The sequence below is a fragment of the Polyodon spathula genome, chromosome 9 (genome assembly GCF_017654505.1).
Source record: "Polyodon spathula isolate WHYD16114869_AA chromosome 9, ASM1765450v1, whole genome shotgun sequence".
NCBI lineage: Eukaryota > Metazoa > Chordata > Actinopteri > Acipenseriformes > Polyodontidae > Polyodon > Polyodon spathula.
In genome coordinates, this window is record NC_054542.1 from 39,595,127 (window position 1) to 39,667,215 (window position 72,089).

The 72,089-nt window shown below is 37.4% G+C and overlaps 2 protein-coding genes and 2 pseudogenes across 2 annotated transcripts; 2 read left to right on the forward strand and 2 right to left on the reverse strand.

Moving 5' to 3' along the window:
- The first annotated feature begins 6,615 nt into the window (after positions 1-6,615).
- LOC121321300 (ribonuclease H2 subunit B-like) lies at positions 6,616-12,156 on the forward strand. The gene is made up of 11 exons (XM_041260198.1): positions 6,616-6,771; positions 7,600-7,671; positions 7,924-8,031; positions 8,331-8,407; positions 8,935-9,049; positions 9,193-9,257; positions 10,419-10,521; positions 10,782-10,863; positions 11,081-11,125; positions 11,279-11,354; positions 11,599-12,156. The coding sequence occupies exons 1-11, from the start codon at positions 6,708-6,710 to the stop codon at positions 11,707-11,709; spliced, it is 918 nt and encodes a 305-aa protein (XP_041116132.1). The 5' UTR covers positions 6,616-6,707; the 3' UTR covers positions 11,710-12,156.
- A 3,586-nt stretch (positions 12,157-15,742) lies between these two features.
- Positions 15,743-28,345, reverse strand: gucy1b2 (guanylate cyclase 1, soluble, beta 2). The gene is made up of 15 exons (XM_041260000.1): positions 28,268-28,345; positions 27,356-27,429; positions 26,450-26,544; positions 24,119-24,279; positions 23,622-23,721; positions 23,257-23,450; positions 22,762-22,873; positions 22,143-22,246; positions 21,654-21,870; positions 20,944-21,264; positions 20,000-20,148; positions 19,327-19,473; positions 18,430-18,584; positions 16,938-17,116; positions 15,743-15,876 (listed from the first exon to the last, which is right to left on the reverse strand). Exons 1-15 carry the CDS (start codon positions 28,343-28,345, stop codon positions 15,743-15,745), a joined length of 2,220 nt encoding a protein of 739 aa, XP_041115934.1.
- Positions 28,346-32,464: 4,119 nt separating this feature from the next.
- Positions 32,465-35,448, reverse strand: LOC121321093 (annotated as a pseudogene).
- A 2,438-nt stretch (positions 35,449-37,886) lies between these two features.
- LOC121321094 lies at positions 37,887-38,575 on the forward strand (annotated as a pseudogene).
- The last annotated feature ends 33,514 nt before the right edge of the window (positions 38,576-72,089 follow it).

The following is a 72,089-nucleotide window of genomic DNA, read 5'->3' on the forward strand; positions in this document are numbered from 1 at the left end:
ATACAAAAACAGTATGCGTTAATGTAGCACATACTTTTGTGTCCATAAGCTATCCCTCGCATGAGTGAGTCCTTTGCTAGGCAAATTAATCACTGACATTAATTATTTTGTATATAAAAGCTGCCTGTTCCAAATCACATTCAGTCATGAAGGGCAAGACAGCAGGTATGACAGGCAAGCACTTTCCAAAAAATCCAGACTACTTTGGGTTATTGTGGTGAACAGACTTCACTGTAGATTTCTACCATATAATATCCCTGAATTACAAGGTAACCACTGAGGACCGGCCAGTCAATCCTCCTAATCACTTTGTGGTATTGATTTGTGTCTATTAACAAAAACAATCGAGAACAAAGGTTTTGAAAAGGGGACATTTATTGGAATTTTTGCAGGTAAACATTTTGAGAGTCTGTGGAGATACAGAATTTCCTATACAACACGTTTTCAAATAACTGTAGCGAAACACCAAACTAAAGCTTTCTCAATGAACAGCAGACTATTATATAGCTTGAATTGTTGTACCATTAAAGCATAGTAAATAAAAATAATAATAAATAAATAAGACATAAAAGAACTAAAAGGTAATGTTGATGTTAAAGGGGCTGGTACCAAGGATTTAAACCCCCTTCCTTTGCTGTAGCTTGGTTTCACTCAAATGGTTAGCTGCATTAGAAGTGATCACATTGCAAGCAGATGTGTTTTCACTTAAAAAAAATAAAAAAAAATAAAAAAAGATATGCAGACACAACACTAGCCACTATAAAGCTGAATAATGATTTCTGCAGCAACACCACCACAGAGCCTGACCTCTCAGAAGCCAAATACAACAGGGTTGATGAAACGTAATCATCTAACAGTGCACAATTAGTGTATTTTTGTTGGTAAGACCATGTAAAGCTCCAGGGAATGGTCCCATTTGAACGATTTACGGCTGGTTTCACAAATTCTGATTAGCACTGATCTTGGACTACCTTACCTAAAATAACATTAATAGTCCAAGACTTGTGCTAATCAAGATATGTGAAGCCAGTCATTAAAGTAAAAAGGAATTTGATCTGGCATTGTTTAAATCAGCGGTCCTCACTTTCTGGTGGTAGAGAGGGCCATTCCAGTGCACTTCCTGGTTTCAATACGGTCCTGAATGATTCCACTGACCCTCTGCTAGTTTAACTAAATAATAGATAGAATGGGCCCTGAGAACCACTAACTTAGATCATTTGCAGGGACAGGAATAAGACTGGGAAATTCACGATTTTACTTTGAGTTTCATAAGCCCCAGTGTATTGGTAACAATCACAAATGTGTCTTGAGCTCACAGCACAACCTGGAATGCATCAAACTACAAAAGCAATGGGAGCCTTATTCTCACCCCTGGATTAATTTAAATACCATGTATGTATAATGCAGTTAAGCATTTCATAAATTGAAAACACAAGATAATGCAGTATTGTAGCATTCCATCCTCATACTGAGGACTGAGCGAGTGTGGCTGTGGGAAGTATTTGGTTCTCAAGGGGTAAGGTGAGGGTGATACCTTGTTTAATTCACAATTCCAATACAATTAGTACGAAGCCATGTAATTATAGTATATACATACACACACACACACACACATTATATATATATAAATTTGTGGAAGTATTCCTTGGCTCCCAAGTAAGTTCACGTTTCCTAAATATTTTTATATTTTTTAAAACTGTAAAGGTGCAGTACCGGTACCAAATAAAAAATTTAAAATAAATTAAACTAAATTAATCACTTCTAAAGTCTTCAATATACAACATATACAGTTGTTGAACATTTCCTATTTGTTATTAACCTTTATTTCTGGCATAAAACCAAATGGGGCGGTTGCTGAAAAATCTATCAGTGAAGTGTGTCACTATTTATATTATTACACGCCAATACAAAACACAGTGGGAAACCTATGGGTATTTTAGCAAGCTCAGAAAATGATACAATCGCAGGTCACAGCAGAACGTCTTACCTTTGAGTAAATAGAAACTCCCTGTGCCTGAAGTGGTGTGCAATGGATGTTGCGCTCTGCTGCTATCAGCTGAGAAGCGATCTCCATTAGTCTGGTTAGAATGCTTAGCCTAGCTTTCTGTGTGAGGGTGCGGATGGGTGTCTGCCAGTGATCTGTGATGTGCTTCCTTTTCCAAAGCGAACCGTTAGCTTTCAAAACACCTGGCCTAGACTTGCCAACTAGTTTCTACCGATTGTCTGTCTTTACTAAATTCATCCTGGTAATTATTCAGGCTCACAGCTGGGACTGAGGAAGTTATTCAGAATAACAGCAAAAACACCTGACTGCGCCCTAACGCCTGTCTGCCAACCCTCTGCTGTATCTCACGCATGGCGGAGTGCGGTACCGCCTCAATGATTATTACTTAATCACCTAACGATGACTTTGTTTCTTTGTTATACCCCCTGATGCATAACAACCCCCAATGTAAGGTTAAAAAACACAGTCGTGCGCTACACTTGTTATTCATTACACCGTGTAACAATTATTATTATTTATTTTTTTTTGGTTCCTGGGTAGTAAGTGCTATTTCCCAATTGCTTATGCCTCAAAAGTATAGAAAATGGCTATTATTCCCCACAAACTTTGCTTTTGTGACTAGGACAGTGATATTTTGAAATTTACCTATTTTCCAGAACATTCCAGATAGATTCAGTGCTGAGTATACTTGAAGTAACTTCTAGAACTTTCCAGTAATATAAATAGTAGTATAAATACAGGGGCCTTAAGCCCACCAGTTCAGTTTAGTTCCAGCTGCCTAAGTGGATACATATCTGCATTTTTCTGAGATGGCATCAAGAGGCTGCAAGCATCCGGCAGACGCATTTTGCTATGTCTGCGGCAAATTTATCAAGACAAGAGCGAAAAAGTACTCCGTGGAAGCATCTGCTAAGATGTGTGAGGCCTACAAGGCATATTTCGACATGCCTGTCGGGGATCAAGACAAACCCTGGGCACCTCATTTCACCTGCGAGCACTGCAAAAAAACTCTGGAAGGTAAGATGGACAATTGTTGCTCGGAATTTAAGTTATAAAATTTTTGAAATTGTAAAAGTTTTTAATTTTAAAATGTTTACAATTTTCAATGTTATTGAAAAAATATATCATATATGAAAAATGTTGCGAGAATCTCTTACACATTAGTCATGGGTGAAATAAATGTATTTTTGTAGGATGGTACAGAGGGGAAAAGAGAGCCACGAAGTTTGCTATCCCAAGAATTTGGCGGGAACTCACTGACCACTCAAGCAACTGCTACTTCTGCATGGTGGACCCTTCCAAACGTCGGACTGGCAAGAATGCACCTGCTATCACGAATCCGGACCTTCCTTCATCCATCGCCCCGGTGCCACACTGCCATGAGCTCCCCGTACCCACTCCGCCGGAGAGAGAGCAGCCGTCTTTAGAAGAGAGCAGCAAGTCAGAGAGCGAGGAAGACGTTGTAGATCCAGATGACAATTTCAGAGGTGGAGCCGAGGAGAGAAACCCATACTACCCCAACCAAAAAGACCTCAACGACTTGATTAGAGATCTTGGTCTCACCAAGTCCAATGCCGAGCTTTTGACGTCTAGGCTCAAGCAGTGGAACTTGTTGGATGAAAGTGTGCAAGTCGCAGATCAGAGGAAGCGTCACCAACCTTTTCCCAGCTTCTTCACCCGTCAAGATGGGCTCTGCTTCTGCCACAATGTGACCAGTCTGTTCGAGGCAATCGGAATCGCCTGTAACCAGAATGAGTGGTGCCTCTTCATTGACAGCTCATCCAGGAGCCTCAAAGCCGTGCTGCTCCATAATGGTAACAAGTACCCGTCTCTTCCCCTGGCTCACTCGGTGCACCTCAAAGAGGATTACAACAGCATCAAGACCTTGCTGGACGCCTTGAAGTATGATGAGTACGGCTGGGAGGTCATAGGAGACTTCAAAATGGTGGCATTCCTGATGGGTCTCCAAGGTGGTTTTACCAAGTTTCCCTGCTATCTTTGCCTTTGGGACAGCAGGGACACCAAGGCGCACTACCACAGGCGGGACTGGCCACAGCGGACCGAGTTCTCTGTGGGGAGGAACAACGTCAAGTGGGAGCCACTGGTGGACCCCCGGAAGGTGCTGATGCCACCACTGCACATCAAATTGGGCCTTATGAAACAATTTGTCAGAGCTCTAGATAAGGAGTCGGCAGCCTTCAAGTACCTTCAAGACTTCTTCCCTAAGCTGTCTGAGGCAAAGGTCAAAGCCGGTGTCTTCCTCGGACCACAGATAAAGAAGATCCTGGAGTGCAATGAATTCCCCAAGAAGCTCACTAATAAGGAGAAAGTGGCTTGGAACAGCTTTGTTGCAGTGGTTCGGGGCTTCTTGGGCAATCACAAGGCCGAAAACTATGTGGAGCTGGTTGAGACTCTGGTGAAGAACTACGGCACAATGGGCTGTAGGCTGTCCCTCAAAGTCCATATCCTTGATGCTCATCTTGATAAATTCAAGGAGAACATGGGAGCGTACTCGGAGGAGCAAGGCGAGCGCTTCCACCAAGATATACTGGACTTTGAATGCCGCTACCAAGGACAGTATAACGAGAACATGATGGGAGACTACATTTGGGGGCTGATTTGTGAAAGTTATTTACAGTATAATCGTAAATCTCGAAAAACTACTCGCTTCTAAATCTTTTGTAGTCATTTTTGTATTACTTTAGTATAAATACATGTTAATTTGGATTCATATGTTGTTTTTTTCTGACTTTATGTGAATGAAAAGACACATTTGCCTGTTTTCTCACTGGAAATAGGTAAATTTCAAAATATCACTGTCCTGGTCACAAAAGCAAAGTTTGTGGGGAATAATAGCCATTTTCTATACTTTTGAGGCATAAGCAATTAGGAAATAACACTTACTACCCAGGAACAAAAATTGTGTTACATAGTGATAGATGATCAAAATGCAGATTAGCTAACAATTGAAAAAACAAAACAAAACATTGTTTCTCCTCTATTGAGCTTGTGCTTGCAAAACTGTCGAGACATAAACTTACTTGACCTCGTTTAAAACAGTCATTTTTTTAAACAAAGTTGTGCGTGTTGGACATCTGCATTTTTGAACCCCCCTCTTAAAAAAAAAAAAAAAAAAAAACAAAACAAAAACACTTAAACGTGCAACAGGAATAACTAATAACATACATACATAGGTATATCTTATACCTACCTCACAATGCAAGTGTGCGTTGCTTAATGTTTGACATAAAATTCAACACCATACTTAAAATGTAATTAAATCGGTTCAACTTATTTTAGGATAATACAGCAACACTAGAACCAGAATAATCATCAGAGTGCTTATATCTACTCACGTAAAAAGAAAATAAACACATAAAAAACAATATATAGTATATAAATACTGGGTATATTTTATAATAACTGTTCACATTAAATGCAACAAAATAACAATTGCAATTTACCCCATTTATTGTTGTTGTGTTTATTTTTTAATTCAAGTTTATATAAACAACGTGTGAGAAACTACCGTTTCCTGAATATTCCTCAGGTTGAGTTTTAGTTTAAATTATTTGAAAATACAGCTACTGTTATGTGGCTAACTGTGAAAGACTGGGTAGTCTCCATCTTGTAAAGAAGTATCCCTGTAAAATGTCAAACTTTTTGTAAATCAACATATCTTAAATAATTTATCTTAAATCCTCCCATAGATCATGAAGTTGTCATAAACCGCAGGAGGGGTGCAATTACTCAAACACCCAAAAATAAATGTGCGACTCTAGATCATCAATCAACCAATCAAATGTCATTTCTGTAGCGCCTTTAATGCCATGATTTTTAATTCTGTGTGATTAGGGTGGAAAAAATTCCGTTGTTGCATTTTACTATGTACGTAATATAAACATGCTGCTTTTTAAATTTTTATTTATTTATTTTTATAAAAGAGTTCACGTAATCCTCAATCTGCACGTTTTGTGGAAGTGTCCAGGAGCAGCGGTTGGTTTCTGAATTTAGTCTCACGTGGCGCTGAAAAGTTGTTAGGCCTTGGAAAACAACCAATTCAACATACAGACATTTATTTACGAAATGTGTGTAAAAGTTACATCAAATGATGTAAAATAATTACAAATAAACAAGGTTACATATATTAAAACGATCTCTAGTCTAATCTTAAAGTGTAAATAAATATACATATACTGCTCATATCGTGTAATGATTCTGTTATATTATAACATTTGTATTTAATTTTATTAAATAAATAAATAAATAAATAGGTGCTGTTTCTTTAAGAGGTCTTCCGCACATCATTCATGCGGCAGAAACCGCTATGGGGCATACCATGTTTTGTCATGAGGAGAGACTTTTCAAACACAAAGAAAGTGATACATTGTTTTAACTTTCGTATACGGGAATGCAATTCCGGTACTATATTTATAGTTATAGTTATATAACTAGTAGTTATATAAAGTAGTAGTTATACTATAGTTATATTTTTCTATGTTATATATTTTTAAATTAGGTTTGGTTTAATGTTTATTAGTAAAATCCAACTAAACACCCCTACGAGAATTTGGAGAATGATTTACCGCCATTTTTTGCTTGCAATCAATCTTGTGTTGTAATCAAAACTAGTCTCAGCGATTTATTAAGTTGTAAAATGTTAGTTTGTATTTCTGTACATTAAACTGGAGTTTGTAAAAATATGACTTCTAGGAAGAAGCGTCAGTCAGACGCACAGGCAGAGCAATGGGTTGTAATTGCATCAGGTAATTTTCTGAATTGTGTAGTGGCACAATGTATGTGTAATACAACTACACAGCACTAAGTGCTTGGGAAGGGGGGAGGCGGGGGGTTAACAAACGAGATGTTGCAAACCTCCTTATCTATACAGCAAAAAGAGCACACAAATCCATTATATTAGGTGGTTTTAAAACAGAAACAGACAGCAAATTTAAAAAAAAAAAGCACAATGCAGTGTTGAGCGCTCAGCCGCATACTACCTGCTTAGCACGGCAAAGTTTTCTTACATTGTGTTACATTTCGGTCCTGGTCCTGTAGATCTTTTGGAAAAGGTGTGATACGTTATTAAAATGACCAGGTTTGTCTAAGTTGTTACGAAACATCTGACCTACTCCTCAATTTTTTGAGAGGAGAGGAGGAGGAGGTAGAGCATGACAAAAATCTTAACTAAAAAATAAAATGATGTCTGTCGAGCATGGCCTGGGGTGTTACCATATTGTTTGCAAGAACAAACAATGGCCATCATACTGATATGTACATGATATAGATTGAACTGCAGACGCTGGAGTAGGGAAATGTTGCATTACAGTGTAGCTATCTGCAGCAAATGTGTTTTTAAAAATGTTTGAAGAATTGCATATATTTGTGTTGCGTCTAAAATCCTCACTATACCATTTCACACCTTCGTCTGATCAGACTGAATAGTGATTTTTTTAAAATTTATTTTTATTTATTTATTTTAATTTAAAAAATGGTGGTGTAAATCGAAGGTTTTAGTCTGTTTTAAATTCAGAATATTTTGGGTGATTATTTTACAGATCATAATAAATTTTTTAATGTATTTCTCTTTGCAGATTCAGTTGTTGAAGCACCAAAAAAATCCGAGACTGAGCCAGTGTTCCTCAGACTCCGAAACCCCAAAACAGGCAAGTACCTCAAAATTACTCCGTTAACTATAGGGATATAGCAAGTTACAGTAACTTCGGTAGTTTTTTCAGTATCTCAAGTAAAATTCTGAAACTTTGACACAGGCCAGAGTGGGGTTTTTTTGTAAGTACAATTCCATTTCCAGTATTCAGTTTCCAGCAGAAAGACCTTTCCTAAACCTCTAATTACATTATATTAACATACCTACTTTGTTGTCTGTCTCTCTCTCTTTCTCTCCCCCCTTTCCACAGATGAGGCTTCTCTATACCTCTTGAGTAGCAACGCGCTAAAGCTGTATGAAGTGAAAGCTTTTAATGAGGAATATCACTCTTGGTTTATTGGTCAAACTGTACAGCACGGTGAATAATGTTTTCCTCAGCTATTTCTATTGTTTTATGATGCACATATATGTTGGTATACAAGGGCTTAGGGTGACAGTGCAGGTTTTCTCTTGTTGGAGGTAAAAGGAAACATGTAAAGGACAGCAGTGGTAGGCTTTTGGAGCCTCTTGGTTTGTCAGACCTACAGTTTTTTCCACCCTGACGGAATCAGACTTTAATTACAGAACACATTTCAGGCATTACATTTGCGTAACAGCCAATACAAATTGAATAATTAATCAACATTTTTTTTTTTTTTTTTTTTTTTTTTTTTACAGATGGAAGACTTTTGTTCATAACACCAATGGATCCTCTATTTCTTGTTCTGCCTTATATCGTGAAAGCTGGAAAAGAGGTATGTTTTCCAGAGCTCAAGTCCAGGGGTGGTATTCAGTGGACTCAGATTACTTGTGAACAGCCCTGAAAAAAAAAAAGGCAGCACATCACAAGGTAGTGCTGTTCAAAGCAGCTGATAAACCAAGTCACTTGCCCAGCGATTGACTGTAGTCTGTAAAGCCTGTTTCACAGGTACGCAACTTGGAACTGTAACTTTGCATTTGTTCTTGCTGTGTCTGTTAGTGAGCCGTTATACTAGAGCAGGGATCTAGTTTTGCATTATCATCTAAAGCAATTTCTGTTTGGACAGTTGGTTTGTTGAGGGCATTGTTTTAGTGCTTAATTGAAATCCAACAGTTGCAGAGTAACATGGAAAATACAGCAGTAAAAAAAGCTTTAGGGGTAAACAATTCAAAACTTTTAAACCTCAAAACAAGATTTGACTTGTGGTTACTGTGTGCTCCTAGCTGACTGCTTTGCATATTTCTGTAGTACCTGTATGCCTGTTTTTAAAAATACATTTTTGTTTACGTTCTGTTTCTGCAGGGCAAGTTCCAGCCAGTGGATCAGGTAGTGGTGGATGAGGACTTTCCGTATTCCAGCAGATTACTCAAGTGTCCCAGAACCCTTCAGGCACTCCGTCACGTCACAGAGGAGAAAGGTAAATGAACCAGCCACCTCATGCAGCGACGTCCTGAAATGCATGACTGCTGGCAGATTGGTGACATGACAGATAATCCAAAAAAAAAAAAAAAAAAAAAAAAAAAAGTTCAAAGTGATAATAAAAACTTATTTTTCTCGCAGAAATCGGAGGTCAGAAGTTTAACAGATACAGCAAAGAAAAGACTCTGGAATTGTTAAAGAAAAAGGTAACCTATATCATATAAAAAGGAATCTATTATAATTTGACAGTAGACAGTGAATAAGAAAAAAAAAAAAAAAAACTTGTGTTATGCATATATTCACAAGTCCTATAATAATTATAATTCAAACAACATTGACAGTATAAGGTTTTGTGAGTGGTGCCCTTTGAGTAAATGGGTTGCAGCTCCCGAATTTGATTAATCTTTTCATGGATATTTGATAAAAGAAGCTTAATCTCATTTATTTAAAGAAGTTTAAACTTGCACACATTTCGAATAGCACCTATTCACCAACGGTCCAGGTTTCCATTTCAACCAGCTCTATTTTCTTATCTTTACAATTTGTATTGTAATGAATGTAGACTGTATAGCAGGGGTAGTCAACAGGCAGACCGAACATTTTGAATGGCCCGACAAGTCATGTGCCAATCTGTGTTTTACTTGCATTCCTATTGAAAATGCAGTGAATTTGAGACAACATGGTTCTCGTGGGAGTGTGGTCCGTGAGGGTACAGAAGATGTGTCCCTGTGGTAGTAAGTAGCAGATACTTTGTGGTTCAAATTTAGAAAAATTGCACTTCAGAAAAAACAAAAAGTAAATTGACTACCAGTACTACAAAGCCCATTTTTGTTAAGTAGTCATTTTTCAGTTTTTTTAATTTTCTTCTTCTTGTGCTTCACTTTTGTTTGCTACAATAAGCATTGTTTTTGCAATGGTGAAACACAATGTTTGGGTCTGCTAACACATACACACATAAGAATACAATAGTTAAACAATTCTATGTGTTTGTGGGTATGGGGATAGGAGTCATAGTTAAAATGTGTTCTGGACCTTCACCTTGCTGTAACTAAGAATTTTGGACCTTCACATAAAATAATTGACTACTGCTGCTCCTAGAGCCCTAGATCACTGTAGCTGTATATTAAGTCTCAGAGGCTGCCTGCAAATTATGTCTTAACAATTATGGATGTTCAAAACAATTATGCAATTCGGGGTACTTGAGAACAAAGGTTGAAAAACACTGCACAAGCCAGCTACTTAACTTGGATCCTTAAAATCTATGCTTGAGTTCTTTTGAAGTTATGCATGATTTGTTGAGCTGCTGACCAGTTCTAATGTTAATTTAGAAGTTTAGGGCATTCTCCTATTTTTCTGTCTCTGAACAGGTTGATAGGACAGTGAAAGCCCTGAAAAGCAGCAATACTTGTGTTGGTGGAGCAGTGAAGTCCTCTACATTTATTAGAACCAAACACAATTCAGAAGAAAAAGGTGTGTAAAGATTAGAAGAGTGCACCAAGCAGTCAATGGATATATATCAATGGATATGGACCTTCTCAAGTTGATTTTGGTCATTATCACAGAGTGAGGTAGATGGGATTGCATAGCTAGGATTTTAAACTGGCATCTCCTACATTCCCAGTAAATGTGCTGGGTCACTTGAAAAAAATGCTTTTGATTCATTATAGTGATTTCAGAACCCATCCCAAAAATACAACCTCAACAGTTTTTTTCTTTTTTTTTTCTTTCAGAGGATTACATCCATTATGCTTATGGCTTAATATCGGAGTATATTGCTGAAGACCTCAGCCTTGACCTTCACAAGTATTTAGAGTAAATATTTTATACACCGTATTTATAGGGCCTACATATGATTTCATTGGGGGGGATCAGAAAGTGGCAGTAGACAAGTAAATTTCTATGGTGGTTCCATTAAAGATGAAACGACTTGCATAGTACATTTTTCATTTTGTTCATTTTCCCTTCTTGCAGACCCATGTCCTTTTTATAACAATATAACTGCCTTACAAATTCTCTTCCCTCATTGTAGGCTGCCTGAGATTTCAAGTCCAACAGAGGCAGAACCACCATCAAAGGTAAGATGTGTTTTTTTCATCATTCAGTTTTGTCATCTCTTGGAGTTGTTTGCATCTAAAGAGTTTTAATTGGCTTCAGTATCTGCTGTTATGTTGGGTCTCTGGACTTCTCTCTTAATTACTCATGGGGGCGCTTCAAAACCGTCATTTCGGAAAAGGAAATTGTCGGATAAGCCTGTGGAAGCAGGAGAGGACTATACCTTGTTTAACAGCGGGGATCTCAAAAAGGTCAGTGCCACATTCATAGCAATTGCTGTTTTATGTATTAAAATCCTGAGGCTGAAAGAAGCATTTAAGTGAATGCTTAAAATGATAGCTTCAGTAATAGAGTGCTAACCTCCTTTGTTGCTGTACTTTGCTAAACTCTTAGTTTTGAACTGATTATTCTAATGTTGTGTTTTTTAAAAAAATGTATTTATTTATTTTTTAAATAATAATTTCAAATAATTTTGGGCATTTTATTTTTAATTAGCCTGCCAAAAAGATGACTGCAGCACAGAAAGCTCTGGCTAAAGTGGACAAGACTGGCATGAAAAACCTCTCTGCATTCTTCAGTCCCAAAGTGAAAACTGAAAAGAAATAAGCACTGCGTATTTTACGATCAATAAAGTATTTTCTTTGTTATGTTGTGTCCTGTTTGCATTTTAATAAAATGTTCAGTATGTGGGTCTCTAATAACTTGACTAAGTCTGTTTTAGGAAGATACCACGTCCTGTACTATAGTTATGTAACATAAATAGAAATGTATTGATTGGGTGTGATTTTATTGTTACACACTTGGTTTCCTGAAAGCATCATAAAAAATGACCATGTTGTTTATTTAGGTCTTTATGCAGCTAATTGACATAACAAAGTTTCAGTCTATTTTTTTTGTCTGGGCCACAGCACTGCAGTTGATTTGCTTATGTCCCATGAGGGGCTTGGATTTTGGTCCACTGTCCACAATCATTCTTCTTGATTCAGCACTGTGTGTGGCAAATACATGCAGTCACACAACAGAGCTGTATTTGTTAATGTAATTTTTGTTTTGTGTGAAATATAAATAATATTTTTATTTCTTAAGAATATTGAAAAAAAGTAGTGGTATTGAGCTAATTTCACGATTTCCGCGCAGTCTGAAATCATGATTTACACAGGGCCTTAATCGTAAAAACTCTGCTGTCATGAATAGAGCGGACCTTGCACTGAATGAGCTCACAGATCTGTGTTGCAACTTTCCCTAGCACCCACTAGGGGGTATCATAGCATCATAACTGAGATCACACAGTGAATGTATCATTGTTTTTCTTTTACTTTTCTAGATTGTCATAAGCTAAATCTCGTTAATTATTTTGTGTTTTCCATAGATTGCTGTACAGAAACAAGGATTAAAGAAATGAAACTTAAAAATAACTGTCTGCATGTTTTTAATTTATTACCAGTGCTATGTGGATCAACTTTTTTTAAGGATCATCCTTGTATATTTTTTAAACTTTTTTTTTTTTTTTCTTTTACCCCAAATCTCTGAAATGCCTGAAATGGGCTCAAAATCTGGTTGAGTCAGTTATTGGATACGTACAACCCCAATTGGAATGTGGTGCACGAAGACTACAAGCTTGAATTTGATTAATGTTTTATCTCGTTTCAGAATGCTAAATAAAGGGTTTTAATATTCAAGTAATTTTATTTTAATATTTAATTTATGAAAAAAAAAATTAAAACCATATACTAAACCTATTTACCTGTTTGAACTACTGGTAACACTAGTTTAGGGATCCATAACAAGTAATTATATATGTGAAACATGTGCATTTACCAATACAATAATATAAATGTAAACAGTAAAGCGTGCAGCAACATGCTACATACCTGAGAACCTTTTTTTTTATGTGCCCTTTTTAAATTATCTTTTTGTCATCTTTTACAAATGTGTTTAATACTTTGATCAATCAATAAAACAATTTTTTTATTCCTGATTCACAGCTATCAAGCTTTTTTGTTGTTTTTTTTGCTTGCAAGTACAGTACCAGAGCTCTACCAGTTCAATGAAATATACTATGCCATCCTGAATACCCAACCCTGAAGTTATCCTTAATGTATAGGTGTCAAGCCTAAAATATGTTGAAGGCAATGAAGGCTGACAAAAACTCAATCCCATAACAGACTGGTTTACAATCTGTCCTGAAACATGTACTAATGTGTTTGTGTGAATACTGTAAGTACACTGTAGTTTCTATGTTCTGTTATTTGTGTGATATGTGAAATTGTAGTTTATTTTAACTCAAAGTGAAATGTAATTATTCCTAGAGAAAGTTATTTTTTATTTGTGGGTTAGTATCAGTTTAAACAGAAGCAAAATCTCTTGAGAAAGACCTGTTTTTCAGCCTGTCTGGTATGGACTGCTAGTTGATTGCTTATTTTATTTTTATATATATATCTAAGCAGTAATGGATTACCATGGGAAGAAACCAATTCACTTGAGAGGAAAAAAAATCACTAAAGCAATTAGTAGGCTCAGGTGGTTAGCATTGGGGTGTTTGGTGTGACAGACTGGTTGCTGTGTTTACTGGACAGCCATGTAGTTGTTCGTAAAAAATATTCTCTATCATTGTACTGTTTTTCCTGATTTATTGATTTTTTATATGTTGTCTTAAGCATCCTTCAATTACAGTATGTGGTTTACATAAAAGCGGACGACCACTGAAAAAAGAGTAGGAAAGTGAATAATAGTTAAGTTTAAATGCATCTTTTTATTGTGTATATAAAATGAATGGCACAATAGAAAACAAAAGAAAAAACCAAACTACGCAAATTAGTTTGGTTTAAAATGTATAGCTGCTTTTATCAGTTTTCTAACTAGAAGCAAAATATTGTGTATGTTGTGTATGAGGACAATTCTGATCAAATCTTCTCTTTCAGTTTTATCAGTGTCTAACTAAGAATTAGTTTTGCACACAGTGGGGTCTATTCAGTTAGTCTAAACATTGCCACCGTACAATCAAATCAATGATGTATTTACAGGCAGAAAGACACTTGAGAGATGCTTTATTGTCATAACATTGACACACACTTAGTAATTAGCTAAACTGTGCTGGCATTTAGGTCACCACCCTTTACAGACCCCAGTGTCAATTAATGGCACAAGACAAAGTTGAGGGCCAATCGTTTTTTTTATTGAGCACAAGATTGAACAGGAGCATTGAACGCTGCCACTCAGCAGGAGCTCTGGTACAAAATGACACAAGCTAGATTTCTATGAAAGCATAAACAGTTATTATTTAAAGCATTACAGAGTATAGTAATAAACAGATTAAGTATTTATGGAAGGCATATCAGTGTGCTTAACCAAACACTTGATTGTACACTATACCGTCTAACTGTGTTTTAGAATGGCAACTTCTCATCCAATCAGAGAGGTGTTTGTGTCCCACTAGGCTCTTCTTGTATTCCTCCCCCCCCCCAACACACACATTTGTCTTAGTTATTTTAAAGAACACACCTTGAAAGCTTTGACAGATTGCTTTGTGCCTGACACCACAGATCTAATTTCTAAGCCATGTCTGCCAGTCTCTATTAACTGAATATAATTGCTCGATTACCATTTAAATGGTCGTGTCATGACATTTTAAAATCATAATAATGTTTTTAAAACCACATGCAGGAAGACAAACTATGCAAGCAATTTAAAGTCTGTAAGCCAGCTGTCTGTGTATAAGATACATATGTAGCCAGCAGGTGCAAATGAAGCATCTCCTAAACAAACCTGCTCTGTCCCTGCATGTGTCTATCTGCACCAGATGGTGTGCAGTTGCAAGAGAGCAAGCATTAAAGCAATCAAATAAATACTGACTGACAATTTGTTTTTCTGTACTCAGAACTGTGCACAGCCACAGGTTTTATGGACATTTATACATGGTTTTTGGTTATTTTACCTTTCCAAAATACTTTTTCAACTCTGCTCTGCTTAATACTACCAGTGACAATTTATTAAAGTAGCAAAATGTGCATGTGTTTGATGTGTTTTGCTGTCTCTTTATAGCAGCAGCTACAGATTTGGGATTTTGTCCCAAAATTGTTATGGAGAATAGTGAAATACATAGAGATAGCCATGTAGACCAGATCAATGCAGAGCAGTGGACAGGCACATCTAAATGTTGTGTATAACTAGGGCTGTATTTTTACTTCACGGCGCTTTACGGTCTAAATATAGGTATTTCAAGATATTTCACAATTAAACATTATGTTTATTAATGCAGAAATAGAGTTGTCACACTCAAAATCTATCATTTTCTCATTTTTTTATGTCCACCATTTAAAGACATTCTATTTTCACCATCAGTGAATGATCAAGCAGAATAAAAACAGATACATGTGAAATGTCCCATTCTTGCACTCGATAGAGCAATCTTTAGCCGAACTATTTCCTATCTTTGATGCCACTGGTATCTTTTTCATTGAAGAAATCTTAAAAAAATCGTGCCGCTGTGTGCAGTGTGCTCAGTAATTTACCGGCTGCCAGGTTCCTAATACAGTGTTATGTCAATAAGGCAAACATTTGCTGCATTTATGTTTAATAAAAAAAAAAAATACAACCTTACATAATTGTGATCATATTTGTTCCAGATAGCTATTTTTTCTTAAAGCAAAATACAGAATTTGGTGTTTACAGCATCAGTGCCAAAGACATCTACATTTGACAGCTCTACTTCCTGGTCTGTTTCATCTGCCAGTAAATCCCCTTTACTGCTTTTTCTGCTGGGGTTCATTGGATCTGTGTGGAGGAGAAAGGGTTCATTTAAAACACAGTCGATTTTAATGTTTTATTATTGGGAGCTAGTAACAATGTGATTGAGGTATTGGATAACCAGGCAACAAAAATATACTAGCGTTTAATCACACTGCAGTGGATCTCCTCCTATGCGGCTGATTAGTTAATAATACTGACATCGGTATAAAACCTGTATTTACCTCTCGAGTACAGAGCTTCTTTTTAACATATGGTTTGCGGTCCACATTCAGCCCTGGCCCTGCCATTCAGTTGAGATGCCAGTTCATTACAACACTCTTGTGTGTGTATATATATATAATATATATATATATATATATATATATATATATATATATATATATATATATATATATATATGTAAAATATTTATTTATCAATTTCCTCAAGTTCCCAGTAAACTCTGAGACCACTTTTCAAGTCCCCTTACTGAACCTGAAGTAAGGCCAGGCGTATTGTTACCACACAGTTGAAAATGTGGTTCTCAGTGTCTACATATCTAACCAGAACCTCCCCTCTGGTGTTGAATCACATAAACAGTCACTGTTTAGGGTGTGATTAGATGGTGAATGATGTTTTAACTTTGAACCCAGCCAACCATCCTGTCCAATGTATCACATGAAAACAAAATGAAAAAAGCAGTTGAGCTTTTAAGCTATCAAGCCCTCCAAGTTTGAGCATTGCAGACTATATACTCTTCAATGTATATATAACAGGGATGGGTTCTATGGTTCTGACATTGTATCACAACACATGGTCACCCGTTTGTTGCACCTGTGGTTTGAAATTCTTTCTGAACAAACTACAAAAATTAAGTTTCAGTAAACTGAATTTGAGTTTTTGGTTTTAGCTATGTCTACAGGCATTATTGAGTATTGGTTAATTGATTTATTTTACAAAGTCTGAAAAGATAAAAAAAAATGAAACCTTGTTGCATAAAGGAGATAAAGTACTCTATCTTTGAACAAAAGCTAAAACATGAAAGCCTCTCCTCGTTGTATTCCTGCTGGTGTTTGTTTCCTTGCAGCTCTGCTCTCTGTACTTACCACAATTGTCGTCCTGGTTCTCTTGATGCAGCTGGGAGGGGTCCTCCACTGCCCGGCCCATTATGTCATCCTCAGTGGCTTTTAAGTTTTGGACGAGAAAGTATGTGGTCATTTTCCCCTTGCCTTTCACCTCAATTTCACCTCTTTCACCAATCTCAAAGCCTTTGTTTTTAAGGGCACTGTGGAGATAAACCAGGTACAGCACTGTAAATACTGTTTGTAGCAAAACTGAGAAATATTTCAATATGAAAAAGGGTCATAATGATCATTCAAAAGTCATTCAGTGCAGTCAGGTAATATATTTAAAAATAGGTATGTTACAAATGCTTTGTCACACCCCTGTGTAATATCAGTTTCGGCAATGGTGCTGTACTTGTCAGCAATCTGTGATAAAATAGGGCATACAGTAGACATATAAGACAAACTACATATTCTGTAGACTTGTGTTTTTTATCTGAGCATTTATATGGCTGTTAATGAATGCTATATGAAGTAGTTTTTTAAAAGTAGTGAGTAGTTGTTTCTTGATGAAAGAAATGCAGTCCTTTTCTTCAGATATTGGTTTATTCAGTATATACAGGTTTAATTCCAGAAACAAAAATAACACTTGAAGCAAAACAGTACAGATCACACTTTCATATGCAAACTGCACAGTGCAAAACTTAAGTTCAAAACAAAACATAACAGAAAAAAATATTGCAATGCAATACTGTAGGTTTGATCCTCCAGGACTTCTCGATCGACACTTCTCCAATACTAGTCTTAATGAAAGAGAGAAGTGAGCTGAGCTGAGCTGAGTGCACCTTGATTAAGTAGCTACTGACCTCAGCCCCACCCTCTTTTCTTCTCTTTGTGGGTTCAATCACCCTGGGCAACCCCCTGTGGAGAGTCTCATGTACGTGTCATAAAGAGAACTGGTTCTGGCTCACACTGCCTAAGATGGTGTTATCTTGGTGTGGCTCTTTGTTCCTTTATGCTGCCTAATATGGTGTTCTATAGGTGGTGGCCCTGTGTTCCTTTATGCTTAGCCAATGTTATCTCTTGAGCGCATCGGTTCCTCAATGTGCGATTGTGTTTTTTCCAGCAGTCATACGGTTGTCGTCAGTGCAATGAAATGCAATCTTGCAATCTCGCATTCACCAGTTACTGTACCTCCTCTGATAATCTCCTTTTAAAACTAACAGAGTGTACAGACCTGCAAACACGTGTATCTTATATTGCATTCAAACTTTTGTCCATGTTATCCAACATACACCACTTTTAGAAATAAAGATGGGAGGGTCCTACCATGACAGGGTCGCCCATGAGGTACACCCGAGCCACCTGCTGTCCTCTTCACTGAGTGCAAACTCTGTATACACCCAAGTCTAAACTATCATGCTATGGTCTACAGTATGTGTAAGTGTTTATCATGTTTTGTAGTTATGTGTCTTGTGTTTCAAGCTACAAAAATAATCTTAAAAGTGCATGTTTCTCCAACACTATATGTTACCTGTAAGCGGTGGGGCTGAGGTGGATTTTGTTTGGTAGACCATGGCTTTCCATTCTGGAAGCTGTGTTGACAGTGTCTCCAAACAAGCAGTACCTGGGCATCTTCTCTCCAACCACTCCCGCCAGTACTGGCCCAGTGTGAATACCAACCCTAATCTGTGATCAGAAAAAGCTGTTTATTTTACAAATGTATTTACGCATTGGATAATTGATACATGACTATGGAGTGTCTATAACCCTATATATATATATATATATATATATATATATATATATATATATATATATATATATATATATATATATATATATATATATATATGTGTGTGTGTGTGTGTGTGTGTGTGTATATATATATATATATATATATATATATATATATATATATATATATATATATATATATATTAAAATTGGTATGTATATATCTACACATGTATCTGACTTCGAAAACAAAAAACACGAATCCAAATTCTTATTTAAAAAAAAGTGAAACAAAAAGCTGTTTTACATTGAAAAAAAGGTTTGGTTAACGGTTAGAGTGAGTTGTACAGCTATCAGTAGGAATAATAAATTAAATGTAATGATACATACATTTTGAAAACAAATTGTAAGCAGACAACTTTACGCCAGTCTTTCTGCGTTTGTGATACAGATGAGATGACTAATTAAACTCGTTTGTATGTACAGTATATGAAAATGGGACAAATATCTATACAGACATAAGATACATGGTGAGAAAGTGGTCTGACCCAATTCTTGCGGGGAGGTTTTGTACATGTCATGTGCACACGCATTATGCATGTTATGGAACTCTTTTAAACATACTTTCAGGGTGTTTATTAAGAGCTTTGCTACTATGACAAAATGCCTGATTAGAATTAGGCAATGTCTCTACCTGGATGGAGTCTCCAGTGACTGGGTTTGTCACTTCTCTTGCAGCAATCCTCATGCCCAGAGAAAAGTTTGCCACAGATTCAGCGTGAGTTTCTGTTGGAATTGGGACTCCACCAACCACCATGTAGGCATCTCCAATGGTTTCCACCTAGGGATGCACAGCAAAGCTGCACTTCAAGTCACTGTCTGTGGCGCATTAATATATTATCTACCAGTGGTGAAAGTCCCTTTTATCAAATGGCACATTTCAGAAACTTTGCAAAATGTGGCCTTACAAATGTGGCACATTATTGAAATTGTGCTCTTAAGTGTCAGCAATCCTGAGATGAATCTCCACTGCTATCTAACATGCTCTAAACTTGATACTACTTCATAAAGAAACTTCAGCAACTAGGTGCAGGATATATTTCCAGGCTATTTCTGAGCTATAACTGTATGCAAATCTTCCCAAAACACCCTTTCACTGCTAATTTGAAAAGTGATTCAACACTTTACACACTTAATCACAGGATATTTATCTGTATTAAAAAGAAAAGTAAATGGAAACAAGTTTGTGGATCAGATATTTAGAGTTTATATAATTTAAGAGCTAAATATTGGTAAATGCATTCCTACCATCTTGAAGAGATTATTTGATAGACAAATTCGTAAGACTCACACACCCAGTTACTCACCTTATAGACATCATGGACATTAGTCAGTCGGTCAAATTTAGAGTACATGGAGTTGAGCATGTTAACGATTTGTATGGGCTCACAAGCTGCACATATGTTGGTAAATGTCACAACATCACTGAATAGTATGGTACACACTTCGAACTCTCCTGCACGGAAACACACATAGAATGGAAATGACTTTAGAACATTTCTCTTAACTCAGTAGTGATAATGACAGTCCATCCTGCCTGCGGCTTCAGGATTGTTACATTTTTAGTGTTTCAAAATTTGCTCCATTTGGTTACTATCTAAATGGCTAGCAAAATGGCCATGTAGAGAAGAAATAATCCAACAATAGTATTTGCTATGTCCTAGCTAAAAATCACAATTTGGCAACAAAAATATACATTTGATGTGATATAGAGATTTTAAGTGCTATGCTGTAGAGATTATGTAATGGGCTAGATGTTTTTGATAAGCTTGGAAACCAGTAGTAAATTGTCTTACCCCCTACTAGCGGTACTAGCAATAATAATGATCCCCCTTTTATTGTGCTGGGATTCTTCAGTTTTCTCTTTTTTATGTTAATTTTGAATACGCGTACATATCAAGTACAATCCTATTGAAATGCTGCTGCATTCTGGTACCTTCGTTTCAGGCCACATGGTCTGTTTGCTGCTAGATCACTGTAGTAAGATTGGACTACATTACACGATTAGGTACTAGGAAAGAGCATCAGTGTTTCATCTATAACGTTGTCTTTTAAATATCTGCAGTCCAAATTGAAGTATAAAATACAAGCAAAGAACCAAAATATATTCAGCACCAGAAGTTAGATAAAAAAAAAAAAACAAAAACAAAAAAAAAAACTATAACAACACATGCAAACAATCCTGGACATTTAGGTAAGGAAATAGATTTTCAACGCCTGTTTAGCACCCCTTTAATGGCGCCCCCAGTACCTGCTTCCACCTTCTTGCCCTCCTTGAGCTTGTTGGCGACGTGTCGGGGCAGCATGGCGTAGAGCAGCGTCTCTGTCTTCTTCTTCTCCACCTCCAGGTTCTTGGAGAGGATGCGCAGCTCCTCCTTCTTGCGCTCCAGCTGGTTGGAGAGCTCAATCTCGGCCAGCCGCTGCTGGTTCAGCAGGATGAGGTCTCGAGTGGTGTCGTGCTGGGCAATGTCGGCGATGTGCATCTTCCTGTCCTCCAGCTCCTGCAGACTGCGCAGCTTCGGGGAGCACAGGTACATCATGCAGCCTTTCGACTCCATCCACATCATCTGACCTGCAGTGCAAACACAGTGATGGACATGCAGGAGACCTTACCCTGTACATTATGACAATTCAAGGGAAAACTTGGACAAACACACTTATTTCAAATATCTGTGTTTATGTATCGGGTTTTATTTATTTGCTATACTTAATAAATGTTCTCACAAATGGGATTTATTTTTGCTGGGGGGTTTTTTGTATTGGAGTACAGTAAATTGCAGAGGTCTCAACCTAAAAATTCAGATCCTTATTAGGGAATATACAAATGTGTTTGTTGCTGTTTAATGTTTGTCAATGTTTAGTCCAGTTAAAGTTGTCAAAATAGTGCATCACAACAATCTTGTACATGCATGGCAAAAATTATATTTATCTTTGTCAGTGTGGTTGGTATTTCATCAGCACCTCTGAGTTTAAGCATCGGCTGATTCTTCCAAGACTCAGGCATCATTTCCCTCCGTGTCTTCAAGACAAACTGACTGTTGATGAACTTCCTGATGCTCTCGATTGTGAAGGTCACCTCAGGGTGAACGATGCTGAAGTATTCGTCTAACTGGATGTCAAAGGTCTGTAATCCTGGCACAAATTTCTGGATGTTGACACCTGCCTGCTTAACTTTGAGCTGGATACAATGGAACAACGTAATAAGAAAAAGGTAAAATCTCTTACAATATCACACATTGATGCAATTTACAGTATTTGTATTTTTAAATAGCTTTTTATTTAAGAATATTGTCTTACTATCAATTTTGTCAGTAGGGAATTTACAGCAATTTCGTTTTTATCCTACACTGGTATTCCAGCTTATTGTTAAAAAAGGAAACATTTCCTTCAACCACAGAAATAAAATACCAGAATCTTATGTAAAAACTAATATTTAGGTTGCAGTCTTACAGCCCTGTCAAAGATGATGTGGAAGGGAAATGCATTGCAGAAAGCCTGAGCTTCGATCCACAGCGTCTCTGGGTAGGACGGTGTGAATGAAGTTGACAAGTTGCCTAAAAAGTAAAGCAAGAATAAAGATTCACAATTGGTTTGTTACCTAATTTAAATGTTAATACAATACAACTGGGTGTGCTTCAGAGTCAGGAGTGGCGGTCTGGGAAAAAAAGGTGTTCTGCACATAGGGTTAAGATCGATATCTTAACCCTATTTGCAGAACACCTTTTTTCCCAGAAAATAAACATCCTGAATGTATGTTTAAAAGAGTTCCATAACATGCATAATGCGTGTGCACATGACACGTACAAAACCTCCCCGCAAGAATTGGGTCAGACCGCTTTCTCACCATGTATCTTATGTCTGTATAGATATTTGTCCCATTTTCAAATACTGTACATACAAACGAGTTTAATTAGTCATCTCATCTGTATCACAAACACAGAAAGACTGGTGTAAAGTTGTGTGCTTACAATTTGTTTTCAAAATGTATGTATCACATGGTTCAGAGACATAAAGATGTTCAAAACTTTTCAAATCCTGTTTAACACATGCAGACAATAGAAAGGCTAACCATGACCAATCATGACGATACTCCTCACAATCTCCCAGTGTGTTCTCTTCACTGGGCACAGGGGCAGTGCTGAGTATTTTTCCTTCATTTTTCCCAGGGCTTCCTCAGTTTCCTAAGCATGGTACAAAGAGTTTATGGAAGAATGAGAATAATGAAATTGGAAATCAGGTACTTAAAACACTAAACACATCCCTTATAGAACTGTCCACAGTAAGCTTTTACCATGGTGTACTTTTATAAGAGATGTGTTTACGTATAATAAAGCATGGTGAAAGCTGGTAAAAATAAGCATTGTAAAGTCCTGTGAGACCTGATAAAGCATATAAAAACATGATACTAAAAACATGATTCCACAGGAGATACTGTGGAAAGAGAAGATATATAATGGTTTGCAGTTTGATAATACAGTATACGTCAGGCAAGTCTTAAAAGAGACTTAAACACACACACACTATGTCTACAAATTAAATCTCCAAACAACTGTAGTTGAGAAACCTCTTTGTTCCGTAGTTTATCCATGCCTTTTCCTTCTCTTTCCTTTGCTTTTCTTTTCTGCACGTTTTTCTTTTGGGTGACCAGAAACACCACATGCTCCTTCTGCCCTGTGCGCTCCTCCTCCTTGGATTGATTCAGGATGGTCATGTTCACTTCACTGTTGAAAAAGTCTTTTGCTACAGCTTCTATAATACCTTTAATAGCAAAAAAAAAAAAGTCAGGAAAGCGTCAGGTTAAATATGCAATACATCTTGCAAATGAAAAGAACAGACAGCCTTAAAGAAAACAAAAATTGATCCATCTAATGGGTTTCTCTCTGACGCACCAAACCTAAGTGACAACACGACTGAGAACATCTTGTTTACCTGGCACTATGTGATACAGGCCTCGTCTGTCAGAATAGTAGTGAAGCAGCATTTCTCCATCCTCCCTCCTTTCTGCTCTAAAAGAGGGGGCATTCATTTCCTGTTTACCAGGAAAAAGGATACCAGGATATTCATTATTGCAGAACATAAACACTGCATTTGACATAGGGTTGAAAAAACATCAGGACCTTACCACACTGCTGCTCTGATATTACACTGACAGTGCTTACTTAAGACGAGTAATGTAAGATAACTTACAGTTTCTGTGCACCCATAATGTCCAAGGAGGAAGGAAATGTGTGCTATCTGTCAGGTGTCATAATTAAAACATACATTTATTTCTGCTTTATTTTGTTAGTTGAACATTTTGTTTTTAATAGTCAGAGGTGTTCTCAGTTTTATCAACAATGCCCAACTGTTGGCACCAGAGAGTGCCAGTGTGTTTTGTGTGCTATCTGTCACTAGCCTTGACATTGATAGAGTAACTATTTCCCTACCTGATAGGAAAGTGACAAGAAGCTGTGGAGAGCATCTAGATTCTCAATGAATTCCATTAGGTTTCCTCCCAGCGTCCTCAGCATTCTGTCATACCCCGACAGCTTGCAGAAATTGAAGAAATACTCCCCAAAGAGTTTCAAAACAACTTCTGCAGAGACATCTGTGTAATATAGAGACAAAGTATTGTGTTTAAAACTCTGGCAGAACATTGTTTCAGTTTATCCAACTTTTATCAGTATTAAATTAAAGTAAATGTACGATAACTCCTTCATCCTCATAGGTAATCAATAACTACTTAAAGGGATTTTAGCTCAAGAATTATATATATATTTTTTAAGATCAGAATTAAAACAAAACTGCAGATACTGAACGATTAGAGTGGACCATTAAAAAAAAAAAAAAAAAAAAACTTATAGCTGAAAAGAAATGTAAATTAAACAATAAAAATAAAACACAATTTAAGACTTAAAAAATACATCTTTTTAAAATTAAGACCCCGAATTATTGTCTCTGCTCATAAGGGATTTAAGTGTCCCTTGTTTCCAAAGCCATTGCTGAGATTCTTGCTACTACCAGCACATACTGTAAAGTGGTGTCCAGAAGCATTGACACCCCTTTGATTTTTAGATACACAAACAGTAATTGAACCATTGCAATGCATTGTTACTAGTTATTTAAACGGTAAGTAGCGGGGTTCTGAAATATAGTGTTACACATCCCCACGTGTTGCTACAACTGTTTAAATAACATACCTGTCATTTTTCTTTTCATTGTTTATATACTGACAATGTTTTACACTTATAAATCTACAGTCTGTTTTAAAACTGTTTTCAAAATGTCTGCTCTAGTGCACTGGGGTGTGAGATCTGTCCTCTAAATTATTGCCCACATTGTTAAACAGGCAACACAGCATAATGACCCATGATGTGGTATGGAACAGAAATGCCAGAGTACCTGTTATGTTTTTTTTTTTTTTTTTTTATTGCTCTGTAGTGCTTTAGAGGACAGATCTCAAACCCCAGTGCATTAGAGTGGACATTTTGAAAGAGCTTTGAAAATGTCTTTAAAGTTATAAGTGTTTGTGTATTAACAATGAAAAGAAAAATTATAGGTTTGTTATTTAAGCAGTTGTAGCAACATTTGGGGACGTGTAAAGCTATAATTTTCAGAACACCACTACTTACAGTTTAAATACTTCATTAACCCTTTTGCACAATTCTGGGGTTATGTTTGAACACTCTTCAGCACCTTCTAACCTAAAGGCTGCCTTCTTTTCACAAACATCAATTCAATACAGCAATACATAATAGGATTCCCAATCTGATGATACCAGTAGTCTGAACTCCCTTTCTGAAGGTCCCTTTCTGCACTGCAGTCTTAAAACATTGTCTCAAAATCCCCATTTATTGCATGCTACTCAGGAGAATAATATTGGTAGTGGGCATCTCTGTACATTCAGACATGTTTATTGGCTTGGTATATTGTGCTTAAGAGCTTATTTTGCATTGTTGTTTTCTAAAAAAAAAAAAAAAATGTCTCCAGTGCATAAATAGACCAGTAAACATTTTTTTTATATGGCACACATGCATAACAATCACATTTACCAACCTGTAAATTGGTGTCCTGCTCCTGTCGCCTCCCATAGGGGTCTCATACATGCACTAAGTGAAAGCAGTGAGGTGGATGCAGTGCATTGGGGACATTGTTAACACCTGCAATACCATTGCCGATATGCTGTTTTGTTGTTGTTGAGAGATCCAACGATTACGTTAAAAAGTCTGGACACCCATTCATACTTTGCACTTACTAACGTCGTAGCAGATTTCAAAGAGACTCCAGATAAGAATTTTATAACATCATTTTAGTAAATGGAAAGGATTGGAGGCATGCCAACTTTAATTGGGAGTTGTAATGGTCAGCTGCGGCAGTATTGAAGAGAAACTAATTGAAGCTGCAAAGTGAAGGCTCTACCAGGTGCGCCACAGTATTGTCTCCCTTAACAAAGCTAGTTAGTAGGAGTTCTTTAATTTCAGCACATGTGACATATGGCTGTATTTAATGAAAAAACAACTTGTCAACCATTCAATAACTGCTCTTCTGCAGGACATTTAGTTTCATTAATTGTGAATGATGTCAGCATTTCCAGTGCAATCCATTTGTACAATACATGGAGCCAAAGAAGCAGCGTAAATAGTTCTATGTTGCATTAGAAAGCAATAGGCATCGTTAGAGAAGCCGTATCGCAGCCTAGAATCTAATGGAATTAATCTGTGGCTGGTGTTATTAACGCCTGGTGGTCAGTAATATGCTTGTTCTAAAACTGGACTTACTCAGCATTTTACAAGCTTCTGTTACCAACTTGACTGTGATGTCATCATCATAAACCTCATAGGTCATAAAGGTGTCCTGAACCTCAGCTTGTGTCCTGTAAAAAAAAAAAAAAAAAAACTAAAACATGTTGAGGTCTATCAGTCGATCTGAACCCCCCCCCCCCCCCCCCCCCCCCCCCCCCCCCCCCCCCCCCCCAAAAAAAAAAAAAAAAAAAAAAACTTAAACTGCTTAAATATATAAACTATTTTAAACTACAAAAACAATAATAAAAAAAAAAAACATTGTTTATTTTTGTATTACAAAGTTTAAATCAGTGTTAATGTTTTAACTGCTTTTGCATCTTTATACTGACATATTTAACAGAATATAAATGGCACGATTCGGGTTAAACTCAGTGTATGAGTTCTAAGAATTTTTTTAAAAACTCGTTTTAAGTGTTGCCCAGTAATGTTTATTTTCCCTCAGTGTCAATTTTAAAAGGGAGTCCTAATGGATACACGGTTAAAATTTCAAGTTTGAAGACTTGACACAAAGTGTTTTCTTTCTAATATTTATTACTATTAGTCGTAAATAAAGGGTACCTAAATCTTAAATGACTCCAAAGGTTATATAAATGCTTATATATATATATATATATATATATATATATATATATATATATATATATATATATATATATACACACACACACACACACACACACACACACATATATATATATATAAATATATTATCTTGCAAGTACTGTAAATGTTTCAACTTGCAGTACTTCTTATGCAATACATTAGAAGATCTGAAGGTAATGATTTCATGTAACATGTTGTGTTTTGAATGTTAATATTAAAGGTTTCATTTTGCCAGCAGATTGAATGGATGTCTTGAACACTGTACAGGTTTGTACATACCTTAGTTTTTCCCAGGTTTCTTCACCAAATTTCTCTATGACTAGAGACTTTAGGCAGGTGTTGATGAACCCGTACTGAGAAAAGAAACACTTTCTGAATTCAGTACCTTGAGCTTTTGAACATTTGTTCCTAAAGTGTGTTTTGTGCTTGTAGTCGCTACAGCGCTGCCTCGATTTTTCCCCAGTTCAGTAATTCACTAACTTGGTTAATTCACTCTAAGGCCATGTTACATTGCATTGTAAAATGCCTATATATTCCTGTATAAGGGTCTTTCACCAATTCACTGGTTTCAGTTTATATTAAAAAAGAAATAAATATAATATTTGTATGTGTAAATCAGATAACACAATAAAGAGGATGTACTGTTTTTAAGCAATAAGAGAAATGAAACCAGTATTGTATAAACAGTATTTTCCATTAGCACTGGGAAACTAGTTAATCTGCTTTTTGTTAGAATTAGCTTCCTATAGTTTTTGAGGAGCTCATATTTTGAACAGGCTCCTTTATGTAGTGATATATTTAGAATGAATATACCATGCATCTATTACTGTGTATATTCAAGGCACTGAACTGTCACAGGTAAAATACATGTACTTTCATATTTCCACTCATATCAACTAGAAAAAGGCTTTAACAATAACATGGAAATAATGAATTACAGACTGAATTGAAGGCTTTGAAAAAGTGTTTAAACTTGTACTGTAGCGTAAAGTTCCTCTAAAAGAAAACACAAGCCTGCTAATTTCCAAGTAACAATGCATTTCTCAGGTACTTCATGGACAACCACATGAGCTCATATTCCGATGTGCTATTCTAATGTTAAAACATGCTAATACAACTCAAATTGTACCAGCTAATCAAAGTTTAGGGTAAGAGATTGCATTCAGCAGTAAATATATAAAATGTACTCACCATTCTTAGACCATTAGCTCTGTGCCGTGCTCTAGCTGTAAAGCTCTGCTCATGAATTTGTCTTTTACTGAGTGACATCAATCTGATTGGTTTCCCAAAGGCTACGCATCCCCAAAGACTATAACAAGCTCTTTTAGGTCACGCACCTGGAAATAACCATTTCTAACAAGGAACTTGCTATGTATCTCCCACTAGGACAACATATATTTACAGTATTGGTGTATTGCAGCATGTAGACCACAGTTTTGTATTTAGGATACACTTCAAAGTGCGGGTAGATTAATATTAAAACTACTTGTAGTTGCCATTTACTACTCTTAGCACACAACCACACAGTAATGGCATGCAATTGCATTCAATAATTAAACAAATGTATAAGCACAGAGTAGCTATAGTGTAATACAGTTGTTACAAAACTGTTGTACATACTGTGTTATGCCTTAATTTAAAGACATATTATTTTGTTTACAATCACAAAGTGCAAATTTTATGTTTTACTGAACTTTTTCAAAAAAAAAAAAATGACTGCAATTTGGTTAAGGGGGGTATTTTTTGTAAGTATGTTTTACCTCTCAACCAAATTATAGTTTACAGTATATTAATTACAGTGTGCCTTGAAACTCAAAAGTCATTATATTACGAAACACTTATCTGTAGCCCCGCTACTGCGCATACAATAAACAGAAAGCAAATCATGGGCAACAACTTAAATTCAATTCAAAAGGCTGTAAACCAATAGTGTGCCGTTTTCATGATTTTTTGCAGTGAAAGTAAGTTCCATTAAGGGTCTAGTTAAGTAATTAAGACCTTGGTTGTTCTACTCTTGTATTCTATTGAGCCTTGTTGCGAAGCCCTGGTTTACAGAACGTTAAATTTGCATACACATTTGCATTTGCGTTTTCTAAAAATAAATGTTTTATCTTTATATTGATTCCTTATGTCAAAGTACAGCCAAGAACAGTAATATATATTCAGATTTTTTTTATATTATATTTTCACATTTTGTTTTATTATACATTGTGCTAATTGTTTCATTGTTCATGACCATGTGGGTACGGATATAAAGAGGGTATTTCCTCACATTTTTTGGTTTTCATAAATGACTTTAAGTTCAGTGTGGTGTATCACACCAGAAGTCCAGGGACAGAAATTCCAACTGAAATACTAGTACTATTGCCAGTAGGGCTATACAGAGTATGAAATATAGGCAGCGAACTGAAAGCATATGCTGCCACCTTGTGGATGAAACTAGAATTCACAGAAAAAAACTCCATAAAGATCATATCAAAACAGCTACATTAATTTTTTTCCCCCTAAAATTACAATACAGTCTTACAGTATCAAATATAAAAGATAAAATCCACAAACATATAATCAAAAACAATCAAGTCAAATAAATATTACACATTAAAACATTATGTTAAATATTCAATACATGCAACATTAAATCGGTAATGAGGCTTCTAATCAATAAACTATTTGCACTTGAAAATGAACATCGGGTATTATTATTGAACATGCTAGCACTGAATCTGTAGGTATTTAGTGTCTCCCTGATTGTCTGTCTGCCCTTTCCATGTGTCATATCAAGAGAAGCACATATTCAATTGTGATGAAGGAGTTCCAGTCGAAATGCTTTCAGATGTTTCAGCAATAAATACAAACAAAAGAATTGGAATTGAATTATTGACGTCATCCTTTATTATCTGTAAGTGCATCCTGAGTCACTGCCACGTACTGCCAAGTGACTGATGTTAATTCCACGTTTAGTGTATTTTAAGATTGTAATTGTAAACTTTTGTGTCAGTGACTAATCTCACCCAGTACCCATTAGAAAAACCTTCCCAAACCACCGTATTTTTCTCTAAACTGTAATTATAAACTCCATGTAAATATTACAAAAAGTTAATATTGTTTTTAGGTTACAGAATGGAGAAACACAGCTTGAGACTAGGCCTCTTAGTGTCTAGATACTGTATCTACAGTAGTGTTCATTTATCATCGGTACTGGGTTTTACCTGTCTCCCTTTTAAATAGTAATAAGGATCTCTAACGCCATTCCAGACGGTGTCCAGTCTTCTGCTAATGAGGCAGATGCACTGCAGGCCCATTAACAAAGCCCCTCATGTCTTGTTTCTGCTTCAGTTTAAATATGTATAGCTGCCAGCACACAGACAACGGGGAACTGATACTGTCACGGCATACAATGCCTACTGCTGGTTTTATGTTCCCCTATTGTACAAAAATGACAGGGTTTCTTTAGTGGACATGTTTTGAATTTGCTAAATATATAGGGTGCTGCAGTTAAATTTAAACTAGATCTAAACCAGTCATTCTCAATTCCTGGTGGCTCTGAAAAGTCATGATTATCATTTGTATTCATTTCAGCAACAGGCTTTAAAGTGTCAGAGGCTGAGTCTGTATTTTATGGTCAGTGGAATGAAATGAAGAGGTGCAAGGTATATATATATATATATATATATATATATATATATATATATATATATATATATATATATATATATATATACGGTGCTGTGCAAAAGGTTTAGGCAGGTGTGAAAAAATGCTGTAAAGCAAGAATGCTTTCAAAAATAGACATGTTAATAGATTATATTTATCAATTAACTAAATGCAAAGTGAGTGAACGGAAGACAAATCTAAATCAAATCCATATGTGGTGTGACCACTCTTTACCTTCAAAACAGCATCAATTCTTCTAGGTACACTTGCACAAAGTCAGGGATTTTGTAGGTATATAGTCAGGTGTATGATTAAACAATTATACCAAACAGGTGCTAATGATCATCAATTCAATATGTAGGTTGAAACACAATCATTAACTGTAACAGAAACAGCTGTGTAGGAGGAATAAAACTGGGTGAGGAACAGCCAAACTCAGCTAACAAGGTGAGGTTGCTGAAGACAGTTTACTGTCAAAAGTCATACACCATGGCAAGACTGAGCACAGCAACAAGACATAAGATAGTTATACTACATCAGCAAGGTCTCTCCCAGGCAGAAATTTCAAGGCAGACAGGGGTTTCCAGATGTGATGTCCAAGCTTTTTTGAAGAAGCTGCTGGGGTAATGGAGCATACTTGGACATTTATGAATACGGCTATGAGCTTGAATACTCTTTAATTCACAGAATATACTTCAGGAGCTTTTTGTGATCATAATGACAGCTTGCAATGCACAGTAATTTCATCCGAGTGACTGAAAAATATATTTTATTTAATGAGATTGAATATTTCTTTTGCCTGTTGTACAAAAGATCATAAGTCAACAATTCACTTTAGCTATAATATTCATAACTCTGAAACCACATACATAAAGCCAGTCATTATGATCATACCATGAATAACTAGGAATTCCAAACATCCATGTGAAAGTTCACAATGTTTCAACAACAAATACAAACAAAAGAACTGGAATTGATGACAATTCTTGTGATGAGCTTCATTAGCTCCTCTCCCTTTTATTGTGAGTCACTGTTAAGTACTGACAAGTGTTTGACGTTACTTCCACATTAAGTGTATTTTAACACTAATTGATTTAAAAAAAATGTTAAGGAATTTGTAGACATTGGATTATTCCCACTTGGGATTCCTTTCATGCTATACATTACACAGTGTCAGGTTCCCCTTTACTGTGCTGTTCTGCAACGCAGAGTAACACACTTGTTGAATGCTTGGTTGAACAGAATGGTTGAATGAAGGCTGAATTATATAGAGATGTGGGTAAATGAGCATATTGACTTCCAGAAGGTGGATTTTGCTGGATGCAAATATGTATACAATATATTTTATGTAACGTCACAGTATATCACACAATTACATGATAACATATTGTCATTGGTTACCGCTGTGGTGGAATAATACATCTTGCCATTGAGTTTAATAATGGTGTAAGCTGAAGGCGTGCAATGACAGCCGCCTTCTCAAGTGTTTCAAGGCACTTGCCTGTGTCTCATGTCTCACAATGCATCTGAGGCATGGACTGTGTTATTTCACCAGAGATAACCTGGGTATTATCAAGACCAAATTAGGTAGTTATTGTGGGCTGCTTGATAGAAATAATACATACATCTGCTATCCCCTTTGCCTTATTGTTTTTTTTTCTTTAGCTATTACTATCAAAATTGTTTTATTTTCATAATTTTGTCCACATAATGTTTAGTTATATTGCTCCACTTGGTTGTGTCTAATGAAACATTGAATCTTTCTTCTTTATTTTTTGTTTAAATCTTAGTGTTTGGAAGGCACTTTCCACCACTTTGGGTAAATGAATGGGGTTTCTTTTCAGTCTCTTTGAGTTGCCCATTCTTGCACCATCGCTGTTTCTTCTCGATTTCTTCTCAGACTTCCTGAGCTTTGATTCATTCATTGAGAACCTCCTCGGGGACTGCAGCATCCAGTTAGAATGTATATCGTGTTCACTTGTACTGGTGGCAACTATAAACGATCAATACAAACTTATAAATTCAATGCAGGGGGAGGCGGAGGCACAAGGTATTTAAAATAGAGGTCAGGGCTGTCAAACAAAACACAAACAAAAACAACGTTTCACCTTGAAGCACTCAATAATAATTTGATTCAGGTTCCTGATTCTTGCTGCATGCTAACTAACAATGTTGGAAACGTTAAAAGGCCTGATATTTTAATAGAATTAAAGCCTATATTTATATATATACATTTCACAGTATCCTGCAGGAGCACTTTTAAGTTGCTTTCAGAAGGTCTGATGTCTTAAGAACCTTTAATCCCATTGTTCAGTGCCCAGGCAGTGAAAAGGAGATTAAGGACGCGTTTTACACATAAGGTCAATTCCTTTATTTATCCATGCAAAACCACTGATCTTTTAACAGAAGTTCGTGCTCAGGGTTGGCAGTGCATCTGCCGTGTAAAGTAATTGTGTGCAGTGTGAGAATGTGTGTAAATGTTAATAGTTCATTGTCAAATTAATTGTTAATCGAGTCAACAGTAGGGGCCATTCCACCTATGGTTATTTCTGAGGTAATTCTGAATATGTACAGGGAATGAAAAGTAATCTGTTTCAATTGCAGTATATTCTGGCCTCTGGGAGAGACCATGCCTTTTATAGAGAGCAGCAGGCTTTAAGAGCAGTCATGTGTGTAAAGGGAAGAATTCAGTCAGCAGGGTTGAAAGCTTACCCCTGATAATAAAAAAGTGATAGGCTAGATCTAGTCCAACTTTTGCTATTTTGCTCATTGTATGTTTTAATGTGAGCGCTATCTTTAAACACCTTCTGTATTCAGTTTGTTATTCAGAATTATTAAAGCAATGCAGTAAATATTATAGTAATACATTGTGGCGCTCAATTTAAATGCAGATGCAGAGCAAGACACATGTTTAGGCAGAATAAAAGGTATGTAAAATAATTATTCCACAGGCGCGGAGAGGAATATCGTGCAGTGAATCCAATAAAGCAGTAATTTGGCATTATAACCCTCTACTGGCTCTGAAATCTTGTCATGTCAGAATTCACAAATGAGATCATTTATTGCATTCAGTAGTTTCGGTGTAGCGCAAATCCCTTCAAATCACTTAAATTAGATAACATTATTAAAAATAAATGCATCCAACAAATAAGCTGATCTACTTGACACACATTTGGAAGGCTGGGGACATTTCCAATGCAAAAACATCAAGTCACTTAAATCTTGCATGTGGGCGGTTTATCATTCAGGTGCAGGTGTTACCCTCTAACGAGCTCTATCATCCAGGGTTGCCAAGATTTAAAGCAAATAATCCTTTTCTGAAGCATTGTTACAGTGAAAACCAATTAGGGCAAATACAATGGTCGACCCTGATAGTTTTGGTCGTCAATTACTAAAATAGAATGTGTACCACAAGTCCATCGATTCATTGTCCTTCTACTGTGTTGAACATGCAATCCCATGGAAGGCTGCACTGTGGTACCTGTTCCCTTTCCGAAATCAATATTTTTAGCAAATTGTGGTTATTGATCTGTAGTTTTAGAACAACTGGCAGATCTATTCAACTGATCTAAACAGTTTATATAATTAAAGGGGGTACTGACAAAACCTAAATCTCTAACACTGCGTGCGACTGTCTCTTAAATGATAGGATTGGTCCCAATCTGTTATTTAAACAGTGGTGGTATTTAGATTTGTCATTGTTAACATGGTTTAAATAGACTCCACAGTGTAAAAAGTGGTCATTGTTTTATGGGACAAGTCAAATGATATTGCCCCTACTTAAAGCATCTGGTGATTGAAGTCTATAATAATTATTATTTTTATTATATAACAAAACATCTCTTTATATGACTTTCTGTTTGAATAATATGATAAAAGTTGTGCAGCACAGCTTTTCCCCTTTCTTTCTATTTTTTTCCAAGCCACATGGTTCAACGATGGTTAGGGTAGGACTTACCAATGAAGTCCACATCTGCGTGTCCATCGTCTAGATGGGTCTTGTTTTTCATTTCCGAGTCAAAGCTGGCAACGATGGAATCAAAGTACTCCAGAGTGTCCACTTCATCTGGAACTGGTGGAGCCTTTGCTTTAGTTTTTGCTGCCTGCATATTAAAATACAAAAACACAGTAATGAACACTGTGAAGCCAATTCAAAACAAAAACGTTCAGTAACATTGAGGTTGGAGTTGATTCTACTACATACAGTACATTAGAATTGCACCCTGTCCTGCTTTTCACCTGGTCAGTAAATGTACTCAAGTCATTAGATTTAAACAAGGACTAAATCATGGTTATATTGCTGAAGCAAATGCTCCATGTTTACAAGGACTTACCTTCTAGTACTGATTAGGATGTGGGGGAGGTGGTGCTTTCCCTTTGGGTTTGGATGCATTAGCAGAGTCTGTGGGAAGGTATGACTTTTTCCCTGCTGTTTTCACATTATTGACGCTGTTAACATATTGTCTTCTTAGTGCCATCAGATCCTCCAGGTACTGTAGACAGTCGTGAGTCCTGGAATACAACCATATTCTGTCCTCTTGCCTATAGAATTAAACTGCCGTCGAGTCGATGCTGACAGATCTTTTGCTTCTTTTTAAGGGAGACTCGATGGTTTTTTGCCGTGTTTCTCTGACAATGAGCATTGAAGTACTGCGGACTAGTCTCACGGCACAGGCTTTGTTCTTGTCATTGCCCCCATGGGCCTGGCCATCCTGCATTTTCTACGAATGAGTTGGTCGGAACACGGCGTTTATCTTTTTTAACATTCCTCCTGGTCTGCTTATACTAGTATTACAGTACGTACGGCTTCATACAGTGTCATTGCATAGACTAGCAATACATATCTAACTAAATTGGATACATTTGCCAACAAGCACTTTCAGAAAGCAAGAAAGCTACATTTTAAAGTTTGAATGACTTTGTAAAGCAAACTTGAATCGTAACCATTTCTAGAATATTAGCCTACCATTGCAACGACACTGCTCCATAAGGTCAACTATAATAATAATAATAATAATAATAATAAATAATAATAATAATAATAATAATAATAATACGTAGTAGTAGTAGTAGTAGGTAAAAAATAATTTTAGTAGTTTGTTATTGCCTCCACTGCTGTCTTCTTGACATCTCCGTATTCTCCATTCTTTCAGTTCTGTCCATGGTGCTGAAACAATACCAGCTTCCCAAGGCACACAATATTATCTCCACCTTTAAATAAATAACGGGTTGCTAATCACAGCAGACACATATCTTCAGCTATTTTCTGCATCCTGTTTCTGTCATTGTGGATTTGGATCACTTCAGCATTTTATTTTCTTCTTGACAAAGCTATATTTCCTACCCAGGTTAAGGTACCGCTGTGAAAGCTGGTATGTTTTGTCATAGTCTACTATGGTAAAAGGACCCGAAATCCTATCTGGTTATACATCACTGACACTGCAGAACTAGGCTCAAGTGTCCTCTTCCCTCATCCCTCGGAAGCAAGTATTTCGCCCGAGTGATGAATTTGAAATGCCATGCATAACTTTAAACTCTACAGGCATTGTGCTAAAACTATCAGGGTAGTCACTTTACACAAATAAATATAGACTTGCATGCCGCTACATTATTGATCGAATTCTGACCTAATGCTGGTACAATGAAGTACCTTTATGTATGAAGATTAAACAAAGACAAGAAACACAATGCTATCAGCTATGCGTCAAACACAATCTAAAAAAGGTTATACTTAAATTAAAAAAATAATATATTTCATAAATATAAAAGTTTACAATCCTAAAGATTTACAATTGTACTGCTTTCCACGTGTCCCACAGTGCATGTATCATGGTTTACAACTGTTTTCTATTTTCTCTTTTCTTTATTAAGATTCGCCATGTTTTATCATACTTCCACAATAGTTTACAACACTTGTGTACATATTCAGATATTCAGTTAGCTATTCAGTTTGGAGAACTACATTAAATTTCAAAAACACCTATTTGTCCAGCTGAGTGTTGTTCTAATGTGGGTCTAATATGCCACCATGGTCATCTTATGGACGGTTTATAAAAAATGATTAGGATAGGAAGTCACTGTTTAAATGATCAGTTCAAGCTGTATACATTATTGATACTATAAGACATGTTCTGTTGTTACATCTGTATAGCTGGTACAGGACTAAGATATGAATTGCTTAGTATGGGGTTAGGACCCCATTTACAGCCGTTTTGTGCATGAAGATGCCTGGGTTGGAAATAAATAAGGTTTCACTGAGGTAGTTGATGAAGTGCAGTCTGTTCTCTACCTCTGTTGTTTGTGAAGCATTGCCTTTATTACCTCAATGAAAACAAGCAGTTTGCTACTGTACCTCCATACTGCACACCTGCACCCACATTTATTTCTTTGCTTAAAATATTTACACTTGGCTATTGTCTATTAAGATGTAACAGCTTGTTTGCAATGATGTTCTGGGAGGAAGCAGAGCATTTAACCTGCAGTGCACATGTATATTACACCAGTTACAGTATTATTAGAATAAAAACTTTATCAAATTATAAATTTAGAGTAGAAAGTATTTAACCCACATATAGAATGGCTAGTCATATGAAGCCACTTGCACAATTCTAATTCTTGTACAGGTGAAGTGGGTATAATGGGTATAATGTGCAGGTATTTTAAATAACCCTCCTGCACACACAATTTGAAATTCAAGTTCAGTTCAACTGCAATGCAGCCAAGAGCTTTCAAAAGTGTTGCAACCAAACCTGTACTTTTCCAGTTTCCATGTACAAGTCAAGCATTTAAACACTGGGCATATGAGAGTCTTAAGATATTCAAATTGAGACTACATTCTCATTGCAAAGGTGGCTTGCTTCTGCCAGGCTGTGATTAAGCCAAGGATATCCTATCCATTTTGATGAAAGCACATTTAAACAGAGGATGGACAAAACTGGGCCCATTGTGCTCTGAATAGTCACTGTTACATGTTCTACGTATTTGTTGTTTCTAAGTGTTTGTTTCAGTCCGTTTAGTTGCTGCTGTATTTGACAGGTACATATACATTATCTTGCGAGTTTAGTTACAGTTACACTTTCTGTGACATCAGACATGAGATGACGTCTGTCTGTAACTTTACAGCTGGGGAGTTTCAAAGCAAGACCCTTCTTGAGAGATGCAGGAGCGTAGGTCACTTTATTCAGTCTGGATGGTCCAGGTACAAGCGACAATCCAGGAAAACTGCCTCTACAAACAATGCACTAGGCAAATCTCCCCAGTTGTTGATATCCCTGGCATTGCAGGGTGCACTAGCAAAGAGACGTACCTGGTTCCTTCTTCAGCCAGAGCATTTGCAAAGACAATAATGATCTGCACATCTCCGGGGATCAGGTGATGCCTATTATCTCAGCTGTCACAGACTTGACTATTGACAGCGGCTTTGGGTATGCAGAGGGTCCCTTCCTGCAGTCTTGTCAGATCCCTCCAGACATGGAGACCCCCAGACCTTCCCTTGAGTACACACAGAGGCCTCCGCAGGGAGACTCCTGCTGGCAGGTGGGCAGCACCAAGGACAAGAGCAGCCAGCACTGCCGCCCACTTTCCAACTCCATGCTGAACAACTACCTGGAGCAGAAGATCATGGAGCTCTATAAGCAGTACATGGTGGACAGCATGCTCAACAGCAACTCCCCGACGAAGATCATGGCCTCAGAGCTCATCCTTACCGATGTGGATCAGATCACCCAGCAGATCTTACGGAAGCAAAACATGGAAACCAGCAAAGCCAAAGACATGGTCATCAGTTGCTTGCACAAGGTGGCCAGCAGGATGAATCGAGTGGCTACACTACACCCAGATCATTAATGTACTTAGAGGTCAAGTGGACTTAAAGGCATCTCAATAACAATCCACCAAACCACTCCATTTTTTTTAAACACAAAATGTTTCCAAAATTATATTCTTCTGTACTCTCAACACTCTGAGTCAGTTTACCATGCAGTAAGCCTGTTACTGCGTGCTTTGTACAACTGCTCTATTCACTAACCAGCAGCAAATGACTTTGCATGGGAAATGAATTGTGTGGAAAAGATACTGTGTGAGAGTCATTTACATACAATTAATAGTGGCAATCCATGGAAATGTATTCAAATTCTCTCCCCTAATACCGCGAGGGAGGGATATGATATAAAAATCATATTTACTTAAAGGTGCTAACTTTCCTAAGTGTCTCAGTGCGTGTTAAGTTTATCGCTTATTGAAACTGGGCAGTGTCTGTCTAAATCACAATATAAAGAGAGCAGACCACAAGTAATGCTGTATGGGAAACATGATAAACCTGCATATCTGCTTTCAGGTACTGTATAAAATGTTTTCCAGGATAAACAATTGCCTGTATTCCACAGAACACTACAAATAAAATGTCAAATATAGGCTACTTGGGATGTATTTTGTTGGTTTTGTGGATTTAGGGCAATATTTTAACATACAGTGCTATAATATTGTACGTAATGATATGATTCTGAAAATGCTCAGGATATAAATAAGGATATAAAAGATTCTATGGGGATACAGAAATCTGCTTAACACCGGGCCACCTCTCCTCATCCTATGGAGACCCACTGAAGGTGTAGTTGGTGCCGGCTGCTGCCTCCTTGGTCGCTGTCATTCTGACGAAGTGTGAGCCGAATTACCTGTCCTTTGGAGTGCCCATATACTAAAATAAAGGGTGTGTAACGCGTGCAGTATTACACATGCTAGGATGACAGGAAAATGAATCATTTAGCTCACCTTATTCGTGCATATTATTATATTAGTGAATAGAGTGGTCACGCCTTCCTTTTTGCGCACAGCTGTCATCTACAAAATACTACATATTTGTTTGACACAGGAATTGTGGTAGTACATCACAGCACATATTGAATAGTAAGTGAACATTAAGTACATAGAATTACTTAGTAATAATAAATAATTACTAGCATTCTTATTTTATTATACAGTATTAAAAAGGTGTTAATGTGCCCTATTTACAAAACATTATACATACATTCTTAAATTTTATACATACATATTTTAATATATATATATATAATATATATATATATATTTTAAACAACTTAGGGTCCTATATTTTCTTATTGTGTTCTTAAAATAACCATTGAATTCAGTGTGGCTACAAGGTAACATATCAATATGAGCCGTATAACTGAAAACTAATACCCCTTACATCTTGGTGTTACCAAGTAAAACTAACATATATATCTTTAGTAAAACCATGTTTTAGCTTTATTTACACACAAGTGATGAAAGCATGATGAATAACTAAATAAACATCAATTATACAAAGAACGTCTGTATTACTATTGTATTAACATGTATCTGTAAGTGCTATATACAAGCTCTTTGCATATAAGTATTATAAGAAAAGTAGTATCTGGTTGACCTAAAACCTGTAAACCACCTGCCTTCAAAACCTAGGTATAGTAATAACAGTATGTTTGCCTCCTACTATATTGTGTGATATTTATATTAATAAGCTTCCCAGAGGTTAAACTCACATGGCTTTATAATGATTAACTCCACAGTAACTAAAATTACCACAGTAATTGAATTAATAAGTTAGTAAGACCCTGAGGCAGTAATAGCACCATGCAGCTGTTGAAAGAGTTCTCCCTCTGTCTCATTCGTGTAATTACCCCATGATCTACTGCATGGTTGGCATGGCCCTGGGGAGCCTGTCTGTCAAGGCTCCAAATTCAGCACAGTTATCTGCTATTAATTCCAAACCTTAAGCTCAGAGTTTCTGAGATAACCCATAAGACTAATGAACAGTACCATATATCATACAGAAACCAGCTTCAGTGCAGCATCTGGTCCCTACTCTCACTTCCTCAAATTGCTGTCAGCTACTTTTTATAGAGAACAGTTCTGTTGGCGTTGTAAATGAAAAATGCGGTTACATTTCAGAGGCAGTTAATAAGTTAGCAATCCTTCTGGACTTACATTTAACACATGTTGCATCTGTTTTAAGAGGAAGTAGAATGTAATCATGGTTTTCTGTTGTATCTGCAATGTACAGTAAAAACATTAGATATGTGTCTGCCTTGCTATTCTTCTCGGATGCTTTTGTTAAGCTCTTGTGTGTTAGATTCACAGTAAACAAAGTACAATTTTTTTTTAATGTATTGAGCAAATCGACAACACACAGACAGGCTGTTTCTGCCTTAGGTCACTTGATCGGTGACCAGCCTGACAATATATGTATTGTCTAGTTTAATGTGTCTCTGTTGACAATGACGCCTCTGCTTCTACAGTCCTTAAGAATCTGTTCTGTAGCCATACAGTCCAGACGCACTTCAATCCCTTTGTCTCTCCCAACTGCTCTGGCAGACAAGGCTCTTAACTATGGTTTTATACAGCATGTTACATACACACATTTCTTTGATTTTTCATTTTTGTAAATTCATAGAAAGGAGAGAATAAACCCGACCCACAGTAATGTGAAACCTCTAACTGCACATATATTTTATGTGAATAACACTGCAGTCCACATTTGATGTCGATCCCATCACTTGTAGCTTTTGTTGCTTTTACTTCAGCTTCATTGTTTGTTTTAAAACGAAGACCTTGGACAAACACATGACAGCTGCCCCTTCAGTTAAGCCATTTTTGTTAGGAAAAAAGATTAAATAATACGTTTTTACCAAGGATTTAGCCTTATTTACACATTGTAAACACGTCAAAACAAACAATAATTGACTGTTTTTGACATTTACCTGACAACAGATGCAAGATGTTAAGATTCAGGTAATCAGTGCTTTCTGAATGAATTGCTGCATGCCTGCTGTTCACTCGTGGCACCAGAAGAGGTCAGTACTCAATGCCAGGGAATACTTCTGCAGCAGTTATAAACTGTAATATTAGAAAATAAGAATCTGGAAAACGTATTTGACTGGAGTTCTTTATGGAAATATCATGGAACCTGTTAATTGTCAGGTTTTGCAAATCAATGAAATAGCAGAAGGTTAAAGATCCAGTTGAACGATAGGAAAGTGTGAAGAAACAATACCTATTAACAGTTGAGCATAAGCATGAGATACCAAGAGTGATATAACCAAGTGGTGAGCTCCACGATCTTCTGTAAAAAATGATAAAACCATGTTGTTTATTTTGCTAGAAAAATGCAAGCATTAAAGTAAAAAAAAAATTAAAAATAAAAAAATCATAGCCACCGACAATTAATCGACAGCAGTGGTACAAAATACCATGGTAAATGTGTTCAGTTTGTAATCTCTGTGATTGAGCGTTGCTTACTTATACTCCCATCTGTGGTATGGATAAAGGTATAAACATGTACACTGCCTGGTTATTTGAATTTTGTGGGGTCAGCTATGTAAGTGGCAACTGCAAAAGCGTCACATTTTTCTATTTTGTTGTGTGTTGCAGTTCTTTCTTCTGAACAGATGCCAAATATAAACACTGATTACTGTAATTGTGGTGCTGATATAACCTTTGTAGCTGGCACCTGGTGCACAATCAATGCTTATTAGTTAAGATGAAAGCTTTGGAGAAGCACTTTCCCAACCCCAGTCAGATAGCTCCCTAATATCAGCAGAGATTTACAGAATTATCTAAAGGGAGTTGACCTACAAGAATGACACACGAATGGAACTGCAACTGCATTTACACTGTTTTGAAGAAATAAAACAAGCACAAGGAAACTAGAGCAAGGTGTCCTTGAACTGGAGAGTTTTTATTTAAAAAAAAAAAAAGTTTAAAGATAATTTCTGTTCTTTTTGGCAAGTCAAAGCTCATTATAAAGTTACAGTTAGCCAACAGAACAGACTTACCAATGCCCTTTACTTACTGTACCTTCCCTTCTTTAACTGAGAGAATTTGAACCTATGCTGTGCAAAGCCAAAGTAAAAACTACTGCATGCAGTTCATATTTGTTGCTTTCAGGGTATCATATATTTAGGGCTTCTGATTTTCGATTTTAATCGATAAAACCCAATTAAATTAAATTGGATGATAGCCAATAAACACCAGAAAAACTGTGGAAATGGTTAATCTATGCACATTGACTTTACCCTTTTCCTATTAAAAAAGTAAAACCTACTAAAACCTACTACAAAAACAATAATAAATGCATTTCCTTGTGCTGCTGGCCAATGTCCTGCCTTCCTGACTTGTATCTATCATTGATTTGTTGAGCCATGACTCATCGTGTGATCCTGAGCAAGTCACTTAACCTCCTTGTGTTCTGTCTTTTGGGTGAGACGTTGTTGTAAGTGACTCTGCAGCTGATGCACAGTTCACACACCCTAGTTTCTTATCTTGTCAAGTGCTTTGTGATGGTGGTCCACTATGAAAGGCATTATATAAAGATTATTATTACAGCACATTCCTACATTTCTATTGGAGGCACCACTTGCGAGATTTAAAACAAGGTTACAATCAGGATGGAGAATTGTGGCGAAATGTACAAAAATGCCTACACATAAAAAACCGAGAAGAATGTGCCCCTGACCATAGGGATTTTGTTGTGGAAGACAGCAAAGGAAAGAAGGTACAACTTAAGTGTGCAAGTACTGTTGAGTTACTATACATATTCTGACACACAAAAAAACGCTCAAGAATTTTGGAAAGTAACTGGAAACACTAATTTCATACATTATATAAAAAATGAAAGCCCTGAAAAAATTTACGTAAAACTGGAAAATAGCTAATAATAAGCACAGTAAAATACAATCATAAAACCCTAAAAACAGAAGCCCTACATATATTATAATGTTGTTTCAGATAATTTTGCATAGTATTTTTGCGAATTAAAATGTTACTCTTTTTTTTATTTTTACCATTAAAATAATTGACCAATATGAAGACCATACTGTGTATGCCTGGGTTGTTGACATTTTTTGGACCTGATATATATTAAATATATACAGTAATATTGGAAATATTCTTCAAACATATCTTACATCATTATTATAATTATTATTTTTTGCTTAATTATTTTAGCCCCCATTTTATTACTAATATTTTTCTCAGCTCAAGGACCTAAGGATCAGTGGGCATCCTTCAGTCCCACGAGCCAATCTTTTTACATCCAGGAACTCGACAGCAGATGTCAGCAGGCTACTGGCCTCTGGAGGACCACCTCCCCAACCCCGGGAATGCCAAGGCCAATGTGGCGCCCCCCGGAGTCCCCAGCGAAGACCGCTCCCTTGCACAACCAGCATTTGATCTTGCGATCTCTGGCTGTACGGCTCACCTTGCACGCTGCACAGCATTGCTTTTACCAGGTGATCTCTGGCTGTGCGACTCACCCTGCATGCTGCACGGCATTGCTTTTACCAGGTGATCTTTGGCTGTGCGACTCACCCTGCACGCTGCACGGCATTGCTTTTACCAGGTGAGCCATTCGGGGACCCTTTTTAACCCTGATTTTCTCCCCATTTTAGAATGTCCAACTCCATTCCCTCAGCACAGCAATGCCCCACAACAGCCCAGGAGACGTGAAGGTCAGTGGTGTCCTCCAATCCCACAATCAAGACAATTGCCTGTACACGCAGGAACTAAAGAGTGTTATGTCGGCAAGCTCAGTGAGCTTCTGGCGCTTCACAGGTGTCTGCTTGAGCACACCAGGCAATCGCAATGAGGAGAAACAGTCGCTCATGGTTTTTCCTCCCATGGGAGTACCAGAACCAATGCAGCGACTGGCGACTTCAAACAGACAGGATGCGAACTTGCCCTCCTCTGATTGTATGACTCCGTCTACATACCATGCAGTCATGCCTTTACCAGGGGATATACTTTTGATATATGATTGATGGAGTGCTAAACTGATATGCAGGGAGTCAGAATTCTAATAGATAGATAGGTAGAAAGGCAATGCTTGTAGATGAGGGTCTGTAGATAATGTCCTCATTGAAGCTATGGTCATTCTCCTTATTTTCCTTTATTGAAGATAGTTGTATGAAAGTGATCCCCCGATATCCTTCCTAAACTAATATACTGTATGAACTGTATAATGTGTGCAGCTAATACAGTCGTAATTGCAGTCTGTCTGGTCAATCATGCTATTACTATTTTAGACAACCTTGGGGAGGTGCCATTTATTTTATGCATTTGGTTGACATGTCCACTGATACATTTTACAGATTCAGGTGACCTTGGGTGGGGGGGTTCATTTATTTTTATGACTATAGATCGGCTTGGTTGATGCTCATTAGAGCTCTAGTGCACAGTATATAATGCTGTGTGTTCACTGTAGCCTTGGGAGTCTCTGAATCGATATTAATGAGTCCACCGTGCAAGACAGTGGTCAGATATGACAATAATCGTTCACTTGGTTTTTTTCAGTGCTAGACCACACTATTATTTGTATTTTTCATATAGCTTTGGTGGATTTGGGGTTCTGGCAATAAAATAAAATAAAAATGAAATAAATAGTAGGATGAATGAATCCTCCAGCTGGAGGCAAGTTTAAATCTGTAATATTAGAGCAGTAAGAATCTGAAGAGTTTAAACCTGTAATATTAGAGCAGTAAGACTCTGAAGTTTAAACCTGTAATATTAGAACAGTAAGACTCTGAAGAGTTTAAATCTGTAATATTAGAGCAGTAAGAATCTGAAGTTTAAACCTGTAATATTAGAGCAGTAAGAATCTGAAGTTTAAACCTGTAATATTAGAGCAGTAAGAATCTGAAGTTTAAACCTGTAATATTAAAGCAGTAAGAATCTGAAGTTTAAACCTGTAATATTAGAGCAGTAAGAATCTGAAGTTTAAACCTGTAATATTAGAGCAGTAAGAATCTGAAGTTTAAACCTGTAATATTAAAGCAGTAAGAATCTGAAGTTTAAACCTGTAATATTAGAGCAGTAAGAATCTGAAGTTTAAACCTGTAATATTAGAGCAGTAAGACTCTGAAGTTTAAACCTGGAATATTAAAGCAGTAAGAATCTGAAGTTTAAACCTGTAATATTAGAGCAGTAAGAATCTGAAGTTTAAACCTGTAATATTAGAGCAGTAAGAATCTGAAGTTTAAACCTGTAATATTAGAGCAGTAAGACTCTGAAGTTTAAACCTGTTATATTAAAGCAGTAAGAATCTGAAGTTTAAACCTGTAATATTAGAGCAGTAAGAATCTAAAGTTTAAACCTGTAATATTAGAGCAGTAAGAATCTGTAGAATGTATTTGACTGGGGATCTTCACTGAAACATCATGTTTTGCCACATAATGCAATTTAGGTGTTGCAGTCATGTGAACCAAGCAGTCAATGCGCCATACTGTGGTCAAAACAACCATATCGGCTAATGCAAAAACGGTATCTTTCACACCAAAATGTAATGTATTGGCAACCACAGAGCACATCTTCAGTCACAGTAATTAGAAAGCTATAATGATAAGTGTCAGATACTTGGAATTTGTGACCCCTGCTGTGCACCCTCAATGCTTTCTATTACAGTGAAAGACAGTGATAAACTAGTTTCCTTTTTCCTTTTAGGATGCCTTTACTTACATGTTACCAATTAAGAAAATATGCATTTTCAATATATCTTTTTTTTAAATTTAAAAACACGGTACTAATATGAATTACATACAGCATTTCTTTGTTTGCATATAAATGTTTAACATCTTTCGTTAAATAAACTCTCAATTAAAACAATGTATATGACATTATTGGCATAGACTAGTAACCAAAATTTGTATGGGGATTTAATCAAAAAAAAAAAAAAAAACGTTTGTTCTGCTAAGCATCACTAACTGTAGGTTTTTTGTTCCTTTAATATCAGCTTCAGCAAGTGACAGCTGAACGGTTAAGCTAAGAGACTGTACTAGGACTGCAAAATGAGCATAGCATTAACAATATAAGAACATAAGAACATAAGAAAGTTTACAAACGAGAGGAGGCCATTCGGCCCATCTTGCTCGTTTGGTTGTTAGTAGCTTATTGATCCCAAAATCTCATCAAGCAGCTTCTTGAAGGATCCCAGGGTGTCAGCTTCAACAACATTACTGGGGAGTTGATTCCAGACCCTCACAATTCTCTGTGTAAAAAAGTGTCTCCTATTTTCTGTTCTGAATGCCCCTTTTTCTAAACTCCATTTGTGACCCCTGGTCCTTGTTTCTTTTTTCAGGCTGAAAAAGTCCCTTGGGTCGACACTGTCAATACCTTTTAGAATTGTGAATGCTTGAATTAGGTCGCCACGTAGTCTTCTTTGTTCAAGACTGAACAGATTCAATTCTTTTAGCCTGTCTGCATATGACATGCCTTTTAAGCCCGGAATAATTCTGGTCGCTCTTCTTTGGACTCTTTCTAGAGCAGCAATATCTTTTTTATAGCGAGGTGACCAGAACTGAACACAATATTCAAGATGAGGTCTTACTAGTGCATTGTACAGTTTTAACATTACTTCCCTTGATTTAAATTCAACACTTTTCACAATGTATCCGAGCATCTTGTTAGCCTTTTTTATAGCTTCCCCACATTGTCTAGATGAAGACATTTCTGAGGCAACAAAAACTCCTAGGTCTTTTTCATAGATTCCTTCTCCAATTTCAATATCTCCCATATGATATTTATAATGTACATTTTTATTTCCTGCGTGCAGTACCTTACACTTTTCTCTATTAAATGTCATTTGCCATGTGTCTGCCCAGTTCTGAATCTTGTCTAGATCATTTTGAATGACCTTTGCTGCTGCAACAGTGTTTGCCACTCCTCCTACTTTTGTGTCGTCTGCAAATTTAACAAGTTTGCTTACTATACCAGAATCTAAATCATTAATGTAGATTAGGAATAGCAGAGGACCTAATACTGATCCCTGTGGTACACCGCTGGTTACCACACTCCATTCTGAGGTTTTTCCTCTAATCAGTACTTTCTGTTTTCTACATGTTAACCACTCCCTAATCCATGTACATGTGTTTCCTTGAATCCCAACTGCGTTCAGTTTGAGAATTAATCTTTTGTGCGGGACTTTGTCAGAAGCTTTCTGGAAATCTAAATAAACCATGTCATATGCTTTGCAATTATCCATTATCGATGTTGCATCCTCAAAAAAATCAAGCAAGTTAGTTAGGCACGATCTCCCTTTCCTAAAACCATGTTGACTGTCTCCCAGTACCCTGTTACCATATAGGTAATTTTCCATTTTGGATCTTATTATAGTTTCCATAAGTTTGCATATAATAGAAGTCAGGCTTACTGGTCTGTAGTTACCTGGTTCAGTTTTGTTTCCCTTTTTGTGGATCGGTATTACGTTTGCAATTTTCCAGTCTGTCGGTACCACCCCTGTGTCAAGAGACTGCTGCATGATCTTGGTTAGCGGTTTGTAAATTACTTCTTTCATTTCTTTGAGTACTACTGGGAGGATCTCATCCGGCCCAGGGGATTTGTTTATTTTAAGAGCTCCTAGTCCCTTTAACACTTCTGCCTCAGTTATGCTAAAGTTATTTAAAACTGGATAGGAACTGGATGACATGTGGGGCATGTTGTCAGTATCTTCCTTTGTAAAAACTTGTGAAAAGTAATCATTTATTGCCATTTGTATCTCTTAAACATTTAATCTCCTCTTTGAATGTTCTCTTGCTGTTGTAATATTGGAAAAACATTTTGGAATTGGTTTTAGCTCCCTTAGCAATGTTCATTTCTATTTCTCTCTTGGCTTTTCTAACTTCCTTTTTGACTTGCGTTTGCAGTTCTGTGTACTCTTTCTGCGTACTTTCTTTTTGGTCCTTTTTTAATGCTCTGTAAAGTGCCTTTTTTCGCTGAATATTTTTTTTAATTGATCTATTAAACCATTTTGGCAATTTAGTTTTACATTTAGATTTGTCTACTTTAGGGATATAATTGTTTTGCGCCTCTAGTACTACATTTTTGAAGAACAACCATCCTTCTTCTGTGGGTGTTTTCTCTATTTTACTCCAATCTACTTCTGTTAGTCTCTGTTTCATACCTTCATAGTTTGCTTTTCTAAAATTGTAAACCTTAGCTTTAGTCTTTACTTTTGGGGATTTAAAAAACACTTCAAATGAGACCATGTTGTGGTCTGAGTTTGCCAGTGGTTCTCTGACCTCTGTTTTAGTTATTCTATCTTCGTTATTTGAAAAGACTAAATCAAGGCATGCCTCCCCTCTAGTGGGTGCCTTCACAAATTGTGTTAGGAAGCAGTCATTTGTCATTTCCACCATTTCTATTTCATCCTTCGCGCTACCCACCGGGTTTTCCCATTTTATTTGGGGGAAGTTGAAATCCCCCATTAGTATGGCTTCTCCTTTGCTACACACATTTCTAATGTCATTGTATAACAGATTATTTTGCTCACCGTCTGAATCTGGCGGTCTATAGCATGCTCCTATTATTATGCCTTTTGAATTTTTGTCTGTTATTCTGACCCATATTGATTCGGTTTTATTTTCTTTGTCCAGGTTTAACACCTGGGCTTCAAGACTGTTTCTTATGTATAGCGCTACCCCTCCTCCTCTTCTGTCCTGCCTGTCTTTCCTATACAGTGTATACCCACAAATATTATATTCGTCCCCATCACTCTCAGACAACCAAGTTTCTGTAACACCTATCACATCATAGTTACCTGTTAGTGCAGTAGCTTCAAGTTCTAGAATTTTGTTTCTGATACTTCTAGCATTTAGATAAATACATTTAATGGTTGTCTTACCTGAGTTGTTGTTCTTGTTTTGATGCGGTCTCCCTTCTGTTTTTTTTGTTGATTTCTCCCCCCTTCCTTTCTAGTTTAAATGCTTCCGAACCTGCTCGAGGATCTTTTCTCCGAGTAGACTAGTTCCCTTGTTATTTAAATGCAGTCCATCCCGTCTATACAGATAGTCCTCGTTGTAGAATGTGGTCCAATGATCAAGATAGGTGAAGCCTTCCCGTGTGCACCACGTCTTCAGCCATTCGTTTTGATTAATTATTTCCAGCTGTCCATATGGTCCTTTGCAAGGTGCGGGTAGTATACCAGAAAATACCACAGTTTTGGTTTTCTCTTTTAATTTCCTTCCTAGCTCTCTGAATTTGTTTTGCAGGGATTTTGGTCTGTCTCTTCCAATGTTGTTTGTACCGATGTGGACGACTACTACCGGGTCGTCTCCTGTTCATTCTAGGAGCCTGTCCACGTTCTCAGTGATGTGCTTGACCGAGGCTCCCGGAAGGCAGCACACTGTTGTAGTAAGGGGGTCCAAACTGCGAATTGAACTTGCTGTGTTTCTCAATATGGAGTCCCCAACAATCATGACCTCCCTTCTTTTTGCTGTCTGGTCACCACTGTCAATGGGGTCCTGGATGTTGTTCCTTTCATTCTCTTGTTGTTGGTTCTGCTCATCAAAATTCTGAAGTGACTCAAATCTGTTGGTTGTTTTGATTTCTGGTGGTTGTGTTTGACGAAGTTTCTTTTTTTCCCTGCTTCTGCCTACCTGAACCCAGCTGTTCTGACCTTCTATCTCCCTGGTGGCTTTCAGTCTGTTAGGGGTGATGCAGACTTCCATGAATTGTGGGTGTGCCAGTTCCTCAAGATCCTGTTGCTGTCTCACTTCTTCCAGCTCCATTTCTAGCATACTTACTAGTTTATGCAAGTCCTGGATCGCGCGGCACTTTACGCACACTTGGTTTAGCTCCGCTGGGTTTTCTCAGATTTCCCACATCAAGCAGGTGTCACAGATTACTGGCTTGAAGACCATGCTGAGGTTTTTTTTTTTTTTTTAAGTTTAGTTTCTTCTGCAGCCGTCAACCTGCTTTCCAACTGCTTCGAAACTGCTCTGTACTTTTCCACGCCTGTACTTCTCCCACTCGCTGTCGCTTCCACTCGCTGTCGCTGGGAAGACTGCCTCGTTTAACTGCGTTGTTCTGCTGTGCTGTTGGCTCCTCCCCTCGCCCGTGTCTCAAAACGGCGCTGAATTTGAATCAGCTGCTCCGAGTTTCAGCTTGTTTGTTATCAGAAAAACACACGCGGCTGTTTGACTTTGAGCTGCTGCTGTGTTTCCCCAATGTCCTCTGTTTTCTGATTAAAGCAATTCAAGATGCAATTTCTCCTTTCTGCTTCGAAACTGCTCTGTACTTTTCCACGCCTGTACTGCTTCCACTCGCTGTCGCTGGGAGGTACATGCATAACAATTTCTGTTCAGTTTTCCAGTAGCCTAAGATTACATGTAGATGAATGCAGTTTTCATTATTGTGCTTTTAAATATCTTATAAACTGAAGTTCAGTTTAATAATTCATGTTGCAGAATGCATTCTGTTAATGGTAAAGTCATATTTTATGTAAGGACTGGGAATCTGCTTAAAGGGTACATCAGGACCTTTTTAGCTTATTGTGTCACATGTTCCCATGTGTTGCTACAGCTGTTTCTGTATTACATTTTAGCATTTTGACCACTTTTTAAAAAAATTGTATTTTAAATTGCATTCCCTGCACTGAGATGGATTTACTAGTAAGCAGGAGGATGATGGGAAATGCAGTTCTGAGAGTACATGTCATCTGGAGTCCACTTTGGGTTACCAGGATCCTGCTGCCCTGCTTATATATATATATATATATATATATATATATATATATATATATATATATATATATATATATATATATATATATATATATATATATATTATCTATAGGTACCCTAGGGTAAACTAAATGGATTTTTGTTTGACAATTTAATATTGATTATTTAATATATAGTTATAATACTTAACATAACCAACTTCACCACATGATAAAATAGTAAACAACTGCAATTGACATGTCGCGTAACAATACAAATATTGTATAAAGCTGTCAAAAGCTTGTATATGTTCATATAACAATGTCAAGCCTGGATTTTGTCCAGTTCAAGTTTGTTATGGACTCTGCATGGTCTTATGTGTAACAGTGGCAGACCCCTTATCAACTCTGTCTCCAGATTCCTCAGGACCACTGCTGGTTCTAGAGAATATACAGTCTCTGGAGTTGGTTGGTCATACACCTGTCCATGAGTCTGGGAATTCAGTAACACCTGTAAGACTTTATCATGCCAGTTATTATAATACCGGAAAAATATCGATGATTGTACCACCCACAAAAATCCCCCCTGAGATGTGCTTACTTTAATATCATTGCAGTTCATGCGAGGGGTAATTAAAGTTTTATCTGGAGATGTGAGAACCGGTTTCTTTGAAACTGGGTACCTGACTAACTGGATACAAATAGTAAGGATCCGGTTCCAGTGAGTAATGTTATGTTTCTAATAACACTGATTACAATATAAATGATAATTTCTGTCAAAAATACATTTGATAATTATAATTTACACATTTGTACTTAGAAAAAACATGCATTTAGCTGGTGGAAACATTTTAATCCATACCCACACTATTTATATTGTCTTTTTAAGGCCATTTACTTAATTCTAGATCAGTCAATTGTTGTTTATTGATCTTGCTTCATCAGAGTCTATGGAATTGTATTTTATTTTAAAGCAGCAAGGCTTTCTCCATCTTTGTAGAATGAGGTGACAGAGCATTATCTACTTAAACATTATGTTTTCAGGAACGACCTAAAGCTATAGATTTAAATCTGATATCCAACAGGAAGTGGACAATGACAGTAGAGAAAAGCATGTAAGCAATAGAGATATGGTTAAAGAATATAATATAAAGGACTAATTAAATAAATAGAGCACAGTAGTACATATATACATTTCAACTACAATAATAAGCATGACAGTGATGGATAAAAAAATAAGCATTCCTTATAAACATATCAGACTGGAAATATACATGTAGAGCCTTTGACGCAAAGTGAAATGATTTAAAATAGTGGATATACTGTAGATATATAAACATATATAAACATAAATGTTAGAAGAATATAAAAGCTGAATATATAATACCTATAATTTAGCACACACAAATTCTCCTCTAAAAGCATTTACAATTTTTTTTCTGATAATAAAAAGTCCCATACCACTTAGTTGCAAGGACACCATGTTCACAGCTGAGATTTGCAGTCGGTATGACCTTGAACAAGACAGTAGTTTGTAATTACATTAGTAAAAGACACAGCATTCTGCAAAGTGAATCTGTGCTATACTGTCTCTCTCTCTGTGATTGACAATGAGAGTTGCCGGAATAACGCACACACTTTCTCAGTCAATGAGACCCTCAAGGTCCCTCTGCAGTCAACTGTTTGACCTTGGGCCAAGCTTACAGATGTAAACCTTGAAAGTAGGATCAACGGGATTTTATTCTGACATGAACCAGATTCAGTAAAAAAGGGTACATAATATACACAGATTTTCAAGCAAAACAATTCAAAGCTAACAGTATGTGCAGCACTGAAAATAAACAGTAAATATAGCCATTAGAGGAGCTAATTTTACGTACCAGTACGAGACAGTCCAAGCAATAAAACGATTCCTCCAGTGCTTATACCATCTGTTAGGTTTGGCCTGGTAAGGTGACTAAACTGTGATTGAACTGGGTCAGGGAGCATGACATTTATTTATTTTTAACCTAAAGTTCTGGATTTTAGCTCTGTTCATAGACTACCACAAGGATCAGAACTGTTGAAGAATGTTGAAAAAGTTCTATATATTATATGTTTGTATTTGTGTAATGCTAGATCTGTTTTTTGTTTTCTTTCCTTCACTTTTTTTTATTTTAATAAATGTAATGTGTCCAGTTATTATTTACCTTGATTTTCTCCCAATTTGGAATGCCCAGTTGCTTTTACCCTCATACACACACACACACACACACACAAGATATGCATCATAAACCCTTGAAAGTTCCAAGTCAGTTGAGTGATTGGAAGAATTTATTTTTTCTGACACAAACTGGAGATTGATATGGAGGGTGCACTTGTCTGCTGCTGAAAAATACAATATAAAAATGCATGGAGGATTTCTACATTGTAAGCAAAAGAAGAATCGAAGGGTATGAAATACAAGGTCAGAGTTCCTAAAGAATGTAGCTGAGATTATAAGTTGCTACTAGAGGGAGATAAGGCAGTTGAGAACGAAAGTCAAAACAGTCTAATGCTATGTTGCCATTAAAACTTACTGGGAATAAAACTGTGCTTCTTGAGCAGTGTTGGTTTGCTAACCACATTGAAAAACACATTTCTTCTATCATACCTTTGCATACCTCATCGCTGCCTAAAAAAATAACAGTATTGGTCAATAAGTTATTTACATGTTGTCAATATATTATTAAATAGCAAGCAGATTTTGCATCATCATTTGTGACAGACTTTGAAAGAGATTAACCCAAAGAGAGCATAAGGGCCTCTCTCATCAGGCACTGCCGATGATGTTCAGTCATGTGGTGGTTTTGTAATATGGAAGGGGACTAAGTTGTGAACGCCAAAATAATTGCACTTGTAATGTTACTGCACAGGTAGAAGGCATTGAAGATTAATGAATGCTGCTGCACTCCCCAAGCTTATAATTGGCTCCACTGTTTTTTTTTTTCAGTATTTCCCAATATTTATTGCCATTTCTGAGCACAGTAGTGTCTGTTTAATCAACACCACACATGAGCTGGAGAGGCAGGACGAAGACATTGAAAGACCATATTGTTACAGAAACATACCTTTACCTTTGAACTGTTTGCTGGTGGAAATGGGGGCTTATAATTACCTTTCTATCAGTGTCTACAAAGAGCCAGAGCGGTAGGATAAGAAGAGGATTAAAATGATGAAACACACTGTTCCTTTTATTCAGGTTACTGAACAGGGGCAGAAAGCAGCTGTGTAAACAAAGGAAAGAAATCATTTGCATATACTATCACTGGTTTCAATACAATGCAATAGTGACACGGTGGTTTCTTTTCAACATTTAAATCAGACCCACGTATTAGAAGCCAGAGTTTAAAAAATGCACGTATTATTTAAACAATACACCATGTAGACATTAATGCAGCAGTCAGATGGGGGGGGGGGAATTAACATTGCAGTGCTGAAAATAACAAAAGAAGGTGATCCAGAAAATAACGTTCAAGAGAATCATTCTTATACTTGTGTAACAGGGTGTAGGATTGGCATGAACTGGTGCCCACTCAAACCACGAGTGAGCCAGGGTTAGCTGGGGACAGAATCTGTAGAGTCAGTGTGTGATGAGTCAAAGGGGTTTCGGTCTGTGATTCAGCCTCCCGACAGTAGATGGCATCAAACCAACTCGGGACTTCCCTTACCAAGATCTCGTGACCATGGCAAAAGTCATCTTTTGAGGGGCGGCACCTTGGTGAGGGGCGGAAGTACGAGTATGTAACTTCCAGCCACTGGAGTCAAGTGAAGGATAAGGACACGTGTCGGTTGGGGATTGGTGTTCCACTGACTACAGAGGCGGGACATTACATACTAAAGGGAACGTACTACTGTGTTCGGGGTTGGTCCGAAAGTAAAGTAGGAGGAGTAACGGGTGGAGGGAGAGTCTGGTTTTGTGCAGCGGGATTTTTGAAACACTAACATTTCTTTTGTCTTTTTTTTGTTTATGTATGGTCACCACGAAGACAAATTAAAGACGAGTCATCACAGTTTGTTTTGGATTCCACCCCTGCACTCCTTCCCTCACACCATTTTGTTTTTCGTTTGTTATTTAATCCTTTTGTTGTGTATAGAAAATAAAAATAAATTATTTTATTTCTGTACACATAAATTACTGTCTGGACATTCCATTTAATACACTCTCGCCTCACACGTGGTGTCAGAAGTGAAAATGGATCCAGCTACAGTTTTGACAATGTTTAGGGAGCAGGAGGAGAAGCGAGAGGAGAGAGAGACACGGCACCTGGAACAGCTCGCCCAGTTCTTGGGACAGCTGGTAGAAAAACTATCAATATCAACATCAGAGAGAGCGGTTGCCCGGATGTTTGCAGCTCAGCCTAATCTTCAGAAGATGACCTCGGAAGATGATCCCGAGGCTTTCTTGATTACTTTTGAGAGAGTGGCAGAGGCTGCAGAGTGGCCTAGGGAACACTGGGCCATGAAATTGGCACCCTGCCTGACAGGGGAAGCTCAGGCAGCGTATCGAGCCCTGACGGCCACGAATGCAGGGGACTATGTTAAAGTTAAAGAAGCCATTCTCTCACGCCTCGGGATCACGGAGGAAACATACCGGCGCCGTTTTCGGGAATACCAGCTGTCCAAGGGGATGCGGCCCCGGGTTGCGGGACAATATCTTTTAGATCAGTGCACCCGGTGGCTGCGGCCAGAAGAACATACACCCCAAGAACTGGTGCAGAAAATAGTTATAGAACAGTTTGCGTCTATACTACCGCCAGGGAATCGAGAGTGGATTAAGAGGAATAGACCTACCACTCTCGAGGATGCCCTCCTCCTGGCGGAGGCCTACGAAGACGCAAACGAAGGTGCCGGGTCAGACCCCACTCCTGCCCCTAAACTAACTCGGACCAACCAACCAATGAAGCCCAGAGGGGGTAACCGGACCTTCAGACCATGGAGGTCGAGGTTAGCCCCATCCTGGGCGAGAGAGAATCCCCCTAACCTGCCGGTCGCGGACTCGCAGGACAGATTAACTCCGTTGATGCCTCCTAACCAAGTGTGCTACCAATGTAATGAGCCTGGACACATTGCCAGGAATTGTCCAGTAATAAAGGTGGACCTGGCGACAAGATCCTGGTCAGCAGTAACAGGTAGGAACACTGGGGAATGTCGGGAGGGCCCTTATCAGTTAAGAGTACAGGTCGGGGGAAAGAGTACTTACGCATTTGCGGACTCTGGGTGTGCACAAACATTGATTCGGCAAGCTCTCTTGGATGGGGTAGCCTGGGAGCCACAGGGTAAAGTGGCTATCTCCTGTATTCATGGAGAAACTCGGGTTTATCCCACCACTAAAGTTAGACTTATTGTAGGTGATTATTCAGCTTGCGTTAAAGTGGCTGTAGCGCAATGTTTACCATACCCTGTTCTCCTGGGAAGAGACTGGCCGTTTTTTGATCGTATTTTAGGTCGGGAAATGGTCTTAGTTTCTACCAGGGGACAATTAAAGCAACAGGAGAAAACAATTGGCGAGATTTTTCCGTTGCAATCCGACCTGTTTAACCCTAAAATCCGCCCAAGAAAAACAAAAAGAGAGCGTCGGGTGGAAAAATATGAGGGAACTCTGAGACGACAAGGGGAGGGGTCTGACACAAAAGTAAACCAATCGCTGAAACGGCAAGGAAAGGGAGTAGGTATTCAGTGTAACCGGGGCTGCGAGGTTACTGAGGTGGAAGGTCATGTAATAAAAGACACTCCTCTCTGTGTACCTAACCATTGGGACCGAGATATTGACTTGGGATATGAACAACAAAATGATCCCACGTTACAGTATGCTTGGAAACGGGTTAGATATATCGAGGGGAAGGATATGCAGGAAGGACAACCGGTGGTATTTCCGCATTTTTCTGTATCTGGGCACTTATTATATAGAATAACCCGGGCTCCCGGGACGGGACAGCTCGTAAAACAGTTATTGGTTCCTAGGCCTTTTCAGTCAGAAATCATGAGATTGGCGCATGACATTCCATTTTCAGGTCATTTGGGAACTGAAAAGACTCAGGAACGAATTCTGGCCCGGTTTTTTTGGCCTGGGGTTTATGGTCTGGTGCGGAAGTATGTATCGGAGTGTCCTGAATGTCAATTAGCTGCCCCTAAGTCAGTTCGCCCCGCACCTCTGGTTCCACTTCCAATTATTGGGGTACCGTTTGAAAGGATTGGTGTAGATTTAGTAGGCCCTCTGGAGGGAACAGAGTCAGGATATCGGTATATTTTAGTAGTAGTGGACTACGCAACGAGATATCCAGAAGCTGTTCCCTTACGCTCTATGAATGCAATAGCTGTAGCGAATGAATTGGTAAAAATATTCTCTAGGGTGGGAATCCCGAAAGAAATTCTCACTGATCAGGGCACTAATTTTATGTCAGACTGTATTCAGCAACTATATAAATTATTGAAAATTCGTTCAATTAGAACCTCAGTTTTTCATCCACAAACGGATGGGCTTGTTGAACGATTTAATCAGACTTTGAAAAATATGTTGCGCCGCTTTGTAGATCAAGAAAAACGCAATTGGGCTAAACTGCTTCCCTACTTGCTCTTTGCAGTTCGCGAGGTACCACAATCCTCAACGGGGTTTTCCCCGTTTGAGCTCTTGTACGGTCGGCAGCCGCGGGGTATCTTGGATCTCATAAGAGAAGGCTGGGAAGAACAGTCAAAGGAGTCTAAAAATGTAGTAAAATACGTGTTGCAGTTACGCGATCGCTTAGAATTAGTCGGTCGATTGGCACATGACAATCTCAAAGCGGCACAGCAGAAGCAGCAACAAAGCTACAATAAAAATGCAAGAATTCGGAACTTTCGACCTGGAGATAAAGTGTTGTTATTGTTGCCCTCATCGGAATCTAAGTTGTTTGCTAAATGGCAGGGTCCTTTTCAGGTTATTCGAGCAATTGGTAAAGTCAATTATGAGATCCGACAGCCTGGGCGTCGGAAAGAAAGTCAAATTTATCATGTTAATCTCCTGAAACCGTGGAAAGAACGGGAAGTCCATTTTATATCTCCTGTACAGGAGGGAGAGGATTTTGGACCCTCAATTGAGTCAGAGTCAGCAATTGAGGTCCCGATGGGGGAACAATTAACTCCTGATCAGCGTGAAGAGGTAAGCAATCTAATTAAAATGTTCAGTGATGTGTTTTCTAACGTGCCTGGAAGAACGCATTTGATCGAACATGCTATTATCACTCCGCCAGGTCTAAGAGTTAGACAGAGACCGTATCGCATTCCAGAGAGTCGGAGAGATTCTGTTCGAAGGGAGGTGGAGTGTATGTTGAAACTTGGGGTAATTGAACCTTCCCGAAGTGAGTGGTGTAGCCCAATAGTACCAATAGACAAGCCAGATGGGTCACTACGATTATGTATCGATTTTAGGAGGGTGAATGCTATCTCCAAGTTTGATGCATATCCCATGCCTCGAGTAGATGAACTCTTAGACAAACTGGGGCAAGCTCGGTTTATTTCAACTCTGGATCTGACGAAAGGATATTGGCAAATTCCATTAACGAAAGCCTCTCGTGAGAAAACGGCATTTTCAACCCCAGAGGGTCTTTTTCAATTTTGTACTATGCCGTTCGGACTTCATGGAGCGCCTGCTACTTTTCAGAGACTAATGGACAGGGTTTTACAACCTCATCGAGAGTATGCAGCTGCGTATATCGATGATGTAGTCATTTATAGTTCTTCCTGGAGAGAACATTTGACTAGATTAGAAGCCGTCTTACAGTCTCTGAGGAGGGCGGGGCTCACAGCGAACATGGCAAAGTGCGCTATTGGAAAAGAAGAAACTAAATATTTAGGTTTCATAATGGGTAAGGGTAGAGTGAAACCGTTGGTTTCAAAAGTCCAGGCTTTGTTGGATTCACCGGTACCTACCACGAAAACCCAGGTGAGATCACTGTTAGGGTTGGCTGGTTATTACCGCCGCTTTATTCCACACTTTTCCACTATAGCCGCCCCTCTCACTGATCTCACTAAAAAGAACGCTCCAAATAAAATTAAGTGGAGTGCAGAGTGTCAGACAGCCTTTGAATCTATTAAAACTAATTTGAGTCAGGCCCCAGCATTAATAAGCCCGGATTTCAGCCGAGAGTTCGTCCTGCAGACAGATGCATCGCAGACTGGTCTGGGGGCGGTTCTGTCCCAGGAGAGAGATGGTGTAGAACACCCGATACTATACATCAGTCGGAAGTTACTGCCCAGAGAACAGAGGTATTCGGTAGTGGAGAAAGAATGCCTGGCAGTGAAATGGGCAGTGGAATCTTTAAAATACTATCTTCTGGGACGACCCTTTGTACTCATCACAGATCACGCTTCTTTAAAGTGGTTAGACACGATGAAGGATTCAAACGCTAGGATTACGCGGTGGTACCTGGCGCTCCAACCCTTCGCCTTTCAAATAAGGTATCGTGCGGGTAAGTTACATCAAAATGCTGATTTTTTTTCCCGGGAGGGAGGTAAAAGGGAAGGGTTAGAGGTTTCCGAGTGTTCCTTCGGCTCCACTCTGAGGGGTGGGATATGTGATGAGTCAAAGGGGTTTCGGTCTGTGATTCAGCCTCCCGACAGTAGATGGCATCAAACCAACTCGGGACTTCCCTTACCAAGATCTCGTGACCATGGCAAAAGTCATCTTTTTGAGGGGCGGCACCTTGGTGAGGGGCGGAAGTACGAGTATGTAAATTCCAGCCACTGGAGTCAAGTGAAGGAGAAGGACACGTGTCGGTTGGGGATTGGTGTTCCACTGACTACAGAGGCGGGACATTACATACTAAAGGGAACGTACTACTGTGTTCGGGGTTGGTCCGAAAGTAAAGTAGGAGGAGTAACGGGTGGAGGGAGAGTCTGGTTTTGTGCAGCGGGATTTTTGAAACACTAACATTTCTTTTGTCTTTTTTTTGTTTATGTATGGTCACCACGAAGACAAATTAAAGACGAGTCATCACAGTTTGTTTTGGATTCCACCCCTGCACTCCTTCCCTCACACCATTTTGTTTTTCATTTGTTATTTAATCCTTTTGTTGTGTATAGAAAATAAAAATAAATTATTTTATTTCTGTACACATAAATTACTGTCTGGACATTCCATTTAATACACTCTCGCCTCACACAGTGCAACACACGACACTGACCACTACACTTGTATACTCATTCTTGGTTGAAATCAGAGGGCTGCATACTTCATCAACCCATATGAAAGCATTAGTAAGTTTTGGTATCAGGAGAATGCAGTGAGGCATCTGTGTGTCAGAAATACCTAACCAGACCCCATGCTTGAATTACAGTGGGTGTTCATTATCATCCATGTTAGCAGGACCATTTGTTTTTCATATGGCTAGCAGCAATTAACATTCCTATAAAAAAAAAAAAACTCCAAGGACGTGCAAAAAACTTACAGGTAAAGGTTTAAGGGCTTAGGAACCAAAAGAAATATAACTGATGAGCTGTTTATTACGCTTTCCAAGGTGATATTTACAGCTTCTATTAATATTAACGTTATTGATTCTGTGGTAATGAGATACAAATAAATACTTCTCCTCATTAACTCTGTTGAATTAATTCTCATTTTCCTAAAATGCTTTTACTCAATTAATCTAGGTCCTCATTTTAAAAAAATATTTTCACAAAATTGAAATTTAAATGTTAATTATATAACTGTGTCGATATAAGTGTGCTATGGTGTATTTACAGTATGCAGAAGCCATTCTGCTAAGCCAGGTATTTATCCTAGCAGCAAAATCTCTTGGTTTTTGGTAAAATTGTATGTAGACGTCTGACCAACTGCCTAAAATCTGTAATCAATTGGTCGATACCTGGTTGCAGAGAATGACTGTAACATAAGCAATTAAACTGTGTATATTGTGTACTCAGGTAGACCTCTTCAAGAGAACAATGGGGATTACTGATACAGTATATGTCTATTATTTTTGGCCAGCTTTAGTCTGTTCAAATCTATCTATCAATGTTTAAGATACACCCCATTTCAGGCCTTCAAAGGATGCTTATTCTCAGTTGTCTGCTGAAGCATGAAGCTCCCTGGCGTAAAGCAAGGAAGTTCAAGGCAATTGGTAATGATCACATCATTCTCTTTTCATGTAGCTGTACTTGGCAGATGAGCATAATTAGACTCATAAGTTACTCTATCCAAACACAACCCACAATAGTCTCCTCTAAAAACAACTTATTTCATCCCTATAAATTGTGGTCATAGATTATAAATTACATTCTGTTTCATTTTCTGCATTATATCAGGGTTGACTTCCTCTTTAACGAAAAGTTAGAAGAACTTTCTTTAATCCGTATCTGTGTGGTGCTTGTAACTAAGCAACAAGTGCTATTTTTATAATTTTAATGGGCACATTTTCGTTAAGTAATGCAGATTACTTTCTTTGTGGGCTTCCTTACCCACCTTTTTTATTGTAAGGATGAAATCAGTCTAACGTAAGAAGTGTTTTAATAAGAGTAAAGGTAGGAACAGATGTACAGCAATAGCACAGATATATTATATATAGAATAATAGCTGGGCTTCAGTGAGTTACAGGAAAATAATTCCATGTAGGGTTTATGTGACGTCATAAACTATGAGACCATTAGGTCGAGTTTATATACCCGAGATAGAATTACTTTCCTTTAATTCACTGAGCCCATCTATTATTTTTTATAATACATGGATATTAGTATTGCAAGTGAATTTGATGAATAATAATAACATACATTAAGTCAATATTAAAGAATCTTAAACATAATTTATGTTTTGATAATTCAGGAATGGTGAACTGGGTAGATAATGAACTGTAAAAAATAACATTTTTAGGGAAAATGTTGGATGGTGCTCCCGTTGGTGAAGGATGATTGTAAATCTTCACAGAGACAAAAAATAACAAATTGTGGGTGTTGTTGAGTGATTGAATTTTTGAAAGCCATTGACAGGAATGTCTTTAATTTCCCATTCTTCTCCAGTTTCTCTGAGAGACGAATGTACCAGCTTTACATCATTTTTTTTTTTTGTAATTATTCTTATTTTGTTGCTCATTAATGAACATTTCTCTACTGTGGGTGTTTTTTTTGAATGGCTCAGGATGCAAATATAGCCTTCATCCGTGTATTATAGTAAATTATACAACTGTCCTTGACAAAACTAGCCCTGCTGTTTGCAGTGTTGGGCACGTTATTGAAAAAAAAAAGACTGTCTTCAGAAAAAACAAATACAATATTCTTACTTATTATTTAATAAAAAACTAGCATGCTATATTACTCATTATATACTCATGATATTTCTTTATCTTGTCTTGTCCATGAAAAACAGTTGTTGTGACTATTGTTTACTATTTAACTGTATGTCTGGTAATTAATTTATGTCAAACAGGTTTTTAAAATGTTTGTACAATCAGCACTCATATATAGACCCTATATAAAATTGTGACTTCAGTGATGGTAAAACAAATGTGAAGCAGATCGGGTTATTTCATTTTGGCCTGTTCCAACCCTTGTCCATTTTTTCAGAGCACACAAAAATGAGACAATGTCAAAAATATCACTTGCCAAAAGAGGCGACACTTGGACTGTTATACAGTACATACTTTAAATTGGGTACGTATTATAGCAGTATGTAAAATTCAATATTAACAACCTAACCGCAAAATGAAATCAAAATGTTACCCATGCACAGAACTGCGTAAAACGTAAAAGGCAATGCAATTTAGCAAAAGATTAAAATTAAACAAAAACAACACAGATTCCAGAATTAAAACAGTATCCAAAGTCAGTATTTGCAGAATATAGTGCTCGATAAGGTCCCAATATTATAGTTCACTTACAAATGAAAACGCACAAAATCAACTAAAGCTCACAGATTTTTTAAAAAATGCATCATGCTACCTAAAACTGTTTTACATTATCGTAGCTTGTCTTGTTCGCTTTGTGTTTGCTGCATTTTCGTCATGTGAAATTGGAGAAAGTGCTGTGTAACTGCACAGTAAAGACAGACTGATTTGGCATGCAAGAAAAAAAAAATGCAGGCTGTGACACATAAATAAATACACTGTAACATTGAAGTGATGGGCTTTGTATCAGAAAACGGGTGAGAGAGTCGGAGAGACACTTTATTGGGGTATGAAGCACTGTTTTATTTCAAATAAAATGGTTTATCACAAAACAAAACACTGAACAAACAAAACGGCACAGTGGCCAAAACAGACAACAACACAGTCATGGAACAAAACAAGTATCGTGCTGGTGAAAAACCAGCACTGGTAGCAGTTGTTTTTGATAGGATTATTTTTATCTCACGACTTATGTTTCTCATTCTGCCTCTGAACACATTAACCTAGAGTGAGAAATTTGTGCTCCTTTTAAGCACCTGTGCCAGAACTTGATTGCTAATCATTCAATCTGGCCTCGGCACAGTCTGCACGTGAACTAATTGTGACTTCCTTGTGCCCACATACCAACAGACATTTAAAATCACCTGTGCTACATAACCAACACTCTACAGAATAACCCAGCATACACCCTGGGGCGGGGGTTACACCGTCACAGGCCTGAATTTAAAATGGTGGCGAGTGTGCCCCTTTCATAGCTGCTGATACAAGCAGTTTGAATGCAGCTGTGATTTAACACGCTATATGACCTTTTACCTAATTTTGCCCCCAATTTTTCTGTTTTCATTTTAGATATTTTTTGTTTCTTACTGGAATGTGCTTACCGAGGTGCACACAAATCTCAATGTTTGCATGATAACACTTACATTTCACACACTCACTTCTGAGTAGCCTATTAATCAGCAAAACAATACCACTAGTTTGAAGGTTTACTGTAAATTAACTGAGATATTGACAGGGCAGAATAACACACACTGTTCCAAGGCTGTTCCAGCATCTGTTCGTCTATAGGCTCTGTATGACCTTGCATTTGTACTCCTGTTTAATAACTATGCGGTTTTTCTTTTAATCTGTTATAAAAGAAAGAACATAAAAGCATCCTATCTTTTGGAAAGCCAGAAGTGCATGAGAAGTTCGATCAGCATTTGTTTATGACATATGTTTAACAAATCTATTTTTTTTTTTTTTTTACAGTTCCAATAAAACCTTTTATGTTTCTTATCCAATAAATCTGACAAGGTTATTTGATTATGTGCACACTGTGTCATAAGAGAGCTTCCTTTGCTGTGTTCATGTTGCAAACAGCGTTCATGGGAAGTTTTGTTTGAGCTGCAGTAAAAGGTCATGGGACTGTCAAGGCTTTTGCTACCCTCAGTCAACACTCCTCAGACACCTTATCAAAACTGTGCCTTGCTGTGACATTCACCATTCAGATATAGCTCCAGAATCTCAGACGTAGGAGTGGTTAGGCTGGGTTTCCTTTTTCTGGGTATGACATATATTTGCAAGTCCAAAGTCAAAGCAAACATTCACTTATTCTTGTCATTGAACTGTTTATGAGCTACCTGGCAGCATTACTAACTGAATTACGTAAAATAATTCCATCAGGAAGAAAAAGGGTACTATCAAAGTTTAATCTTCTTTTGCTTCCCGCAAACAAAAACAAAACAAAAAAAAAAAAAAAACTAATAAATAAAGACCTGTAATTACCCTAGATTTTAAAAGATACCATAAAAAAAATATGTTATGGTGAATATGAAGGTTGCCTTCAGATAACATATATTTTTTTTATATTTAAGTGATATTTGGAATTTGCTTACATAACTTTTCAATTAAATTATCACATTATCCTTCAAATAATTTAGGTTGCATTTGAAGTACGGATGCAGTTGACAATCAAGTTTGGTATCAAGTAATTGAGTTCCTATTTGCCAGACATCTGTTTGTTTTAAATTTCAGAATGTGATACCTGCATAGGCAATGGCAGAGGCACAACTAATGGTATTTATTCAATAAACTACCTTGTGCTTCATCACTTTTAGCTTTACAAGCTTAGTATTATTATTATTTGATAGTAATTTTGTATCTGAGGTGCTTTAAAAATGAGAAATAAGTTATGTACTCAAGTATAACTAATATTTAGCAAATTATGCATACTAATTACACATACTGGTTTATACTTGTTGCTCGGGACACTCCTACTTTGAAAACTCAATACAAAAAAATCAATACAAAATTTGGTAGGCCATTTTTTAACACAAGTTATTGAGAGAATCATAATCTGTGGATTTGAGGAGATGTCTGTCTGTCCGTCTCAGGTATGTATGTTTGTTGCACTTACATGTTTACTTATACCCGGTCTGTCTGTCCGACCACACGCACACGTCACACTTTTTGACATGTAAATACAGTCAAGATGTAAGGTTCAAAATTCTGAAACAGATGGAGGCTTAAATATACATTTTTATACCTTTAAAGGACCCGATGTTGGTATAATGTCATAAAAATTGTTTAAATAATTCAAAATCTGTCTTTCATGGGGGTGGCTTAATAAAATAAGTGTTTGGACATTCTATAACTGTTTTAATAACCCTATAACAACCAAACAAATAAAGAAAGCTAACCGTTGTTATCCAAAACAACACCCTTCATCTCCTCTCTCCACCCTGGCACCTTTCCACAGGCTGCATCCCGAAACTGAACAGAATCCCTTCCAAGGAATGCATATGAAGTTATCTTCAGCATGGGCAATGTTATAAGCTGTAAATGGCTTGACTCCCAAGGACACTGAAATGATTTGGCTCAGGCTGTTTGTTTATTATTGACCCACCCAGACCAGGAAGATGACACAGGTACTTGCGAGTCAAAGCGCTGGGTCACGTTTTTTATTCAAAGACAAAATAATTAAACAAAAACAATGCCCACAGAGCAAAATAAAAGAGTAAACAAAAACAGATCTCGTAACACAAACTACATTGACACCAAACAAGCGCTGTGCTTCCTGCATGCACAGAAATTGTTTTACTTTAGTTTTCTTTCTGTTTTGCTTTTCCCATCTCTCTCTCTCACTCGCTCCCGTTCATCCTTCCTGAGCACCCACCCCAACTAGCACAAGCTGCAGGTTTTTATACATATGACCATCTCCGGATTAGCAACAAATGAATCAATCCAGAGATGGTCACATTCTACATATGTTTAGAGGAATGGGGCTTTAACCCATCCACTCTGCCAAACAATAACAAATAAAGTATTGTGTTTTAAGTAAATTCAAAATACATTTAAATACAACACCAATAACATCACCCATTTAAATAAACACCAAATAATACATTTTTTTTTTTAAATAATAATGCAATACAGCACAATACATTTATTTACAAGCAGGATTTTGCCCTGCTACACTAATTACACACAGGGCTCTTCTCTGTCCTGCTACAAGGCCCAATTCGGTATGCGACTAAAAACTGTTTTAGTCATTGCTTTGATGGTATTGTGGTAAATGATGCAGAAAAAATAGCAAAAAAATTAGGCCTTTTGTTTTTTTTTTTAAGAATGCACTTGGGTCTCATGCCTTTCTGATAAATCTGCATGTATGTTTTTTTTTTCACTAAAAACCCTATACAGTGGCCTTTGAAGACTGTATTTATTTGCTACTTTCAAATGATGCCTCTGCGCTCTAATATATTGTTTGCAGCAGTACTTCAATTCACCTGTGTGGAAACGTTCTGTTTCTGATAAGAGTGGTTCTGATTTTTGGGCTACCAGGATTCAGATTAGTGAGTCTCAAATCTGGACACAGATATCCACTTTGATTTATTTCAGAATGAATGGAACAATGATTCATAGACCCTTAACATTTTATAATTCTATGGCAAAGACGGCCGGAGTGGGGGATGTCGGACCAGAAACAGGAACCAGGAAATAACGACAGAGAGGTGGAGTTGGGTGGAGCTGAGCGATTGGTACAGCTCAGCTTTTAATAAATGAACAGACAGTCAGAAAATAAAAGGTTGCAAGACAAACAGAAACGCAGGACACGGCACTTTTGCCAAAACAAAACGACAAACAAAACGGACTATACAGACAAAACACAGTGAGCAGATATTTTTAACTACTATTATTATTACTCTTCTTATTATTACCTCCGTCTCCAATCCCGTTCTCCACTCACTGAACACACAACCCCGAGTGAGTGAAAATATGCCACTTTTATGCAGCTGTACCGAGACGCGATTGGTAATCAATCATTCACTTGGAGTCGCGGTACAACTGCACGTGAATTAATAAAGTGCAATTCCCAGTGCTCGCATATTATTACATTTTACTTGCACGTGAAGTGCTGTGCAATCCTCGTACCTAAATACAAATATACATTTTAAACACTCGTGTTACACAGACCCGTTTATATCCCATGTACCAATGACTATACACCAACATTATCACACAACACAAAATACACACAGGGGCGGGCACTTTGCCACACAGTGGTGCAACCTTTAGCAGGTTCAATATACTATTTAGAGCCTGCTTGGTGTAAAAATAAATCAACTTTGAGGAACTAAATTCTGGTTCCCTTCTTGCTTATTGGCAGTTTTTAAATCACACCTATTATCCACTATTAGCACTACACTTTCACTGAGTTCATTTAATCTTGAGTCACTAAATTTGTTTTTCATAATCCATTTAGGATTTGATGGAGAGGACCAAGATATGCACGTGTAATTTATATCACAAAAGGATGACAAAAACAAAACAAATCTGTGAGCTGACTAATACGTTACTTAAAGAATGTATGGTCAACTACTGTTAAACTTTATTTTGTTTTGATGCCACCCTGTGTGTATAATAGGGCAAAGTGCTTAAGTTATGATTTAATGATCCCGTTGTAAAATATAGTTATGAAAGATTAACATAGTGCCCTTACTTAATGAAGTACATGTCTTAAGTATGAACTCTAAATAAATTGTATTATTATTATAAACAGCTAGACAAAGCACATTCCAAGTAACATTTATTTTCCCTGCAAAGCTTGTTTTTTTTTTTTTTAAATGTAGAACTGCTTCTCTAGGGCAAAGGTATCAGTAGAAAACAGACTGGTGGTGCAATTCTACAAGTGGGCAGTTTTCTGTGCAGACTGTGATGTGGGTCATGCAGCCTCTCTCTGATTGTTACTGCTTCAACAGCTTTTCCTTTAAGGAAAAGTAAAAAAAAACCAGCAGACTCCACAAGTCTTTCTACCTCGAGGGAGGGGAGCAATATGAAATTAGGGGGAATTGCATTGAATTAAAGTTTACAAAGCTTAACAATGCTTTGCTAGGAACTAGCGGAAGTCGTACAAGTGCAAAAGGAAAAGCAAAATTATCTCAAAGGAATACAATTTTAATGTATAAAGCTAGTGAGAAACAATTTAGTCGCAGGAAGGGATGGATATTGTTCAGACATGCAGTGCTTTATTGCTTTTTTGTACCATTAAAATAACATTCTTCCTCTCTGAGAATGAACCCTTGCCTTTGCATTTGCTTCAGTACCAACAATTCTGCAGTGCCTCATTTATTTGTGTTGATGCTGAGAGAGTAAACGAAGAGTAGACACGAATAAGCAAGCCAGAACAATGCAAATTATTTATATATAGGATGCAATGCTGATAAACTAACACCTTTTCTTATAAAAAAAAATCCTTTAACCATTTATGACAGGCGCCCTGCAACCTCTGTAGTTAACATCCGGTATAGTAATAGCTGATGATATGATGACAGCCCAAATAAATGCCGAAGGAACATCTCTTTTGGAATAACACAATTGAATGTGTATTTACGACCCATACCTGCTATAAATTAATGTGTGTTCACAGGGCTTCCTGCTCCATCTTAAACAAAGCACACAGAAATTTGAATAAATAACAACACCTGTCGAAGCAGACGAAGATAAAAATCACACTTTATAAGAATGAGCGCACCTGACTCTTCCTTGCGGTGAGCTACATGGACAGTATAATGGACAGCTTTTTTTGTAATGAATATCAACGTGAAAATGCATTAAATGAAGGCTAATGGTTCCCATAGTCTTCATCGTCTAACCCTATCTTTCACAAGCCATGTTGAGAGCGTCAAGAAAGTGTATACCAAGTTTTACCAAAATCCAATAAGAGGTATAAGTAAAAACTGTGCATAATATTCTAGCACATGGCTTGCTGGCTTTAATAAGCAATTGCAGTTTTAGTACAACAGATTAAGAGCCAGAAACATTCTAAAAACAGTTTCTCTGTTGGTGATTTCATGGAAATCAATAATATGTGACCTTAACATGTTTATTAGCTTCTACGGGCCCTTTGCAAAAAGTATCCTGATAATGTTGTTTTTCTCTTCCTATCTATTCGGCCAAGGTCCTCACAAAAGAGTAAAAAGAAAAGCACAGAGCATACAGGATGTATTTATCTACTGTGTTCTATTATTCAATGTACTCAAGCACACCTGTTTTGTTTATTAGCCCTAAGCTATACATTGATTGTGTTGCTTGTCTGTGTGGCAGGATGCCCAGCTTATCATAATGGAAGTACATGCTTGGCACTGACTCATAATCTTTTCCCACATTTTAAAGCCATGTCCAGAGTTATAATTGCTTGATAATGTTAAACGCCATCCACCGGGTACACTTGCCATGAGAACTAACTAACTCTAATTCTCAATAGTACAAAACATACACACTCAAATACACTAATTTAATATTATAATTGACTTAATCATTTTCTGGGGGGGGGGGGGGGGGGGGGGTAGATTTGGGTTTCGCATTGAAGCGAAAACCTGGGGCTGGATTTATTGAATTTATTAAGCCTTTGAACCATGTGCAAAGTTCTAAATGTTTTTATAACTTAGAATGGTAACTCCAAGATTGAGGCACAGCTCTGAGGGCTTCAAGGGAGTGATGTAGTATAGAATGAGTAGATAGTTTTGCCTTTGATCTTGACTGAAGCCGTCTTCAACCGACATTGATTAAGGCCAGGTGATGAAAGATCAAAGACGATATTGTTGAAAAGAAAGGTGGGCTCAGTCTTCATGAGATTGATTAGCCAACAGGATTTAAAAAAAGGTGCCCAACCTCACCTCTAGAATGACCTCCAATTCAACAATGTTTATCTCCACCCAATAAATCTAGTTTAGTATTTTTTAAATTTCATTTTGGAAAAAGTAAATGAAGCTAACTTATCTCCTGATCCAAAACTTTACTATATACTAATAAAATCCTAACAAAAAAATTCAGTATCAAAGTAGTGCTTCTGTACCTTAGTATTAGCACACATTGACAATATGGAAGGGCCCCTATTGTAAATAAAAAAGGAAAGTTTTGAAAAACATAGAATGGTGCTATAATTCAAATCTTGAATTAATTGAAAGGAACAATGGACACTACCTGAGAAATGTACTGTCCGGTCTTGGAACAAAACTGTGCTGTGTTTTAAACAACCATTCAACCTCTCAGGACAAGATATAGAAGGAAAAAATTGTCCTTGGCTTATATTCACCCTATCAGGACATGGGGTGAGAAATGGCCTGACAGGGTGAGGACTAGCCTGGGACCATTCTCTTCTTGGGCGAGTTTTAGCCAGGGTTGAGGTCTATGCTGTAACATCATCTTATGTATTGCCATTACACCAGCTACTTGGCAGCCTTTAAAATGCCAACCAGATTATTTAAGAATTCCCTTAGCAAAACTAGACATACAGCATTCACAGCTGCACAGTGTTCTTTATTTAATTGTTGTTAATCATGAATGAGACTCTCAGCCCAGACTGCATTTGTGTGCATCATCCAAGGCCACAAGATTTTATTTGTGCCAAACATAAATTTCTGTCTAAGGTCATAACAACCTGAATAGCTGTCATGCTTACATGACACATTTACCATTTCTCAGAAGCATTTGGGATGGTTTGAAGAAGATGCAGCAATCAGCAAAACAAAGAAGGTTTATTACCATAAGTTGTGGATAGAAAATGCAGGTTTGTGTGTGTGTGTGTTTATTTTCACTTCATCAGCTGCATTTAGTGAAAGTGAATAAAGGAAGACATGAGTTTACTTTCTGCCTTATCACAGACGCTAACTCTAACCCTAAAACAAGGGGCGTTATTAAACACCAACATGCCTCTTTATGAAATAAAATATCTGTTAGCTTGGCACTTAGTAACTACCCAATAATTAACTTTTTACAGTATAACTGTTACATTCCTATGGTTGTTGAATGGCTTATTTATTTACTTACCATTTGTACATAAAGAGCTATATAGACATAGACAGCACATTAGGAGAATAAAATACAGGGTATCCCTTTGTTTCTCCCTAAGGTTTAAGCCCACTGCTTGCTGTGAAATTTTATATATTTATATTCTGGCCAAACAATACAAAATAAATACCTAAGTCTTTTTTTTTTTTTTTTTTTTTTTTTACCAGTCACTGCAGTTCTCATTGAATCACCAAAACACTGATGTTAAAATTTAGAATTAGGTTATCTTTCAAACAACTAGAAAAATACTACAACAGTGATTGTATATGGGAGACACTATAAAATTAACTCCCAGCTTATCCATGTCAAGGGCCATTAATTCCTAAACTATGAAAGGCACTTTGAACAAATATGTTTTACCTTCCCAAAGGCACAGTACTATCCAGTTTGAACAGAAAGTTGACCTCGACATAAACTTATGTTGAAATAAATAATGGCTTTGGCCATTCCAAACTGTTATGCCATGACTGCTTGTAATTGTAATATTAGTTGCAGATTGAGTGGTGAACAGCCATTGTCAGCACTTTAATTCAGGGGACACAGCGACAAGAGAGAGAGAGAAAAAAAAAATACAACAGCAGGGTATTATTTCTACATCTGATCTTCCTCAAAGCCTTATCATCTTTCACAAGACGTCCTTGTGCGTTAAGTAACAATTAGTTACTGTATCTGTGCT

Bases quoted from the DNA above. Each gene is read 5' to 3' on its own strand.
- LOC121321300 (XM_041260198.1), top strand. From the start codon at position 6,708: ATGACTTCTAGGAAGAAGCGTCAGTCAGACGCACAGGCAGAGCAATGG. The intron at 8,032-8,330 runs GTGAATAATGTT...TTTTTTTTACAG, and splicing joins TGGTCAAACTGTACAGCACG to ATGGAAGACTTTTGTTCATA. The intron at 9,258-10,418 runs GTAACCTATATC...GTCTCTGAACAG, and splicing joins TGGAATTGTTAAAGAAAAAG to GTTGATAGGACAGTGAAAGC.
- gucy1b2 (XM_041260000.1), bottom strand. From the start codon at position 28,345: ATGTCACTCAGTAAAAGACAAATTCATGAGCAGAGCTTTACAGCTAGA. The intron at 22,874-23,256 runs GTTTCTCAACTA...TACCATGCTTAG, and splicing joins ATAAACTACGGAACAAAGAG to GAAACTGAGGAAGCCCTGGG. The intron at 20,149-20,943 runs GTACTGGGGGCG...GTTTCCGTGCAG, and splicing joins GGGCAAGAAGGTGGAAGCAG to GAGAGTTCGAAGTGTGTACC.